At 43.2% G+C, this 60,948-nt stretch overlaps 5 protein-coding genes, 1 long non-coding RNA gene and 2 other non-coding genes across 8 annotated transcripts; 4 read left to right on the top strand and 4 right to left on the bottom strand.

Annotated features, from left to right (window-relative positions):
* Nucleotides 1-3,377: 3,377 nt before the first annotated feature.
* On the top strand, nucleotides 3,378-6,076 carry LOC123726736 (chromosomal protein D1). Its single transcript, XM_045694601.1, has 2 exons — nucleotides 3,378-3,595; nucleotides 4,440-6,076. Exon 2 carries the CDS (start codon nucleotides 4,523-4,525, stop codon nucleotides 5,477-5,479), a length of 957 nt encoding a protein of 318 aa, XP_045550557.1. The 5' UTR covers nucleotides 3,378-3,595; nucleotides 4,440-4,522; the 3' UTR covers nucleotides 5,480-6,076.
* Nucleotides 5,765-16,898, bottom strand: LOC106570125 (uncharacterized). The gene is made up of 2 exons (XR_001320618.2): nucleotides 16,830-16,898; nucleotides 5,765-6,681 (listed from the first exon to the last, which is right to left on the bottom strand). It is a non-coding gene; the product is annotated as an uncharacterized lncRNA (long non-coding RNA).
* On the bottom strand, nucleotides 6,396-6,471 carry trnaa-cgc (transfer RNA alanine (anticodon CGC)). The gene has a single exon. It is a non-coding gene; the product is annotated as a tRNA-Ala (tRNA).
* On the top strand, nucleotides 13,387-16,150 carry LOC106570124 (basic salivary proline-rich protein 4). Its single transcript, XM_014142155.2, has 2 exons — nucleotides 13,387-13,713; nucleotides 14,526-16,150. The coding sequence occupies exon 2, from the start codon at nucleotides 14,609-14,611 to the stop codon at nucleotides 15,584-15,586; it is 978 nt and encodes a 325-aa protein (XP_013997630.1). The 5' UTR covers nucleotides 13,387-13,713; nucleotides 14,526-14,608; the 3' UTR covers nucleotides 15,587-16,150.
* trnaa-cgc (transfer RNA alanine (anticodon CGC)) lies at nucleotides 16,477-16,552 on the bottom strand. Its single transcript has one exon. It is a non-coding gene; the product is annotated as a tRNA-Ala (tRNA).
* LOC106570123 (chromosomal protein D1) lies at nucleotides 16,697-19,649 on the top strand. Its single transcript, XM_014142154.2, has 2 exons — nucleotides 16,697-16,985; nucleotides 17,828-19,649. Exon 2 carries the CDS (start codon nucleotides 17,911-17,913, stop codon nucleotides 18,991-18,993), a length of 1,083 nt encoding a protein of 360 aa, XP_013997629.2. The 5' UTR covers nucleotides 16,697-16,985; nucleotides 17,828-17,910; the 3' UTR covers nucleotides 18,994-19,649.
* A 1,407-nt stretch (nucleotides 19,650-21,056) lies between these two features.
* LOC106570127 (uncharacterized) lies at nucleotides 21,057-33,281 on the top strand. The gene is made up of 4 exons (XM_014142157.2): nucleotides 21,057-21,229; nucleotides 22,687-22,751; nucleotides 22,947-23,096; nucleotides 23,210-33,281. The coding sequence occupies exons 3-4, from the start codon at nucleotides 22,995-22,997 to the stop codon at nucleotides 32,027-32,029; spliced, it is 8,922 nt and encodes a 2,973-aa protein (XP_013997632.1). The 5' UTR covers nucleotides 21,057-21,229; nucleotides 22,687-22,751; nucleotides 22,947-22,994; the 3' UTR covers nucleotides 32,030-33,281.
* A 5,004-nt stretch (nucleotides 33,282-38,285) lies between these two features.
* On the bottom strand, nucleotides 38,286-47,625 carry apoea (apolipoprotein Ea). The gene is made up of 6 exons (XM_014142162.2): nucleotides 47,408-47,625; nucleotides 46,992-47,055; nucleotides 46,585-46,738; nucleotides 42,778-43,065; nucleotides 42,313-42,469; nucleotides 38,286-38,918 (listed from the first exon to the last, which is right to left on the bottom strand). Exons 2-6 carry the CDS (start codon nucleotides 47,032-47,034, stop codon nucleotides 38,748-38,750), a joined length of 813 nt encoding a protein of 270 aa, XP_013997637.1. The 5' UTR covers nucleotides 47,035-47,055; nucleotides 47,408-47,625; the 3' UTR covers nucleotides 38,286-38,747.
* Nucleotides 47,626-60,948: the final 13,323 nt, after the last annotated feature.

Below are 60,948 nucleotides of genomic sequence, written 5' to 3'. Positions count from 1 at the left end.
CATTGGATTGGGTGATTGGCATGCTTGAACGGGTCTTGGAGCAGTGGCCACAGCAACCTGTAGGCGGCTATGATAACCGTTTCCAGGGGAGGCCCAGGAGAAGGGAGAACCCGTCTTTGCAATGCAAAGTGTGTGGTGATGCGAATCACAGCACAATGGATCATTGTTATTCTAACCACCTATGCTTCCTCTGTTATGCAGCTGGGCACACACGTCAAGAATGCCCTCGCACTTCATCGGTAACTCCCGTCGCTCCATCAAACAGCAACACGACACAGCGGCAGGAAAACTAGCTGGCCCGCACGGGATGGGGGGAAGTGCTGGTCCTTGTGAGGTGCCCCGATCAGTTAGTGGTGTAGAATTAGAGTCAGTATATTCAAGTGTTTGTGATGAAGTCAAGTCGAACGAAAAAGTCATTATGCAAAATACACAGAGAGTGCTCCACAACGATGAACTCTTCTATACTAGTGTGTTACTGGGGGATGTTATAGAGGTGAGCGCTATGATTGACAGCGGTTCTATGGCATGCACATTGAGCGCAACAGTGGTGCCACGCCTTGAGAAAGCAGGTGTGCTCAAGAGTGGCTCCCTCAGTCCAACTGAAGTGGTGTTGGTTGGCTGCGGGGGGTTGAAGACCAAGCCTGTAGGTGTGTGTGAATTGAATCTGTCTGTTTATGGCAGCAGTGTCTCTGTCCCTGTTCTAGTAGTGGATGGCCAACGTGATGAGCTTATCCTAGGCAACAACATGATTAAACACCTCATCAGGGAGCTGAAGACGACTGGTGACTTCTGGGAGAAGATGTCATCATCTGAACACAATGGAGATGACAAACTGTTCCGTCTGCTGGCTAATGTAGAGAGATGGAAAGGGTCCGAAGTGCCAGAAAGAGTGGGCACAGTAAGGCTGAAGCGGGCGGTCACATTGGAGCCTATGCAGGAACATTTAGTCTGGGGCCGGCTGTGTACGCCTCAAAATGTATCCGCGGGCAGTGCTGTCGTTATTGAGCCTACGAGGGCACGCTCAAGACCAAAAAACATTCTAGTGTGGAGAACAGTAGCGACATTGTGGAGCGATGGCTGGGTCCCTGTCAAAGTTATCAATCCCTCACCAAAGCCAGTAACAGTGAGACGGAATGCCAACATAGCGGACGTTTTTCCTTGCATGGCATTAGAGGACTTTGACACTGACTATATGGATGGGCCCACTGTCAAACCGGTCCCCCTGGTGCAGCAAATGGATGACAATCCAGACTTTGACAATGGTAGTGGAGATAGCTTGACCGTTGACAGTACCGTCAAACCGCACAGAGTGACAAGTGAGGTGTTGCACGAGTTAGGGCTAGGTGACATTGACATTGAGTCCACTCAGTTGTCGCAACAATGTAAGGCCAGGCTAGTTCAGCTTATAGCCCGCTACGAGTCTATCTTCTCCCGGCACAAACTAGATTGCGGGAAGGCTACGGGATATGTCCATCGCATCAATGTAACAGTGTAGGTTCCGTCCCTCTCTTCGCCCCAACCTGGGCTCAAACCAGGGACCCTTGCACACATCAACAACTGACACCCCACGAAGCATCGTTACCCATCGCGCCACAAAAGCCGCGGCCCTTGCAACGCAAGGGGAAACCCTACTTCAAGTCTCAGAGCGAGTGACGTCACTGATTTAAATGCTATTAGCTCGCACCACCGCTAACTACTAGCCATTTCACATCGGTTACACCAACAGTAAAGCATCCTGAGACAATTCATGTGGGGGGTTGCTTCTCAGCCAAGGGAGTGGGCTCACTCACAATTTTGCCTTATAACACAGCCATGAATAAAGAATGGTACCAACACATCCTCTGAGAGCAACTTCTCCCAACCATCCAGGAACAGTTTGGTGACGAACAATTCCTTTTCCAGCATGATGGAGCACCTTGCCATAAGGCAAAAGTGCTAACTAAGTGGCTCGGGGAACAAAACATCGATATTTTGGGTCCATGGCCAGGAAACTCCCCAGACCTTAATCCCATTGAGAACTTGTGGTCAATCCTGAAGAAGCGGGTGGACAAACAAAAACCCACAAATTCTGACATACTCCAAGCATTGATTATGCAACAATGGGCTGCCATCAGTCAGGATGTGGCCCAGAAGTTAATTGACAGCATGCCAGGGCGGATTGCAGAGGTCTTGAAAAAGAAGGGTCAACACTGCAAATATTGACTCTTTGCATCAACTTCATGTAATTGTCAATCGCTCTGGATAAGAGCGTCTGCTAAATGACTAAAATGTAAATGTAAATGTCAATAAAAGCCTTTGACACTTATTGAAATGCTTGTAATTATACTTCAGTATTCCATAGTAACATCTGACAAAAATAATGTATATAGAGACACTGAAGCAGCAAACTTCGTGGAAATTCATATTTGTGTCATTCTCAAAACTTTTGGCCAAGACTGTACATTATGGCATTTCAAAGATGATGGTACAAAACGGTTTGATTTTTCCTTTGTATTATCTTTTACCAGATCTAATGTGTTATATTCTCCTACGTTCCTTTTTAATTTCCACAAACTTCAAAGTGTTTCCTTTCAAATGGTACCAAGAAAATGCATATCCTTGCTTCAGGGCCTGAGCTACAGGTAGTTATATTTGGGTATGTCATTTTAGGCGAAAATTGGAAAAAAAGGGTCCAATCCAAGAGGTGAACAGCTTTCTTATTAGAATAATGTAGAATGGTCCTAATGTACTGCTCGAATTCCTTATAGAAAACACAGAAGAGTGTTTTTTCACCAGTGAATTTACATGAATGAATATGACATTTTTCCATTAGCACAATTAGATTTGAGGTAAAATAGTTTTTCTGTATCCTTTTTATAGTTAAGGAAACCGAGCATCACATTCTCCCCTAAAAAAACAGAAGTCATCAAGAATATGAACAATTATAAAACTATGAATATTTTTCCATAATTTCTTTACATGTAGACAATGCCAAAATAAATGCAAAACTGTTTCTGGATGCTCAACACAAAAAGTACAGTTAATGTCTTTTTGAGTTTCTTCAGGTAGTGATTTGCAGGGTAATACTTATGGACCATTCTGAAAGAGACCTCTTTGACCTTGTTAACAAGCAGGCATTTGTGTGATAATAACCAGACTTTTTCCCAACAGATATTATTGACAAATGTGTTTCAGTAAGTTGTGACATAAGGAATGGATACAATATCCCGTTGAAATAAAGCACGTATAGATCTGTTGTTCTAAGGGAGCAAGGAGAAACACAGTTTTCCTATTGGAGAGTCAACTGGTAGGTCAAGAAAATGAGGTCTGGTTACAACTCTAAACGACATGAGAGTTCCAGATGGAATAGCATAAAAGACTATGGCGAACTCTCTAGGTGTAGCACTAACCACAAGTGTCATCAGTGTCCTGTGAAGGAAGAGGACAACAGATTTTTTATTTCAAGGAACGGAACTAAAAGAAGTGGTCTTAGTAGTAGGGCTTTACAAATCAGCCCACACAACTTCCGTTTGAAATTTACATCGCTAGCTAGCAACAAGGAACAACAAGGAACTTTCATGAGATTAAACGATATCTAACCAAGGATTTTATCAAGGTGAGGCGTATGCTGCGCAGTGTGGTATTTTCATTAAACTAGCTTCGCTAGCAAGCTAACGGCGTGAGCTAGCTAGCTAGCTTGCTATCCATGGCTGTCGCAAGCGTTCGTGCTACTGCTTGATAGCTTTTATTTTATTTAACCATTATTTAACTAGCTAGCTAGTTAGGTGGCTTTGTCACGATAACTATCTAGGTAGCTACCTAGCGAAATAGCTGGCGATTATACGCAGTTAGCAAATTAGCTAGTTTATTTTCAGGTCCATTTAGTTAACTAGTTACTTCTCGAACAGGGTTTCCCAAACTCGGACCTGGGCCCTCCCTCCCCCTGTGTGCACGTTTTTGTTTTTGCGCAAGCACTACCCATTTGATTCATATATCCAATTCATCATCAAACTTTGATTATTTTAATCAGCTATGTAGTGCTTAGGGAAAAAACAAAACGTGCACCCAGGGGTGGGTAGGACAGAGTGTGGGAAACCCTGTCCTAAAAGATTAATATTATGTTTCTTCGAACAGCTGGTAAAGTTAGCTAACTACTACTAACCAAAACAATCACCGATTCAGGATACTAGCTAGCTAGTTTTCAGAATCGCTTCAATGCAGCAACCTTAATTAGGGATGTCATGGAGACGTTCATATCACATTTTGTTAGTATTGTGCACCTTACCATATACATAAATGAAAAATCAGTAAACATAAAATCTGTGTTTAGGCTGTGCATGTTGCAATACATGTTAGCTACACTTTCTCGCGCCCATGTAGGTCACTTTTATGAAGCAATGAAGGGGTGCACAAAGAACATTTGTTTGTTTTGTAACTTTCTCGAGATGTGTGTTTTACAGTGGGAAGCCCTAAGTAGTTCACTAGTCCTCCAAGAAAGTGAGCTGGAAGGAAAGAACGAAGGAGCCAGGTTGCAAGAAAACAGATGAAAGAAGGGGCAACAATGTCTGAAGAAGGGGCAACAATGTCTGAAGAAGGGGCAACAGTGTCGGAAAAAGGACAGATAATTGCCTCTGATACTGGTAGTGATGAGGAGTTAGGTGAAGCCTTGTCTAATGGCAACCCCATACCACCTAAGAGGGGAAAGGGAAGGCCCAAAGGATCAGGCTCTAAGACACCCAAGATACTGAGGGTACTAGACAAGCGGCCACGGGGCAGGCCATGTAAACTGGTTGACCCTAATGCTGTTTCAGCAGAGCCAACTGCACCTCTGAAGCATGGCCGGCCCCAAAATGTTAAACAAACAAAAAAAATTGGTAGACCGAGGAAGAACCCGCTATCAACCGAGGAGGAAGAAGAGAGAAAGAAACTGAAAAGCCAACCTAAGGGATCAAGAGTGTGGAAGCCTCTCGGAAGGCCGCGCATCCACCCCTACATGGATCCCCCAGCCACCTCTGCTGAGCCACGGGCAAGAGGCCGTCCACGCAAGGCAACAATGGGTAGAGGTGCCCACTTACGGAAGAACCCACCTCCAACCTCTAAAGTTTCCAAGCCACCCGTTATAGATGGTTCCCCGCAAAAGAGGGGCTGCCCCTTAGGCTCCGTACAAGCAAACAAAGCCAAGAGAGCAGCAGAGAAGGATAGGTCCAATAGTGCACCCCCAGCCAAACAGGGGTGCACTGTTTCTCCAATAGTAAAGCTTTACCGCTGCACCAATGGTAAAGCAAATGTGTTAGATGAAGCTGCCTTCCAAGCCCAGAGGCGAAGAGGCAGGAGAACGTCTGTGACAGTTGATTATACAACTTGTGATTCAGAGAAGGAGGAAAATGAAGATGCAGAGAGAAATGAGGACGAAGACTTGTCTCCAGTTGAAGAGGAAATAAAATCACACAGTGGTCGTCACAAAGCTAGCAAACCTAGTTATGGTGGCGGCAGCTCATAAAGAAGGTGGGGGTTGTTTCTAAGAGGCGGGGCAGGAAGCCTGGCTCAACCAAAAAGGTTTCTAAAGTAAAAGGAACCTAGGTGGAGCAGACTGAACAAGACAACATACCTTGTTGCCGGGAAACACAAAATATCAGTAGCATCTTGTAGGATGAATGGACATGTTTTTAACATTTTACTAGTGGGATAGCTCTTACCCAACTCTTTAGTTTTCTCAATTAACCTACGTGTCTATTTGCTCTTGCTATTATTTTTTATGCTTTGTGGAAACCATGTCATTTTTTTCCTTCCCCTTCATAGCTTGAATGATGTGAAGACAATTTCATTGACAGTTGTTAATATATTGGTCTGTGCAGACTTATCCCATTTGGATGCTGTTTCTAATTCCATGCTCATCCTTTAGGTCATGATATTCTCATTGAGCTTTTACCGAGATGTTTCTTCATCTCCATCCAAAATGTTACAATGTGGGAAAGATCAGGAATGTATGAATCAATTGTCTATTTACTCATATAGGTAAATAAGAAGCTAAAATGGGTTAAATCAGTGTTTTGTTTCTTGTAATAAATAAATAAATAACATACTTTTAAGACAACAATTATCTCTCCTGAGGGTCTGCAATGTCTTGTAATGTCTTGTAATTTTATTTCCCTTAATTGCCAAAGCTTTGAATGTAACAACTTCTTCCCAGCTATCTTTGTTTCGATACAGATTTTGTTAGTGTCACTGTCATGGCACCCTCTTCCCTATAAAGTGCACTGCTTTGACCAGAGCCTACGGACCCTGGTCAAAAGTAGAGCACTATTACATTTTAGTCATTTAGCAGACGCTCTTATCCAGAGCGACTTACAGTAGTGAATGCATACATTTCATACATTATTTTTTTCTTTTCATACCTTTTTTTTTTCTTTTCGTACTGGTCCCACGTGGGAATCGAACCCACAACCCTGGCATTGCGAACACCATGCTCTACCAACTGAGCCACACGGGACCACTATAAAGGGAATAAGGTGTATTAAATAACTTTGTGTGTGAACAGTTAGTTCTCTGTTTGCCCTGCGAGGTGTTACAGTGAATCCGTATATACTAAGATTGCATTTACCATTTATTCGCTTGACTAATTCAATTGAATAAAAAAGCAGAGAATATATTCAGTGACTTAGTGTTAAATTCTGTTCTGATACCAGATTTGATTGACGCAACCTAACAATTGGTGACCCCGACGTGATCTGGTAGAAGGACTTCGCTGGAACTTGTCCGGCCGATTGGCCATTGCTGTCGTCGGATGGTTTGCCTCACAAATCCTGACCGGTCAACTAAAAAGGTAAGCAGACACCTATTGTGAATAACTAAAGTTCTGCACATTGGCGTTATCCAAATTTATTTGTGAGACACCTGTTTGATGTAAGTTACCAAATTATATAATTGATAACGTTTGAAATAATTAACAATAATAGTAAGATAACAAGAAGTGTGAATTATGGTGGATGCAATTTTGAAACCGATCGGTTGTTGATGATATAACAAGTGAATGTAATGTACTAGGTACAGAGTACCAAGTGTGTGTGTGTGTGTGTTTGGTTAGTCGGCGTACATAACCGGTATGAGTGTGAGTGGATGTAGGTGTAACAGCGATTGAAATGTACTAGGTATTCAATACCAAGTTTGAGTGTGGTTACCAAGTCTGGGACTGGTTACAAGACTGAATGAAGATTGGGAGGTCAACCCAATCATATGAATGAAGTACATTAGATATTAAGTCGGCGTACTAGTATCAAGTGTGAATGATCTACGGATAAAGGTACAGGTCCGGTAAGGCTGTGTTACACTGAGGAAACCACTGAATGACTGAAGTACATTGGGTATTAAGTCGGCGTACTAATACCAAGTTTGAGTGACCTGCGGGTAAATAAGAGGTCGGGGACGGTCGACCTGAGTTATATCATTTAGCGCTGGGGAAATAAAGAATGTTAGAAACGTCCGGTAGGGACGCAAATTAACATTGATAGATAGGTTGTTATGAACGTAAATTAAATATGACCAACCAGGAGACCGAGAGGGTGCTGAAAGCATTGAAGTCAGCACTAGAAACTAATGGGGGTAAAGACGGGAAGGAGTGGAAGAGAAGGGGGGGAAAATTATATAAGGGATGGATAAAAGAAGGTAGTATTAATGCACCCAACGGACTCCCAGTCGACGGGGAGCCCGGTAAAATATTGGAAACGCTAAAACGAAAAACAGACAAAACCTATTCCGAGTGGAAGCAGGAGGGGGAACCGCGTACAGGCACATTTAAAGAAACGATGGAGAAGGCTAAATTAAAAGAGCGCATAGGGTTGGCTATGCTGGAGAAACTAAAGAAGATATGTGGTGAAAAGCGCCCCGGAGATCAACACAGTCCCTCAACCGATAGGCATCACAGGAAGCTAAATTGGAGAGCTAATAGTGTTCCTTCTGTACACCTAGGAGCCACAATATCTTTTAAAGGGGCTGGCACACGTGGAATTTTAAAAGTTTTATTTTCAGAGTTTTAATGAAGTTCTGGGAACCTGGGATATAACATGTGGATAATGTTTGCCGGTTTTCCTTTCATTTGTTTGAGGGTTTTCCTTTAATTTGTCTAATAAAGTAAGAAACACATTTTTGAAAGGGTGGTATGACTTTTGACCTCTATCAGGGCTCCCCCTTGTGGTCTGATCAGCCTCATGGGAGGGCCATTTGGATAGTGAATTTAAGGTAATTTGTAATACTAATTTGAAGGGAATCTGTATTACTGATAATTATGATGGAGTTAAAGTTCTTAGACACAATTGATAATTTGAACCAATGAGAAGACTAAAAGGGCAAAGCCTTAGACTAAGGGTAGGCTTCCTTAAGTCTATTTTCCTAGAACAAGAAGGGTACAATAATTTTCCTTTGTGGAGTAGTTCAGATTAGTCATTTTGATCTGATAATGTTATTTGAATTTCTTTTGACCAGTAGTAGTATTTTTTATACATTATCTAGGTAAGTATTTTCCCTTAGGTAGTCAGCTGTGGTTGTATTCAGTGGAAGAGATTTAACACAACAAGGCTGTGGAATTGATATAATAGTATTATTATATTTTGTTGTTGAATAAGTTTAATAATGGTAGACTTATGTCAAGTATTAGGATATATTCTAAGCCAACGGGACAGGAATATATGACATCTGTAGGTGATCCAGGATCATTGAGGGTATCGAGATAAATTTAAGTAGCTATGGAATAATCTTGATATTAAGACATGTTGATTTTTCTGAAATCCAGAAGTGCAACCAGGGAGACAGTGAGACATTTAGTGAATATTTGGAAACAACCCATTATTGGTACATGGCCTGAGCCATGTATCAATAAAGGGGGAAGGATGGTAGAGCAGTTAGGAAAGAGTGGTGGCCTAGAGGATATTTACTTTAAAAAAAATATCCAGTCCAACATTTGGAAATGGACCTTATTGAACTACTCCGAAGAGAGGGGAAGAAGGGTTGTTTAACAATAATAGATAAGTATAGCAAATGGGTAGAAGCGTTCCCAACTTACTTGGTGGACATGATTATGGTAGCTAGAATATTAGGTCAAGATATTATCCCTAGAGTTGGTTTACTAGGATCTATCTCTTTAAATGATGGATGACATTTTAGCTAATCAGGTTGAACAAATAGAATGCCGGAGTTAGAGATACCAGAACAGGTAGACATAGAAGTTGAAAAAATACTAGCAGAACACATGAGAAGACTGTTTGTTAACCAAACCCGTATGTCCAAGATTTTGTGTCCAACAGGTGAATTACAGGAGAAGGTGATTCACTCAATCCAACCAGGAGACTGGGTGTGGATCCAGTCCCTGAGGAGAAAAGACTGGAAGCAGCCCCATTGGGAAGGCCCATACCAGGTTCTGTTAAACCACTGCCTTTGCCATTAGAAAAACTGAGAGAGTCACTTGGGTCCATGTTATCCACTGCAAGAAGGTATGTACACAACAGAGCACTGCTGATCACACACAGAGTTAGGAGAAGAACCGATACCAACAGGGTCCGGGGGTTACCTCCTTAACGAAGATTCCCTATCCCGACCGTGCATCAATGTGTGTGCTCCTAGAGGTGTGAGTATAGGGCAGTGCCTAGCAGATCGACTAAGGGCAGGAGAGGGTTGGCGGTTTTTGGGAAGAGTAGAGACTCTGAGCTGCATCATAGTCTAATCTTTCTGATACATTCAGATCCACCACCTTCCGGTACTAATCATACGACACTGTTGTCATTTATAAGAATGAAAAGATAAACTATACCATACACTGATGAGTGACGTACAGAATAAGGAATCAAAAAAGATCAAGATGTACAATTTAAGGTAAACATTAAACAATTTCCTGGGGAAGCAGACAACTGTACAGGAATTGGGGTTGGCCAGATTGAAGTACTCAGCCAACCCACCTCGGTTCACCTTAACTCCTGATGAGTACCAGTGTTATAGATACAAGAATGGCACCGAGAACTTAGATGATTTTAATGGCTGAAAGGTGATCGTTAATGTGACTGACTTAGGTTTAGAAGTACAGGAGAAAATTCTGAACCTCACAGCACCTATAACTAACTGATGAAGGGTGGGCTAGTAACAGCAAAGGACACATACGACAGAAATTACCACAAAGGGTGGTTAGGAACTTGCGCCCTGGGGTTATAGGTCCAACCAGTTCAAGTTAGTCATCAGAGGCCAGTTATAGGAGGCTAAAGTAGGCACAGGAGGAGTTTTGACCAGGATGGGAGTAGCTTTGTCTAGATGGATGCTATTGGCATCCTCAGGGAAGTTCCAGATGAATACAAAGCTATGAATCAAATATGTGAAGGCTTTAACACTACATTATTTTGGTGGTTGACAATAAATAAAAATGTGGATTGGATTAATGACATCTTTTATAATCAACAGAGATTCATGAATGAAACCGGGGATGCGGTAAAGAGGTTCTCTGACCAATTATCCGCCACCTCCCTCATGACCTGGTAAAATAGACTGACTCTCGATATGTTATTGGCAAAAGAGGGCGGTGTGGGTAGAATGATTAGGTTCATTGCTGCACGTACATTCCTGATAACACAGCTCATGTTTGGGAAATGGAAAAGTGTTGTAAGAACTGTATTATGGGCTGCTTTCACCTGTATGAGTGTGTTGATATTGTGTGATTGATGAGTATATGCCAAGTATGAAAGGTTTAATCACCAGAACTCTAGAGAGATCGATGACGCAGCAGATGGTGAGAAACGGACCGAGTCCAAGTTCAGACCAGTGGGACGACAAATACCTACCGCCGAGCCTGGTGGAGGATTCATTCAATTAGGAGGAGCCCATGGTAGATGAGACCATCTTTAGAGTTTAGGAAGACTGTTTCTTTAAGTAAAGGTCATAACAAAAATCCTGATCCGAAGTGTTATGATTGGAGATAGGCTTAGAACAGTCATCGATAAATATGTGTTGACAGTATATGCAATTGTTTTCTTTGATGTCCCGAATTAGTTTGATTTTGTGTGAAATTTATGAATCCAATAAAAATAGATGTGTTATAGTGTGTGTGAAATATTTAGCCTATCGGGTGGATTGTAATGGAAATTATATGATTAAAGGTTTGACTAAATGATTTCACTCAGAAACCATATAACCCGTTGAAATGTATTTGAAATTATAAAGGCTATAATAATGGGTTAAAAACTATATTCCAATACTGTGTGTGAGTAAGACACTGTTACCACTTCAAAATGAGCAGGGCGACCTTGGGAAAGGAACAGGGGAAGATGCCTCCCTAAGTCAGGGAGAGTAACAACGGCCTGGGAACGGCTAGTGGGCAGGAGATTAGAAGACAGGTGGCAAGGTTGATAAGGAATGTATGTGTACTGTGGAAAAATACAGCCGCCTAAAGCTGGGTGGAGTTCTTTACTGATGTGTGTGTGTGTGTTAATATAAAAGGATATATTATAACCAACAGAGATTTGTTAACTATACTCGCACTGCACTGACAGGTATGGCTGAGCAACTAGAGGCTACCACTAGAACTGCTAAACAGAATAGACTGGCGCTGGATATGATTTTGGCTAATAATGGCGGGGTGTGTAAAATGTTTGGTGAACAATGCTGTATGTTTATCCCTAACAATACCAGTCCTGACGGGAGCATTTCAAAAGCCCTAGTTGGTTTAGATAAACTATCTGGTGAAATGAAGAGCATGTTGGTTGGGTGAGTGGTTTGGTAAGTATGCTGCACTGGTGGTTACTGGATTTCTGACCCTAATTGTGTTTTTAATTCTGATGTGCTCTGCTGCCTGTATCATGCCTTGTCTGAGAAAGTCTGTTACAGATGTCGTGCATGCTGCTGGTATGATGCCTTTGCTGGAGGCTCAAGAAGGAGATGCAGACACTGAGTCTAACTTTCGGAGGAAAATGGGGTTGGCTACGGATGACCCTTGGTTTGCTATTGGTGAGGTGGTGGAGTGACACCCTAGTGGGTGTCAAAAGGGGGAATCAAAATTCCCTGTTTGTGCTTTTCTGCTTTACAAATCAGTTTTAAATATTGTGAATGTTTGTCTTTCCTAATGTGAGGGTTTGAAGTTCCTGGGTGGCTGGTAGCCAACCTAGTAAAAGTTGGGTGTAGCTGGAAGGACTGAAGGGTTTCTATTATCGTTATTCCTATTAATAAAAGTGTGATTCTTTTTGTTTGTATTGTATTTTAGTGAGTGACACCCTAGTGGGTGTCAAAAGGGGGAATCCTAAATTCTTCTTACTGGGTAATGTTCACACCCAGCAGATGTGAAAAGGGGGATTGTTGGGATATATTTTATTTAACTAGATGTGGTGCATAGCTTGTGAATACATTAATGTTAAACATAACAGGTTTGTATTGTATTAACATAGATTGAGCAACATATAATAGACGTGACTAACTGGAGGGTTGCTGTGCAGCAGGGGTGTAGGCTGAGTTAGACTTGTGACACACACACACACACACACACACTGCCTGGTTTTGAAACTGCTCAAGGACATGTGTACGTGAGGAACTGATAGAGTGGAGAATAACTAGCATAAAAACAGGCACTGTCCTTGGGGTTTGTTGGGTCGCGTCAATTCAAATCTGGTATCAGAACAAAATTGTTAGCACAGAGTAACTTCTGATTTCTTTGTACTTTAATTAATGCAAACACTTGAGTGGTAAGTATGTTGTTCGTATATACTGTAACACTACGCAGGGCAAAACAGAGAAGAGAGCGACACATCCTTTGTTCTCCCTTATATACTCTGACAGAGATAGTTCCTGCTCATTGCTGGCCTGTGAGGGAGAATGAGCATGGTTTAAACTTACTCATCCTATCGGCGTGCAGGTTGGTCCCAACCTCGTGACGCACTTCCTGTTGCCGGGTGTAGTTATTGTCTTTTGCAGTTGACTTATCTTGTGACTGCACAATGCATATTTCCCTTAAAACCCCGACACCCCCCGCATATACATTTCACCCATATTCTGTTATTTGCCGTTATCTTTTAACAAGCTCTTCCAAAACCCTGATTTACAGCATCTGCATTCTTTCCACATGACCCACCATCCCATGAGCCACTTCCTCTCACACAGCAGTATGCTCTTATCATATAGAGTATAAACTTAATATTATAGCATAACTTCTTTGTTATATTATATAGGTTATGCAAACAAATAGTTGGTTAAACCCTAACAGGTTGCTGATTTTTGGGTGAAAAACACGAAGATAAGCTGGAAGACAACTTCACCTGGCAACAGTGACCGCCAAGAGGCTGGGACCAGCCTGTGCGCCTGCGATAGGCTGAGCAAGTCTAAACGACGCTCAGCCTCTTCTCTGACAGGCCCGCTCTGAGCGGGAACTCTGTCAGAGTATTTTTTTTTAAACTGTGTGTGAACAGTTAGTTCTCTGTTTGCCCTGCGAGGTGTTACAGTGAACCCGTATATACGACGATTGCATTTACCATTTATTCGCTTGACTAATTAAATTGAATAAAAAAGCTGAGAATACATTCAGTGACTTAGTGTTAAATTCTGTTCTGATACCAGATTTAATTGACGCAACCTAACAGAACGGAACTAAAAAAAGTGGTCTTAGTAGTAGGGGTTTACAAAACAGCCCCCACAAATTCCGTTTGAAATTTACATCGCTAGCTAACAACAAGGAACTTTCATGAGATTAAACGATATCTAACCAAGGATTTTATCAAGGTGAGGCGTATTCTGCAGTGTGGTATTTTCATTAACTTGCTAGCGAAGCTTGCTATCCATGGCTGTCGCAAGCGTTAGTGCTACTGTTTGCTAGCTTTTATTTAATTTAACCTTTATTTAACTAGCTAGCTAGTTAGGTGGCTTTGTCACGATAACTAGCTGGGTAGCTACCTAGCGAAATAGCTGGCGATGCTACGTAGTTAGCAAATTATCTAGTTTATTTTCAAGTCCATTTAGTTAACTAGTTACTTGTCGAACAGGGTTTCCCAAACTCGGACCTGGGCCCTCCCTCCCCCTGTGTGCACGTTTTTGTTTTTGCGCAAGCACTACCCATTTGATTCATATATCCAATTCATCATCAAACTTTGATTATTTCCATCAGCTATGTAGTGCTTAGGAAAAAAACAAAACGTCCACCCAGGGGTGGGTAGGACAGAGTGTGGGAAACTCTGTCCTAAAAGATTAATATTATGTTTCTTCGAACAGCTGGTAAAGTTAGCTAACTACTACTAACCAAAACAATCACTGATTCAGGATACTAGCTGGCTAGTTTTCAGAATCGCTTCAATGCAGTAACCTTAATTAGGGATGTCATGGAGACGTTCATATCAGATTTTGTTAGTATTGTGCACCTTAGCATATACATAAATGAAAAATCAGTAAACATAAAATCTGTGTTTAGGCTGTGCATGTTGCAATACATGTTAGCTACACTTTCTCGTGCCCATGTAGGTCAGTTTTATGAAGCAATGAAGGGGTGCACAAAGAACATTTGTTTGTTTTGTAACTTTCTCGAGATGTGTGTTTTACAGTGGGAAGCCCTAAGTAGTTCACTAGTCCTCCAAGAAAGTGAGCTGGAAGGAAAGAACGAAGGAGCCAGGTAGCAAGAAAACAGATGATGGAAGGGGCAACAATGTCTGAAGAAAGGGCAACAGTGTCGGAAGAAGAGGCAACAGTGTCGGAAAAAGGACAGATAATTGCCTCTGATACTGGTAGTGATGAGGAGTTAGGTGAAGCCTTGTCTAATGGCAACCCCATACCACCTAAGAGGGGAAAGGGAAGGCCCAAAGGATCAGGCTCTAAGACACCCAAGATACTGAGGGTACTAGACAAGCGGCCACGGGGCAGGCCATGTAAAGTGGTTGACCCTAATGCTGTTTCAGCAGAGCCAACTGCACCTCTGAAGCATGGCCGGCCCCAAAATGTTAAACAAACAAAAAAAATGGGTAGGCCGAGAAAGAACCCGCTATCAACCGAGGAGGAAGAAGAGAGAAAGAAACTGAAAAGCCAACCTAAGGGATCAAGAGTGTGGAAGCCTCTCGGAAGGCCGCGCATCCACCCCTACATGGATCCCCCAGCCACCTCTGCTGAGCCACGGGCAAGAGGCCGTCCACGCAAGGCAACAATGGGTAGAGGTGCCCACTTACGGAAGAACCCACCTCCAACCTCTAAAGTTTCCAAGCCACCCGTTATAGATGGTTCCCCGCAAAAGAGGGGCCGCCCCTTAGGCTCCGTACAAGCAAACAAAGCCAAGAGAGCAGCAGAGAAGGATAGGTCCAATAGTGCACCCCCAGCCAAACAGGGGTGCACTGTTTCTCCAATAGTAAAGCTTTACCGCTGCACCAATGGTAAAGCAAATGTGTTAGATGAAGCTGCCTTCCAAGCCCAGAGGCGAAGAGGCAGGAGAACGTCTGTGAAAGTTGATTATACAACTTGTGAATCAGAGAAGGAGGAAAATGAAGATGCAGAGAGAAATGAGGACGAAGACTTGTCTCCAGTTGAAGAGGAAATAAAACCACACAGTGGTCGTCACAAGGCTAGCAAACCTGGTAAGGTGGCGGCAGCTCATAAAGAAGGTGGGGGTTGTTTCTAAGAGGCGGGGCAGGAAGCCTGGCTCAACCAAAAAGGTTTCTAAAGTAAAAGGAACCTAGGTGGAGCAGACTGAACAAGACAACATACCTTGTTGCCGGGAAACACAAAATATCAGTAGCATCTTGTAGGATGAATGGACATGTTTTTAACATTTTATTAATGGGATAGCTCTTACCCAACTCTTTAGTTTTCTCAATTAACCTACGTGTCTATTTGCTCTTGCTATTATTTTTGATGCTTTGTGGAAACCATGTCATTTTTTCCCCCTCCCCTTCATAGCTTGAATGATGTGAAGACAATTTCATTGACAGTTGTTAATATATTGGTCTGTGCAGACTTTTCCCATTTGGATACGGTTTCTAATTCCATGCGCATCCTTTTGGTCATGATATTCTCATTGAGCTTTTACCGAGATGTTCCTTCATCTCCATCCAAAATGTTACAATGTGGGAAAGATCATGAATGTATGAATCAATTGTCTATTTACTCATATAGGTAAATAAGAAGCTAAAATGGGTTAAATCAGTGTTTTGTTTCTTGTAATAAATAAATAACATACTTTTAATTGTTGTCTTATCTCTCCTGAGGGTCTGCAATTTTCAAAATGCTAATGTCTTGTAATTTTATTTCTCTTAATTGCCAAAGCTTTGAATGTAACAACTTCTTCCCAGCCATCTTTGTTTCGATACAGATTTTGTTAGTGTCACTGTCATGGCACCCACTTCCCTATAAAGTGCACTACTTTGACCAGAGACTACAGACCCTGGTCAAAAGTAGAGCACTATTACATTTTAGTCATTTAGCAGACCCTCGTATCCAGAGCGACTTACAGTAGTGAATGCATACATTTCATACATTTGTTTTTATTTTCATACATTTTTCTTTTCGTACTGGTCCCACGTGGGAATCGAACCCACTACCCTGGCATTGCGAACACCATGCTCTACCAACTGAGCCACACGGGACCACTATAAAGGGAATAAGGTGCCAGAGAAAAGTTATTTTTTAATACTCTGACAGATAGTTCCCGCTCAGAGCGGGCCTGTCAGAGTATTAAAAAATAACTTTGTGTGTGAACAGTTCATTCTCTGTTTGCCCTGCGAGGTGTTACAGTGAACCCGTATATACGAAGATTGAATTTACCATTTATTCGCTTGCCTAATTAAATTGAATAAAAAAGATGAGAATACATTCAGTAACTTAGTGTTAAATTCTGTTCTGATACCAGATTTGATTGACGCAACCTAACAGAACGGAACTAAAAAAAGTGGTCTTAGTAGTAGGGGTTTACAAATCAGCCCCCACAAATTCTGTTTGAAATTTACATCGCTAGCTAGCAACAAGGAACAACAAGGAACTTTCATGAGATTAAACGATATCTAACCAAGGATTTTATCAAGGTGAGGCGTATTCTGCGCAGTGTGGTATTTTCATTAAACTAGCTTCGCTAGCAAGCTAACGGCGTGAGCTAGCTAGCTAGCTTGCTATCCATGGCTGTCGCAAGCGTTCGTGCAACTGCTTGATAGCTTTTATTTTATTTCACCTTTATTTAACTAGCTAGCTAGTTAGGTGGCTTTGTCACTATAACTAGCTAGGTAGCTACCTAGCGAAATAGCTGGCGATGCTACGTAGTTAGCAAATTAGCTAGTTTATTTTCAAGTCCATTTAGTTAACTAGTTACTTGTCGAACAGGGTTTCCCAAACTCGGACCTGGGCAATCCCTCCCCCTGTGTGCACGTTTTTGTATTTGCGCAAGCACTACCCATTTGATTCATATATCCAATTCATCATCAAACTTTGATTATTTCAATCAGCTATGTAGTGCTTAGGAAAAAAACAAAACGTGCACCCAGGGGTGGGTAGGACCGAGTGTGGGAAACCCTGTCCTAAAAGATTAATATTATGTTTCTTCGAACAGCTGGTAAAGTTAGCTAACTACTACTAACCAAAACAATCACTGATTCAGGATACCAGCTAGCTAGATTTCAGAATCGCTTTAATGCAGCAACCTTAATTAGGGATGTCATGGAGACGTTCATATCAGATTTTGTTAGTATTGTGCACCTTACCATATACATAAATGGAAAAATCAGTAAACATAAAATCTGTGTTTAGGCTGTGCATGTTGCAATACATGTTAGCTACACTTTCTCGTGCCAATGTAGGTCAGTTTTATGAAGCAATGAAGGGGTGCACAAAGAACATTTTGTTTTGTAACTTTCTCGAGATGTGTGTTTTACAGTGGGAAGCCGTAAGTAGTTCACTAGTCCTCCAAGAAAGTGAGCTGGAAGGAAAGAACGAAGGAGCCAGGTTGCAAGAAAACAGATGAAAGAAGGGGCAACAATGTCTGAAGAAGGGGCAACAGTGTCTGAAGAAGGGGAAACAGTGTCTGAAGAAGGGGCAACAGTGTCGGATAAAGGGGCAACAGTGTCGGAAAAAGGACAGATAATTGCCTCTGATACTGGTAGTGATGAGGAGTTAGGTGAAGCCTTGTCTAATGGCAACCCCATACCACCTAAGAGGGGAAAGGGAAGGCCCAAAGGATCAGGCTCTAAGACACCCAAGATACTGAGGGTACTAGACAAGCGGCCACGGGGCAGGCCATGTAAACTGGTTGACCCTAATGCTGTTTCAGCAGAGCCAACTGCACCTCTGAAGCATGGCCGGCCCCAAAATGTTAAACAAACAAAAAAAATGGGTAGGCCGAGGAAGAACCCGCTACCAACCGAGGAGGAAGAAGAGAGAAAGAAACTGAAAAGCCAACCTAAGGGATCAAGAGTGTGGAAGCCTCTCGGAACTGCACCTCTGAAGCATGGCCGGCCCCAAAATGTTAAACCCAAAAAAAAAATGGGTAGGCCGAAGAAGAACCCGCTATCAACCGAGGAGGAAGAAGAGAGAAAGAAACTGAAAAGCCAACCTAAGGGATCAAGAGTGTGGAAGCCTCTCGGAAGGCCGCGCATCCACCCCTACATGGATCCCCCAGCCACCTCTGCTGAGCCACGGGCAAGAGGCCGTCCACGCAAGGCAACAATGGGGAGAGGTGCCCACTTACGGAAGAACCCACCTCCAACCTCTAAAGTTTCCAAGCCACCCGTTATAGATGGTTCCCCGCAAAAGAGGGGCCGCCCCTTAGGCTCCGTACAAGCAAACAAAGCCAAGAGAGCAGCAGAGAAGCATAGGTCCAATAGTGCACCCCCAGCCAAACAGGGGTGCACTGTTTCTCCAATAGTAAAGCTTTACCGCTGCACCAATGGTAAAGCAAATGTGTTAGATGAAGCTGCCTTCCAAGCCCAGAGGCGAAGAGGCAGGAGAACATCTGTGAAAGTTGATTATACAACTTGTGATTCAGAGAAGGAGGAAAATGAAGATGCAGAGAGAGATGAGGACGAAGACTTGTGTCCAATTTGAAGAGGAAATAAAACCACACAGTGGTTGTCACAAGGCTAGCAAACCTGGTAAGGTGGCGGCAGCTCATAAAGAAGGTGGGGGTTGTTTCTAAGAGGCGGAGGCAGGAAGCCTGGCTCAACCAAAAAGGTTTCTAAAGTAAAAGGAACCTAGGTGGAGCAGACTGAACAAGACAACATACCTTGTTGCCGGGAAACACAAAATATCAGTAGCATCTTGTAGGATGAATGGACATGTTTTTAACATTTTACTAGTGGGATAGCTCTTACCCAACTCTTTAGTTTTCTCAATTAACCTACGTGTCTATTTGCTCTTGCTATTATTTTTGATGCTTTGTGGAAACCATGTCATTTTTTTTTCTTCCCCTTCATAGCTTGAATGATGTGAAGACAATTTCATTGACAGTTGTTAATATATTGGTCTGTGCAGACTTATCCCATTTGGATACGGTTTCTAATTCCATGCGCATCCTTTTGGTCATGATATTCTCATTGAGCTTTTACCGAGATGTTCCTTCATCTCCATCCAAAATGTTACAATGTGGGAAAGATCATGAATGTATGAATCAATTGTCTATTTACTCATATAGGTAAATAAGAAGCTAAAATGGGTTAAATCAGTGTTTTGTTTCTTGTAATAAATAAATAACATACTTTTAATTGTTGTCTTATCTCTCCTGAGGGTCTGCAATTTTCAAAATGCTAATGTCTTGTAATTTTATTTCTCTTAATTGCCAAAGCTTTGAATGTAACAACTTCTTCCCAGCTATCTTTGTTTCGATACAGATTTTGTTAGTGTCACTGTCATGGCACCCTCTTCCCTATAAAGTGCACTACTTTGACCAGAGCCTACGGACCCTGGTCAAAAGTAGAGCACTATTACATTTTAGTCATTTAGCAGACGCTGTTATCCAGAGCGACTTACAGTAGTGAATGCATACATTTCATACATTTTTTTTCTTCTTTTCGTACTGGTCCCCCGTGGGAATCAAACCCACAACCCTGGCGTTGCAAACCATGCTCTACCACCATCCTCTACCAACTGAGCCACATGTGACCACTATAAAGGGAATAAGGTGCCATTTGGGACGGTGCCATTAAACATAGTTGCACTTTATTTCACTTGATTCATTGCATACTTCACCTTGTGGAGTCAAGACGGTAACTGTAAACTTCCAATCCAATCATCACTAAGATATCTCCCAGAAGATGTATAGTTATTGTCTACTGTGAGGGTTTTTTGTTAGCTAGTATCATCCTTGTAATTCACTAAACATCAATACTCATAGTTATTTTTAAGACTTATCTGTTAGCTATCAACTATTTTTACATGTTTTTTATTACCTGGCTTTCACCTGAAGTGGATGGCTTGGTTTCACAGACTGGGCGAAGTTGTATGTAAATGTTGTTCAAGATTGCATGTATGTTAAACATGTCTTCTAGCCTGCTATTAATTTCTTTAATGAATTGTGTGCATGACAATATCAGTTCATACTGCATTGCAACTTTGCAATTTCTGTCATATAAAAATCGTAATTGAGGTACACAGCAAAATCTATAATTTGTATGATTTCACGTTCCTGTAACAAGTTTCTTTCAGTTTCATGTTTTCAACTTGGTCTGCTCTTATCCTATGCTGTTTCGATTAATTCAATGTTCTTATCTTGTAATGTTTTTGACAATGCAGTTGCACTATACAGATAAAAACATACATATTGTAAAACATAGTGCATCTATCTCTGTAATTAGAAATAGGTCTGTGAAGCCACCTAACATTAATTTGAGGGTAATGTGAGTTTGAGTTTTGTTCCAGAGAAAATATTTGGAAAGTTTGCTGTAATAAAGTGAAATGTCAATATTTGTTTTATTTGTTGATGTTTTTTTAATCTCAATAAAAACCCAAATAGGATTTATTTCAGCTTTATTTTGTAGGATTGTGGAGCTTAATTGTTTGAAAAGCAGAATGTGGTGAATAAAAGCCTGATTTAATAGAAACATATCTTCGTGGCGGTCAGGTATAAAAAGTTTGGTGGAACGTTTACTCCATTTATTGGACCCACTCGGTGCTTATCTCGCGCATGGTTAGATACCAACTTCCGGTTCGCAGATGGTTCTCAGAGGGAAAGAAAATCGAATGGAATGACTTTCAAAATGGGCGTCTTTGACGTTGTTTCCAAAATGTATCTCGATTTCGTAATTTTGCAGATCAGAGACTTCACGAGTTCACGTTCTAGCTAATGGTACGTGCATGCATATGAAACGGGGGGGGAGTGTATGGTGATGGTAGCCCTGCGTTAGCTACAGTTCGTAGGCTGCACGTTACACTAGTAGCTAGACAAGAGGTTATGATTATGTGCCGAGTGACACGTGCTTTGCTTGACATTTAAACTACATCAATTAAAATGATAAACCATCTGGTGTGATGGCAGTTTAGTCTTTTTCACCCCCACCCTAGCTAGTTGAATAAACAAACCCTGTTGGCTAGCTATGTTCTCCAGTCCACCGACTAGGCTATGCATCAGATTAATTAGCTACACAATATTGATCTGAAAACAGTGCACTCACAAAATCAATGTGTACAATTATATGGTCCATTTGTTGTGGTCACAAGCATGCATGTGTTTCATGGACTGTACCAATTAGGATGGTGCAGGGTGGATTTGGTTTATGGTAAATCTCACTGTTTGCTGCATTATACTTAGCCTAGCCCAAAAGACCGGCAGATGGCGATATTGAGTCGTTTCATCTTACCTTCCAAAGGGAATCTATGCAGCCTACTATACACATCAGTAGTGAAAAAACCGACTGCTGCAACCTGGTTATCTGAATGTGATACTAGTATTATGGCTAGCATCCGGGACTAGTATTAGCCACTGTAGCATGGTAGTAGAAAATTGTGTTTCATAAAGAAAGTACACATTTTCCCAGAATTTTTTATCCCCCCCTTCTCGCCATTAAATTGAATTAAGGAGGAAATGGACCGCTTTGCAGCCTGAATGGAGAATGTTTTATGTACGAACAGGTCCACGGGAAACGAGTGTATAGCCAGCTGCATAGATTCCCTTTGGACGGTAAGATGAAACAACTCAATATCGCCATCTGCCGGCCTTTGGACTACATTATACTGTACTAATGTTACTAGCTTTAAGCACCAGCTATCAGAGCAGCTCCCAGATCACTGCACCTGTACATAGCCCATCTATAATTTAGCCCAAACTACTACCTCTTCCCCTACTTTATTTATTTATTTGATTTATTTTGCTCCTTTGCACCATATTATTTATATTTTAACTTTGAACTTTCTTCAAATAACAAATCTACCATTCCAGTGTTTTACTTGCTATACTTTATTTACTCTGCCACCATGGCCTTTTTTTGCCTTTACCTCCCTTATCTCACATCATTTGCTCACATTGTATATAGTCTTATTTTTTTTTCTTCTACTGTATCATTGATTGTATGTTGTTTTACTCCATGTGTAACTCTGTGTTTTTGTATGTTGTCGAACTGCTTTGCTTTATCTTGGCCAGGTCGCAATTGTAAATGAGAACTTGTTCTCAACTTGCCTACCTGGTTAAATAAAGGTGAAATAAAAAAATAAAAAAAATACAATATATCAAATGATCTATCAGAAATTCAACAACAAACGTTAGTGTGTTTACACATGTTATATAATGTATTAATTCTTATATTGTAGCCATAGCCAACCAAGGAGCACTTGTCTTTTCCCAGATAACGGAAGGTGTCTGGATATGATCTGCAGTGAGTACATTTCATATTTTTCTAAATTATATATCCTAGAAGGCTATTTGAATCATAATGGTGCCATTGCCAACATACATTTTTTTTGCATACAATAGCACTGATATAAGTGCTACTTATATAAGTGTTGTGCTGTAGATTTCTCTATTTGGAACATAGTGGACAATGTATTTTATGTTTGTTTCTCATATGAAGGTTGCAGATGAACTTCTTGTCCAAGTTCTCCTGAAAGCCTTTGACAACATGGAGAAGAGTTGGGACAGCATAGATGAAGCAGGAGACTACTCAACAGATGAAACTAGAAATTTACCAAGCCGTTCATGTCAGAAAATCACTGAACACAAGGTAGGACATCCTTAAACAACATTACAAAGCAGAAATGTAAATGTTTTATAGACCTTATTCCAACCTCAATAATAATCACTTATTTGTATTCAATTCTCATTTTTTGTCAAAAGGGAGCAGAAGGGAGAGAAGAGATCCTGACTGACAAAACATATAAGAAGAATATGGCAGCATTTAAGGTGAAGGAAGATGACTGTAGTCCTTTTTCGGACATCCACAGTCATTCAAAGATCATGGCTCAAGATCTTCAACGAGGGGCAACAGAAGTCATCCAAGATAAGTGTTCCCCTTTCTTAGAAAGATTATGCCCTGTGGGCCTAACCAATGTTCAGGAAAGTTGTATTTTGGTTTCTGGATTTGATGTAAAAAAGAAGAGAGGTAGAGATTCTGCTGCAGTGGGGATCGGTACTATAGTTTCTTTCTCCCCCTTTTCAAGCAATCTGTCAAAAAATATAAAGGGAACTGTCACACAGTCACCTATAGCCCTTGATTTACAGCAATCTTCTCTATCAGACTCTTCTCTAAGTGACCCCGGACAATATTCAAGAGCGGTAGTGGATGAGAAAGCCTATGCTGACGTATCCCATCAAATGTTACCACTTGCGGAAACCAAAAAAGGAAAAGAGAAAATATCCTTTAATTCACTTTTGCCTGTGATGGAAAAGCAACAAAAGCGAAAAGCTGGTCATCCATATAAGAAAACTCTAGTGAAAATGGCTAAACTTTCAGCAACTGCCCAAGAATGGGATTCAGATGCCACAGAAATATCCAGGGTGACTCGCAATAAGGATAATCTAACACCTTCATGCAAACAAACAGATGAGAAGAAAAGGGATGAAATGTTAGAATTTCCCCCAACTACCTCAAGTGCCACAAGCTTTGGATGCAATTCAACATCTGATTCTTCAAACCACCTTACTATTTCACATTCAGATGACATAATTTCGAAATCTCAAATAACTGGACCAAGCATTTCTATGGAATTTATCCAACCCCCCAGAGTACAGAGAACTTCAAAGACCACACAAAAAGCAGAAGAAGAAGTGCCGGCGCTGAAATTGACCACCGCCACAGAGGGGAAAGATTCTCCTATAGTACAAGCTCTGGCACAAAACACATTGGTGCCGTCTGAAACTGTCTGCTCGTTTGATGATAACACAGAGAATGCATTGAAAGTACAAAAGATACCTGGAAAAAATAAAGCAATAACGTCCAAAGCAGGAAATAGAAGGACTCAGGCGTTCAAAAGAAACAGATTGACTCCGGGCAGCCTCTTGACCACTCAGTCACAGAGTAGCAGTGCTACACCTAAAGAAAATAGTAATTTGGGACTCTCTCAAGATGCAACTCCACTACAATCATCTGACATAAAAATGGAGCCCAAATACTTGTATTTAAAAACAGAGCCCAAATACTTGTCAGACACTGGTGTCTTGGATATCGAGAACAATTTGAAGGAACACCGAAAAAGAGAACCCTCCAAAAACTTTATAGAAGGGAGTGTTAAAAGTCCTGGTGTGATGTCTAGATGCTTTGACTTGTCTATCACTCAAAAAGACCAGGGGGCACCAAGTGACATAAGGAGGGAAATCAAATATAATGTAACTGCTAACACATCAGCTGTAGGAAACCAGGGGGAAATGACTCCAAGAACTCAAGATCTCTCAGGACTGAAGAGTATTGAGGATGTGCTGAAATTGAAGCGGAAAGCTGGTCGACCATTCAAGAAAAAGACATTGTTTAAAATGGCTAAACTGCTAGCGATAGCACAGGAAGGTGGATCTAATGATACAGAGAACTGTGGCATGATTGAAGAGTGTGTTCCAAAATTCCAGCAGGAGGTCCCTGCCTATCACCCCCTCAAGTCAAAAGTAAAGAAGACAGATACAAGAACCTTGGCATCAAATTCACCTACAAGCACCTCAAGAAAATCCAGCAGAACATGTAAAACGACCCCAAAAACTGTTCAGAAGATGCGAATCCTCACACACACGCCCACCCAACCAGTGTTACCAGTTCCATCCTATCTTATTGAACCCATTCTCAAATTGGAGGACACAACTCTTATCTCACCGTTCTCTGTAATTCCTCTATGTAGTGCAGATATTTCCCCTCAACAGGAAAGTCACAGATGTGGAAAACCCCTGAAGAAAAACACACCATTTTACAAAAACATGACCACTGCAGTCCCACATCCCTCAATGTTTGCACTAGATTCCAAGGCCCTTGCTGAGATTGTCTCTACAGGGAATGACAAAGAAACAAAGAAAGACATTGGATCCAAAAGTAAATGCAAACAGGTGCCTAGAACTCGTGGTGTATCAGAATTGCTGTGTACAAATGGAATTCCTCAGGGAGTTATACATACCCAAACTAATAGGGATGAGGTATATTCCAAGACTTCAACACCTACTGTGCCACACTCCCAGAAATCACGGAAACGTGGGGTTCAACATAAAAAGGGTACAGAAAAGGCACTTGTCCCATTATCTGATCAAACTGCCCTTCCTGTTTCAGATTGCCAGTTGCAGGTGCAAAATCACAGTGCATCTCAGGAAACGCCTTTACTGCCATCAAAGATTGAGACAGAATCTGACACTGTATACCCGACACCTAGAACGGTTACAAAGAATATTCCAAAGACGTGTAAGGCAAGAAACAAACATTTACTGAAAGTTGAGAAAGCACAGGTGCCAATTCTGGATCCATCCCTTGTAGTGGAACATATGCGTACTGATGTGCCAGAAGTGGATCAAATGAGACAAGTGGAAGCAGTGATGGAGTCAGTAATTAAAGATGTTGACAAACCACTGGAACATGTGGATCAAAGAAAAAAAATTAAAGAAGAAGCCAGCAATGTTTCTGCATCAACTCTGGATCCTTCACTTGGAATGGAACATATCACTCCTGATGTGCCACAAGTGGATCATACAAGACAAATGGAAGCAGTGACCGAGGATCTACACAAAAAAGAGGTCAGTGATGTTTCTGCATCAGCATACTCAACCTTTCCTTCCTCGGATAACCTGTTTGAACAACATAACCATAGTACATTATCTCAATCGCCTTTGCTGACATTAGAAATAAAGACAGAATCGGGCAGAATCAAGAATGCCCTACCCAAAAAGTCGAAAATATGCATGAAAGAGAAACATACATCAAAAAGCCTATTGAAAAATCATAAGAAAGCATCTATGCCAACTTCAGGTCCTTCATCTGACACAGTGCATGTGCCATCCAAAAGAGTTAAGAAGAATTCCAATACTTGTCAAGAAAGAAAAAGACCTTCACAGAAAGTTGAGAAAGCACAGGTGGATATAAACTACTCTGGAGAGAAACAAAAAAGTCCTGAAATCCCACAAATGGATGAAATGAGACATGTGGAAGCATTTATAGACGCAGTGATTGAGGATCTCCACAAACCACTCAAACCTAAGGATCAACAAAAAAAGTTAAAAGAAGAGACTGATAATGTTGCTCCATTAGAACCAACAACCTTTCCTGCCTTGGATAACCTGTTGGAACAGCATAACCATAGTAAATTACCTCAATCTTATTTTCTGTCATCAAGAAAGACAAAATCAGGCTTGAAACATGCCATACCCAAAACGGCAACAAAAAATAAGTCAAAAGCATGCTTTAAAGGGAAACTCTCTAAAACTGATAAGAAAGCAGCTGTTCTAACTTCAGATCCTTCTATTGGAGGTGAAGATGGATATCTTGAAATGCCTCCCCACCTTAACCAAGCAGAGAAAGGTGGAAAGAGTGATGGAAAAAACAATAATGATGTAGTAAAGCATGAAATATCAGTGACAGATGGCCATTTGGAAACAGCAGCCCACAAACCACATCAGCGTAAAGGGCCAAGAAAGAAGCTAAAAAAAGAGGACTGCAGTGTTTCCAAACCAGAACAAGTAGAATCCACTATCTCAGACAGCCAGCTAAAACAGCATGACCACAATGCATTAGAGCATGTTTCTTTGCTAGCATCAGAGACAAAGACAAAATCAGGAATGGAACATATCATACCTGAAATGGCAACAACAAATAAGTCAAAAACATCCAGGAAAAGAGAACTCCCTTTAAAAGCACCCCCAGGAAACGCTAAAAGGGCAGCTATGCTAACTTCAAATCCTTCTCTTGGGGCAGAAGTTGGATGTCTTGAAATGCCTCCCCACCTTACCCATGCAAAGCAAGGAGGAAAGCGTGATGGGAAAACCAATAAGAATGTAGTTAAACATAAAAAAAAAACAGTGACATCAGTGATGGAAAATCATATGGAAACAGCGCTCAAACGACGTATGGGGTCAAAAAATAATCTGAAAGAAGAGGACAGCAATGTTTCCATATCAGAACAAGCAGCAACTCTTACCTCGGATAAACATCCCAACCAAGTTTCTTTGCTGGCATCAGAGATCAAGTCAGAATCTAACAGTGGATGTGTCACACCCACACAAAAAAAGTATATTTCAAAGGCATGCAAGAAAAGGAAGATAACTCCAACCCCACCAAGTTCAAAACTTTCTCTTGGAATGGAATATGGATATTCTGAAATGGCAACCACTTTCACACATGTGGACCAGGTTCAGAATATTCTTGATACTTATAAAATCTCTAAAGTGAGAAATAAAATGACTGGATCAAGCCGTCCAATATCCAGTCGAAGAAATTCCAGACGGCCCTACACATCTAATTCACATATCACAACTGAGTCGATGCAAGATCAAGTAATTCTATCGGTTGCATCAGATCTCACCAATAACCCTACCAGTCCTGTATCAATAACAGTGTCCTCAGTTGCAGTGCAAGGACAGATTACTGAATTAGTGAGTGCTGACTGTATTGAGAAAAGGTCACATAAAATGAGGACACCTAAGACGATAAAACCTCAGAGACCAAAAGCTACATGTCTTGATAAGAATATCACAGATGACAACATTTCTCTCAAATTCTTATCAGCATTTGTAAAAGAGGAACTCATTGAGGAAGAAAAAAGCCCAGAGAATAGGGGGAAAGAAGACGGCAAAGGGAAGAAAGACAAAATTCTCAAAATAGACAATGTGAATCCACAAAGTAAACACAGCCAATCTCAGGTGAAGGATGGCAATGCATTAACAGATGACAAATTAATTGTACAAGTCCCTATAGATGAAGCAGGGGGCTCTATGTCTATTGCAGTAGACACAATCAGTACTGTGATTCCAAAATGTAAAAAAGGTGGTCGTTTTTCCAAGAGATTGCAAAAAATATCATCTACCACCAACGTTCCCAGTGAACAGCAATGCATTAATATGTCTCCAGAAAAAACATCTCTGTGTGTCAGCAATATATCAGAAATACACAAAAAACGAAAAGTTGACACCAGAAGTACTGATTTTGTTAATGCAGATATAAAAGTCCTAAATCCTAAAGATGATCTTAGTGATAGCTCTGTATTAGTGGACTCGTCCTTACTGGAGAATCAGAGAATGAAGAACAAGGGTAAGAAAAAATCCAAGACAATTACGGAAGAACCGACAGTGGCCATATCAGTTGTAAAAGAGATGGTGGGGCAAGATTTTCAGACCACCATAGCAGTACTGAAAAATAAACAAGGTCGGCCATTCAAGAAAAGAACTTTGAGAATGGCAAAACGGCTGTCATGTGGAGAGCAGAAGTCAAACACTAGCGGGGAACTTTCTTTGAATAAGACACAGAGTTGTAAATCAAAGGGAACTTCTAAGGGAGGGAAAAAGCACAATTTGAACCCAGCGTCATCAACCTTAAGGCACACTAAAGCATTCAAGGCAATGAAGATTGAAGACATTGCTCTTAAACAAGAGCAAGATGACATATGGGAGATCGTTGATGTATCCAGCAACATTTTCTCCTCACAAACTGTGACTATTTCCCCCAGTATTTCAGGGCAAGAATTTGAAACCTCCATATCTTCAGAAACAATGTTCTCTGTTGATGCAGGGGCGATACAAGGAAGCCAGCAAATTGAATCTACCCAATTAACACCCCATCTCACAAAATTACCTCATAAAGTGACTGGCATGAAGAAGAGACGCAGGAGAAATAAAACTGGATGGGCTACAAAAGTGAAATCCAAACGACCACTCTCCAAAGTGAACTCCGGGGATAGGCTTGATGTTTTGATTCAGTCTTCCATTGACAACACTGGTCTCAACTCTAGCCTCTGTAATTCGTTAATGGAAAATTACACATTGGAAAGTGTTGAACAAGAAGAATGTAGAGCACAAGATGTGAAAGCAGTAACAAACGATTACAATGTAGTTAATGTTGAGGAGATCAACTGTGGAGATCTACTCCTAACAGCTCGTGCTAAATTACAGCATTCAAGTGTACTTCAACAAAATGTTAAGACAAGGAAACCAATGTCATGCCACTTCTGTGGTCGCTCATTTCGTCACATATCAGCATACACAATTCACAAGCGCATTCACAAAGGTGAGAAGCCTTACAGGTGCCAGAAGTGCGGCAAGAGCTTTACTCAGCTCTCCAAACTCAACTCGCACTCAAACATCCACAAACAACATGGACTCATGCAATGCCCATGTTGCGTCACTCAGTCTCCAAACAAAGATGACTTGATTGATCATTTAAAGATCCACATGAAGGGCACCAAGAGGTTCAGTTTGATTAATAAAACGAGAAGAGCCAGAGAAATTCAGATTCAACCTTACGCTGATTACATAGATTCCCCAGTCTCTCTTAATGGCAGGAAATCCCTTAGATGCTCCACTTGTTTCAAATATTTTTTCAGTAAGGCCACATTGAAGATGCACCTGCAAACACACAGTGGAGTGAGGCGTTTCACCTGCAAAGTCTGTGGCAAGATGTTTAGCAAGTTCTTAAGTTTCAGTGCACATGAAAAAACACACTGGCCTGTTAAACCGTATGCTTGCTCTGTGTGTGGAAAAGGCTTTGTTCTGCTTAGAGAGCTCAAAACCCACTCTCATATGCACTCAGGAGAGATGCCTTTCTTCTGTAACCACTGTGGACAGGCCTTTAGCAACTTCTCATCCTTGCGCACACATCAAGTCTCCAAAGTGTGTTTTGAGGCTAGATATGAAGGAGATGGAAACAAGGTTGACATTGAGGGGTTCCTGGTGGAGCAAAGGACTGATGGGCAGATTAATACCCCGATGTACTTTAAATGTCAGATTTGCAAACAACTTAATCGTCACTGGTGTCAGTACATTCTTCATCTACAAACGCACACTAATAACAAGCCAAACCTTTGCGAGGTCTGTGGACAACGGTATGATCAGGTCACTGAATTATGTGTTCATTGTAAAGTTTGTTGCAAATCAAGTGGAGAGGAGAGGGCATGCATTTCGTCCTTGTCACAGGTCTGGTATGAACCCCAATCTCTGCAGAATCAGACGCCTGAGCCTGAAATGTATTCTCTGTACAATGATAATCAGGAGATGTTATCTACGGATGACCAGCATCCCCAATGTAAGGAGCCTGAGTCTCTGCCACCTCCGGAAACTATGGAGGAGTATTCCTCAGATGTGCTTCCACAAAACCCCAAACCTGCTTGCCAGACCCCAGACCCCAGACCCCAACCTTCTCCCTCAAACTCCATGTGTGCAAGTCCTGCTCTATCTTCCCCTTCTGTAATGAGCTGTAATTCCGTACGTGTGGTTCAACAGCCTGCAGGTGTTCGCTCTTGTTTACAGACCTATGCCCCTTGTGACAGGTATTCATGTGGACAATGTGGAAAATCCTTTAACCAGTGGAACAAGCTCTGGTTGCATCAGGGACTACACCGAGAAAAACACTGTCGCTTTTCATGCACTCAGTGCAATTTAGAGTTTCGCTTCTTTGGCTCCTATAGGGAGCACATGCAGGAACATGCAGCACAGAGACCATATGCTTGTCCATTATGTCCCAAAACCTATGTCATTGAAGAAGACTTAAATACCCATCTGTGTGAAAATCACCAGCCGCGTGAAAGCCTGAAATGTGACACGTGTGGAAAGGAGTTCACCGGTTTCAGAAACTTGGAGAAACATCGTCTTTTACACAGAGGTGCTAGCTCGCACTACTGTCTCCCTTGCATGCTCCCATTTCCTAGTAACCAAGCCTTACAGAATCACTTGAAGGCTCACGAAGCCCGCCCTGTTATCCCTCTCCCTGAAGGGCCATTGGAACCACTTCTATTTCTATATCGCTGTGGAAAATGTAATGCCAGATTTACAACCACAGACTTGCTCCAAGCCCATCAGGTTTGCCATCTTATTGGGGGGAAGAAAGCATATAGCAGCGGTTCAGCTAATTATGTTTCTGCATCCCTTACCTCCAAGCTTTCAAACAAGCCAAGACACAGAGTCACGCTGCTATCCCCTCAGACAATACCAATTCCTCTGTCAAAGAAAAGGAACATGTATAGGTATCCTAACCCTGATCGTCTGTATGTCGTCCCTAAAATATCCTCACAGCCATCAGTAATTATTTCAGACACAGAAGAAGAGCCTCAAGAGATTCTAAACATTAGCTTATCTTCAGTCTACGACTCACCCTGTAACAATGTGTCCCTTGAACATGAAGGGCAAATCAGCCCTAGCAATGATTGTGAGGCAAGCAACTCCGATTTACCTCAGCCCTCATACCCCTTATGTGTTCTTATTGATGAACCTACTCAATGTACACCAAAGCCCCAAACAGACACCACACACATGCCGACACGTGAACCACCCTCACCCTGTCCCCTGGATAAAGGTCCTCAGAATGAACCACCCCAGATACGAGACAAGTCTAAGGGTGATCATGATGCTTTCTTTAGAGCCTCAACAGTTGTGATTCCAAGGGGCAAAAAGTGGGGGTGTGATGCCTTTGAGTGTGCTGATTGTTGGGTAACATTTAGCGACGTCTCAGAGCTACATGAGCATTACATACATCATGCCAGGGGGGTGAAGTGAAAGTCAAAAGATATTTTCACAATTCCACTATTGTATATAATTGTTTTTGATGGTATTGGTCATTTACATCTGAAGAGTATGATGTCTGTTTCTGAGTTAACCATAGTTGTCTTAATAGCTATAGCAATGGTTAAAGGAATAATCCACGCAAAACGCCTAATTACTATGATTTACATTTGTTAAATTTAGCATTTTGTCGTTATAAGGGAGGAAGCAACATATGAAAATTGTTGAAGAAATCTGTTGGAGCTCTCTCTGGACAGGATTGCTGGCTAGCTACAAAACATAGCTACACATGATAATATCAAAGTCAATATCAGCATGTGAAGTAGCTAGTTAGCTGTAAAATCCCTGAAACACACTGCGCTATCAATTTTAGGACTTACAATCTCACCATGTTCAACCTGGTGGAGATTGTGTCTTGCTCAAAACAGTGCTATGGCAACGCAATGACCCTGCCTACACTGCGAAGGTCGCTTTGCGTGATGGTAGTTAAAGGACATTGATCTGACGGTGCACTTTGAGTTTGAATGAAATATATACTTTGTCATGACGATATAGACTGATGGATGTGTTCTAGACTAGTATGTCAATGTCATCTATTGTCTGATTTGGCAATCTGGAGTGCAGGTAATTGTTTTAAAAGCGTTAGGCAATAACAAACTAGCATATTTCATATCTCCAAAGACAAAAACTTTATCGTGATGACGCGTCACAACACGATTTCGGACCAGAAGTTAAATCATGCCATGGTGAAAATAATCATTGAACAGACTATCACCAAGTGGAGAGGTGTTTCATTCCTTCAGTGGATTATTTGTTTAACGTTGACATGAACTTTTTTTTTCTTAAAAAAAAGACTTATATTTATATTATTTGAATATATCCGGGGAATATGTTTTTCTCCCCCCTCCCCCAAAATTGTACAGTACTACAAAAATGTGCCTTTTGAATAGATTACGAACTTGTCATACTTTGAAACAGTTACTCCAATCTGTCCTGTTTTATTTGTTCACTTTTTGGAAGAGCATTTGGAAAGTACTCCTTTCAGACCCCTTGACTTTTTCCACATTTTGTTACATTACAGCCTTATTCTAAAATGGATTCTATTGTTTTTTTCCCTCAACAATCTACAAACAAAACACCATAATGACAAAGTAAAAGCAGGTTTTTAGAAATTTGAGCAAAGAAAATAAATGTCACATTTACATAAGTATTCAGACCATTTTCAGTGTTTTGTTGAAGCACCTTTGGCAGCAATTACAGCCTTGAGTCTTCTTGGGTATCACGCTACAAGCTTGGCACACCTGTATTTGGGGAGTTTCTCCCATTCTTCTCTAAAGATCCACTCAAGCTCTGTCAGGTTGGATGGGGAGTGTCGCTGCACAGCTATTTTCAGGTCTCTCCAGAGAAGTCCGATAGGGTTCAAGTCCGGGCTCTGGTTGGGCCCCTCAAGTACATTGAGACTTGTCCCGAAGCTGCCCCTGCATTGTCTTGGCTGTGTGCTTAAGGTTGTTGTCCTGTTGGAAGGTGAACCTTCGCCCGATCTGAGGTCCTGAGCGCTCTGGAGCAGGTTTTCATCAAGGATCTCTCTTTTGCTACCCTTCCCCAGATCTGTGCCTCGACATAATCCTGTCTCGGAGCTCTACGGACAATTCCTTCGACCTCATGGCTTGGTTTTTGTTCTGACATGCACTGTCAGCTGTGGGACCTTATATAGACAGGTGTGTGCAAATCATATCCAATCAATTGCATTTACCACAAGTGGACTCCAAGTTGTGGAAACATCTCAAGGAGGATCAATGGAAACAGCTCAATTTCAAGGCTCATAGCAAAGGATTTGAATACTTATGTAAATAAGGTATTTATGTTTTTTATAAATTTGCAAACATTTCTAAACCTGTTTTTGCTTTGTCATTATCGGGTATTGTGTAGATTGACAAGGGGAAAAAAACGATTCCTTTTAGAATAAGGCTGTAACGTAACAACGTCGAAAATGTCAAGGGGTCTGAATACTTTCACAATGCACTGTACATGTTTTTTTTATGTTTAACGTTGTAGATATTGTAACACACTCTAAGGGTGTATTCACATATAGTCCTCTCTAAAATAACCGATATCAGTCCTCTTTAAAGTGAACTGGAGGGTAACAAAATGTAGTTATCTTTCTAGTTACACTTTGAATGAGGACTCAACTCTTTTACCAGTTTACTTCACCTATTTTGTGGACTGAGTCCTCTTTTTTTGCATTCTCATTGCTATGTTTAGAAAAGAACCAACATCTTTTTCCAACATTCACTCAATGCAGGACAAGCCATTCAATCATAATGTGTTATGGGACAACAAAATAATCCATAAAAACGCATGTCAAAAATGTTATAAAATGATTTGCATTTTAATGAGGGAAATAAGTATTTGACCCCTCTGCAAAACATGACTTGGTGGCAAAACCCTTGTTGGCAATCACAGAGGTCAGACGTTTCTTGTAGTTGGCCACCAGGTTTGCACACATCTCAGGAGGGATTTTGTCCCACTCCTCTTTGCAGATCTTCTCCAAGTCATTAAGGTTTTGAGGCTGATGTTTGGCAACTCAAACCTTCAGCTCCCTCCACAGATTTTCTATGGGATTAAGGTCTGGAGACTGGCTAGGCCACTCCAGGACCTTAATGTGCTTCTTCTTGAGCCACTCCTTTGTTGCCTTGGCTGTGTGTTTTGGGTCATTGTCATGCTGGAATACCCATCCACGACCCATTTTCAATGCCCTAGCTGAGGGAAGGAGGTTCTCACCCAAGATTTGACGGTACATGGCCCCGTCCATCGTCCCTTTGATGCGATGAAGTTGTCCTGTCCCCTTAGCAGAAAAACACCCCCAAAGCATAATGTTTCCACCTCCATGTTTGACCGTGGAGATGGTGTTCTTGGGGTCAAAGGCAGCATTTCTCCTCCTCCAAACACAACGAGTTGAGTTGATGTCAAAGAGCTCCATTTTGGTCTCATCTGACCACAACACTTTCACCAGTTGTCCTCTGAGTCATTCAGATGTTCATTGGCAGACTTCATATGGGCATGTATATGTATTCTTGACCAGGGGGACCTTGCGGGCGCTGCAGGATTTCAGTCCTTCACGGCGTAGTGTGTTACCAATTGTTTTCTTGGTGACTATGGTCCCAGCTGCCTTGAGATCATTGAGAAGATCCTCCCGTGTAGTTCTGGGCTGATTCCTCACCGTCCTCATGATCATTGCAACTCCACGAGGTGAGATCTTGCATGGAGCCCCAGGCCGAGGGAGATTGACAGTTTATTCCATTTGCGAATAATCGCACCAAATGTTGTCACCTTCTCACCAAGCTGCTTGGCGATGGTCTTGTAGCCCATTCCAGCCTTGTGTAGGTCTACAATCTTGTCCCTGACATCCTTGGAGAGCTCTTTGGTCTTGGCCATGGTGGAGAGTTTGGAATCTGATTGATTGATTGCTTCTGTGGACAAGTGTCTTTTTTACAGGTAACAAGCTGCGCTTAGGAGCACTCCCTTTAAGAGTGTGCTCCTAATCTCAGCTCGTTACCTGTATAAGAGACACCTGGGAGCCAGAAACCTTTCTGATTGAGAGGGGGTCAAATACTTATTTCCCTCATTAAGATGCAAATCAATTTATAACATTTTTGACATGCGTTTTTCTGGATATTTTTGTTGTTATTCTGTCTCTCACTGTTCAAATAAACCTACCATTAAAATTATAGACTGATCCTCTCTTTGTCAGTGGGCAAACGTACAAAATCAGCAGGGGATCAAATACTTTTTTCCCCCCACTGTACATACTTACATTTTGGAAGTTAATAGATTGCTTTTATGAGACATAGTAACTGTAATCAGAAGATACTATTAACTTGTAAATATTATTGGTAACAGAACAAATAGCAATTGAGTAACTGCAGATTAAATAATGCTGTAATTGAAAATTGTACACCCAATGTAGGCTAGTGCCCCTTTAAGAGCTAGAATAGATTTTATAGGTTGTGATTCTCACCAAATATGTTGTCTTCTCACACTATTCAAACCCCACGATCAATAAACAGCTTATAAAACTCTCTTAGCATATAGAGCACATATTGCAAACAAATAATCTGAACTAAAAACTCCACACATTTTGGAATTTCTGTGCATCCTTGACAATTGCTAGTCAATATCCAAAAACAGCTCATATTTTTGTTTTCTTCCATCTCTCTAGTGGCACTAATGTAAGGGTTTATGGCAGGGGAAACGGTGTTGCTGTAGTCTAGTGTGTTGTGTGGGAATAGTTACAAGCGAACCTGGGGAGCTTTGTGTTTACATTGTCCTAAAAAAGGGAACCGGACCACAGAATTCAAGCAAACCCAACTCAGACCACCTCTCGAGATGGTCTCTGTTCGGTTTGCTTCGAGGGCTCTTTTGAGGGGTTTGAGTTTCTTTGGAGTGTTAACAATGTACAATAAATTAAGCGAACTGCACAGAGTTAACAAATGTGAAAACACCCTAAGTTGTGTCCTTTGGGGTAACGGTTAGATCTGCTTTCCAATCAGTCAATTGTTTGGTAAATGGTGATTACTTACCATTTTTGATTTCTGGAAATGTGAAGTGTGGTTTGTAACACTATTGTAATTAGTCATTTTCAAATGTCAAAGATGTCACTGGACATTCAGTAAACATTACTCATTGAAACTTTAAGCACTGTGTATGTACAGCAAAGCTATTGTCAACACAAAGATGTGATGGAAAGGATTTGTTATATTGATTCTGTACTGATCATTTTCATTCTTTAGATGTCTCATTATCAATGCAAAACTTTTTTACAAGTTTTTATTTACAGTTGTCTTTCAATAAAAGTATCTTGACTTTGACTTTTGTGTTGTTTCCGCTGAAGTTTCTCCACAGTAACTGCGTTTCCATCCACAGTTTTTATGCAAGTAAAGCCATGCCGTATAAAAAATAATGAAGACGGGTGATTGAAACATGACGTGTCGGTACAGACAATTTGTTTGTTCAACATGGTGGGATCTTTTTTTTCGGTACAATTCATTATCCCACAATTGCAGTGGAAACTCATTTTATGGGCAAATATTTATATAATAAACCATCATGTCAAATTAAACTTGGGAGTCACATGATGACATGCTACGTTGTACTACCAGTGCGATGTAGAAAAGCATTAGAGTTTGTAAGCAGATTTAAATAACTGATGAACTTCATGGAGGTCAAGTGATGGACGGTGATGAACTTGATGCACATTTCAAATAAATAGCAAGTGGTTTATTTACACTGAACACAAATATAAACACATGTAGAGTGTTGGTCCCATGTTTCATGAGCTGAAATAAAAGATCCCCGAAATGATCCATACTCACAAAAAGCTTATTTCTGTCAAATTTTGTGCACAAATTTGTTTATATCCCTTTAAGTGAGCATTTCTCCTTTGCCAAGATAATCCATCCACCTGACAAGTGTTGCATATCAAGGAGCTGATTAAACAGTATGGTCATTACACAGGTGCACCTTTTGCTGGGGACAATAAAAGGCCAGTTTTGTCACAACACAAGGCCACAGATGTCTCATGTTTTGAGCATGCGTGAAATTGGCATGCTGACTTTGCTGAATATTTCTGTCTGTAATAAAGCCTTTTGTGGGGAAAACCCATTCTGATTGGCTGGGCCTGGCTTCCCAGTGGGTGCCAAGTGGGAGAGCCTATGCCCTCCCATGCATGGATGAACCACTGCCCAGTCATGTGAAATCCATAGATTAGGGCCTAATGAATTTATTTAAATTGACTGATTTCCTTATATGAGCTGTAACTCAGTAAAATCTTTGAAATTGTTGCATGTTGCATTTATATTTTTGTTCCCAAATACCGGTGCGCCAAGCTTGTAGCGTCATACCCAAGAAGACTTGAGGCTGTAATCATTGGCAAAGGTGCTTCACCAAAGTACTGAGTAAAGGGTCTGAATACAAATGATGTGATCCTTCCTTAACCCATAGGAAGTCCCACCCAGTTCACTACTTCAAGATGGTGAAAGTCCTCAATGGCGCTGCCCATGCTAAAACGGGCTTTTGGGCCCCGAGTCCTTCATATCTGTAATTGAAACCCCTTTGGTGGGAAAATGTGCATGTTTTTTAATGCAGATTTGAGAATATTCACATAAATCTGTTGCCAATTGGATGGAAACCAAACTTATGATGATTATCATGTCATATCTATGATCATAAAATAATAATAACAATTCACAGATTAGTATAGATGTTTTTATCGGATTGACAGACTTTCACCACAGTCACCAATGTATGTTTTTTTATTATTACTTACTTACTCACTCACAAAGCCCTTTATACAATTCCCCTACCACAACTGTTCTGTGCCGCTAATATACATTTTGATGTTAAGCAGTAATGGCTAGAGTGTGCATCTCTGTAAACTTTATCAGCTAGGCCTTGAAAGGGTGCCTTTTGTAGTGGTGGATGACAATGAGTGAGAGAGGATATTAACACAAGTAGATTTGTTTGGTTGATCTTGGGGATCTGTTACAAGTCTGAAAAGCTCTGTGCTCAGCCAAATATGCATTATGTCTTGTTTACGAATAGAGTGACAAACGAAATGGTTTCTTTCCCTTTTTTAACTTGGGTGAAATATGTGACATAGAACATAGTGAGTGAACTAGACCACCACCCTAAGCCTGCATGGTGGTATGTTGATTTACATGGTCTCCATGATGGCCTTAGCCTGATCACGGATTATGAGGCCGTAGGGGTTGAACCAGGTGCGCAGTTCCTCCGTCTTGCCCTCGAGGGTGCTGCGGAGGTTCTCGGTGGTCTTCTCCAGCTGCTCGCGGACCTCCTCAGCCCGGGACTCAAGCTTGTCCTTCACCTGATATAATAAATGCCATTTAGGTGCAGCTAGTTGTAATATACTGCTCAAAGAAATAAAGGGAACACTTAAACAACACAATGTAACTCCAAGTCAATCACACATCTGTGAAATCAAACTGTCCACTTAGGAAGCAACACTGATTGACAATAAATTTCACATACTGTTGTGCAAATGGAATAGAAAACAGGTGGAAATTATAGGCAATTAGCAAGACACCCCCAGTAAAGGAGTGGTTCTGCAGGTGGTAACCCCAGACCACTTCTCAGTTCCTATGCTTCCTGGCTGATGTTTTGGTCACTTTTGAATGCTGGCGGTGCTTTCACTCTAGTGGTAGCATGAGACGGAGTCTACAACCCACGCAAGTGGCTCAGGTAGTGCAGCTCATCCAGGATGGCACATCAATGCGAGCTGTGGCAAGAAGGTTTGCTGTGTCTGTCAGCGTAGTGTCCAGAGCATGGAGGCGCTACCAGGAGACAGGCCAGTACATCAGGAGACGTGGAGGAGGCCGTAGGAGGGCAACAACCCAGCAGCAGGACCGCTACCGCCGCCTTTGTGCAAGGAGGAGCAGGAGGAGCACTGCCAGAACCCTGCAAAATGACCTCCAGCAGGCCACAAATGTGCATGTGTCTGCTCAAACGGTCAGAAACAGACTCCATGAGGGTGGTATGAGGGCCCGACGTCCACAGGTGGGGGTTGTGCTTACAGCCCAACACCGTGCAGGGCGTTTGGCATTTGCCAGAGAACACCAAGATTGGCAAATTCGCCACTGGTGCCCTGTGCTCTTCACTGATGAAAGCAGGTTCACACTGAGCACATGTGACAGACGTGACAGAGTCTGGAGACGCCGTGGAGAACGTTCTGCTGCCTGCAACATCCCCCAGCATGACCGGTTTGGCGGTGGGTTAGTCATGGTGTGGGGTGGCATTTCTTTGGGGGGCCGCACAGCCCTCCATGTGCTCGCCAGAGGTAGCCTGACTGCCATTAGGTACCGAGATGAGATCCTCAGACCCCTTGTGAGACCATATGCTGGTGCGGTTGGCCCTGGGTTCCTCCTAATGCAAGACAATGCTAGACCTCATGTGGCTGGAGTGTGTCAGCAGTTCCTGCAAGAGGAAGGCATTGATGCTATGGACTGGCCCGCCCGTTCCCCAGACCTGAATCCAATTGAGCACATCTGGGACATCATGTCTCGCTCCATCCACCAACGCCACGTTCCACCACAGACTGTCCAGGAGTTGGCGGATGCTTTAGTCCAGGTCTGGGAGGAGATCCCTCAGGAGACCATCCGCCACCTCATCAGGAGCATGCCCAGGCGTTGTAGGGAGGTCATACAGGCACGTGGAGGCCACACACACTACTGAGCCTCATTTTGACTTGTTTTAAGGACATTACATCAAAGTTGGATCAGCCTGTAGTGTGGTTTTCCACTTTAATTTTGAGTGTGACTCCAAATCCAGACCTCCATGGGTTGATAAATTGGATTTCCATTGATTATTTTTGTGTGATTTTGTTGTCAGCACATTCAACTATGTAAAGAAAAAAGTATTTAATAAGATTTTCATTCAGATCTAGGAAGTGTTATTTTAGTGTTCCCTTTATTTTTTTGAGCAGTGTGTAATACAGTGGCAAGAAAAAGTATGTGAACCCTTTGGAATTACCTGGATTTCTGCAGAAATTGGTCATAACATTTGATCTGATCATCTTAGTCACAACAATAGACAGCTTAAACTAATAACACACAAACAATTATACATTTTTATGTCTTTATTCAACACACCGTGTAAACATTCAGTGTAGGGTGGAATAAGTATGTGAACCCTTGGATTTAATAACTGGTTGACCCTCCTTTGGCAGCAATAACCTCCACCAAACGTTTTCTGTAGTTGTGGATCAGACCTGCACAACAGTAAGGAGGAATTTTTGGACCCTTCATCTTTAAACTGTTTCAGTTCAGCAATATTCTTAGGATGTCTGGTGTGAACTGCTCTATTGAGGTCATGCCACAGCATCTCAATCGGGTTGAGGTCAGGACTCCAGAAGGCGACTCCAGAAGGCGTATTTTCTTCTGTTGAAGCCATTCTGTTGTTGATTTACTTCTGTGTTTTGGGTCGTTGTCCTGTTGCATCACCCAACTTCTGTTGAGCTTCAATTGGTGGACAGAAAGCCTTATATTCTCCTGCAAATTGTCTTGCTAAACTTGGGAATACATTTTTCCATCGATGATAGCAAGCTGTCCAGGCCTTTAGGCAGAAAAGCAGCCCCAAATTGTGATGCTCCCTCCACCATACTTTACAGCTGGGATGAGGTTTTGATGTTGGTGTGCTGTGACTTTTTTTCTCCACACATAGTGTTGTGTGTTCCTTCCAAACAACTCAACTTTAGTTTAATCTGTCCACAGAATATTTTGCCAGAGGCGCTGTGGAACATCCAGGTGCTCTTTTGCAAACTTCAGACGTGCAGTGATGTTTTTTTTGGACAGCAGTGGCTTCTCCCGTGGTGTCCTCCCATGAACACCATTATTGTTTACTGTTTTACGTATCGTAGACTCATCAACAGAGATGTTAGCATGTTCCAGAGATTTCTGTACGTTTTTAGCAGACACTCTAGTATTCTTCTTAACCTTATTGAGCATTCTGCACTGTGCTCTAGCAGTCATCTTTGCAGGACGTCCACTCCTAGGGAGAGTAGCAACAGCGCTGAACTTTCTCCATTTATAGACAATTTGTCTTACCATGGACTGATGAACATCAAGGCTTTTAGAGATACTTTTGTAACCCTTTCCAGTCAACAATTCTTAATCTTAGGTCTTCTGAGATCTCTTTTGTTCAAGGCATGGTTCACATCAGGCAATGCTTCTTGTGAATAGCAAACACAAATTTTGTGAGTATTTTTTATAGGGCAAGGCAGCTCTAACCAACATCTCCAATCTCGTCTCATTGATTTGACTCCAGGTTAGCTGACTCCTGACACCAACTAGCTTTTGGAAAAGTCATTAGCCTAGGGGTTCACATACTTTTTCCAACCTACACTGTGAATGTTTAAATTATGTATTCAATATAGACAAGAAAAATACAATAATTATGTATTCAATATAGACAAGAAAAATACAAAAATGTGTGTGTTATTGTTGTGACTAAGGTGTTGTTATTGTTGTGACTAAGGTGAAGATCAGATCAAATTTTATGACAAATTTATGCAGAAATCCAGGTAATTCCAAAGGGTTCACATACTTCTTCTTGCCACTGTATATTCCATGTAGCAGACACTTTTATCCAAAGCGCTTGCAATCATGCATACATTTATTTGTATGGGTAGCCCCAGCGGGAATCAAACCCACGATTATTGGCAATGCAAGCACCTTGCTCCACTTACTGAGCCAGACAGTGCTCACCTTTTCAGCCTGGGTCGTCAGCAGTTTGCTGAGGGTAGCCATCTTATCCTCAGCGCGCTCACGGATCTGGACGTAGTAAGGCTCAAAGCGATCCACCACGGATTTCACACCAGAGGTGGTTCGAGAATGCAGCTCCTCGAAATAGGTGGTCACTTTGCTAAAAAAAGAGTGGAGAGGAAGGAGATGTCAAAGACAGGTACTGTACAAAGTAAGGTAAAGCATTCCATTTCATTAGAACTTGTTTGCAGTTAAATGACTCCCTCTATGTGCATGACTACTTATGTGACAGACAAATAGTATTGAACGTTTTTTAAATCGGTGAACAATACATGATGAATTATGACATAACAGCCAACATTTAGACACAATAAGACAATGCTTTAAATCTAAAGACTTCAATCTAAAGACTTCAATACTTTAATTTATCTAGTCTGGCAAACGGCTCCTGCCTTCTCTCTGTCACACCTGCAGATCTCCTGGGTGTCTTTGCTCAGGCGCTTGTTCAGCTTGCGGCTATAGGTGTTGACCCTGTGACTGACGTCATTGGCATTCTGCTCCAACATGGTCTGGAGTTCCAGGGTGTACACTGTGGTACGGTCTTTAGCTTCAGCCATGTGAGCCTGCAACTTGTTAACGAGGAGCTGCACTTCCTTGCCCAGACGTTCAGCGGTGTCCTTAGCGAGAGGTCCCAGTTTGGTCTTCATATCATCACTGTACATATTCAGCTCAGACATGGTGTCTGTGATCAGGGTACTGGGAGGGAAAACAGACAGGTTTATTAAGACATAGATCATATTAAATTACTATTACTATTTCATTTGTAATGTAACAATGTAAACACCTGCTCTTCCCATGACATACTGACCAGGTGAATCTAACTCAACTCAATATTAGGAAGGTGTTCTTAATGTTTTGTACACTCAGTGGACATTTATCAAATACATCAGAATAGGTGAGTGTTATTCTTTGGACTGGGTGAAAATATACATTTTTAAATGTTTTTTTTATTTTTATTTCAACAGGGAAGACATATTGAGATGTACGTCTCTTTTACAAATGCGCCCTGTATATAGAACCTAAATATACACATGATACCCAAACAATAGAGTACATTCTGAAAGTATTTCACTTTTTCCACATTTTGTTACGTTACAGCCTTATTCTAAGATTGATGAAATTAAATGTTTTCCTCATAAATCTACACACTATACCCCAAAGCAAAAACAGGTTTCTCAAAATTTGAGAAAATGGTGTAAAAATATAAAACCAAGAACCTGATGGTCACTCTGAAAGAGCTCTAGAGTTCCTCTGTGGAGATGGGAGAACCTTCCAGAAGGACAACCATCTCTGCAGTACTCCACCAATCAGGCCTTTATGGTAGTGGCCAGACGGAAGCCACTCCTCAGTAAAAGGCACATGACAGCCTGCTTGGAGTTTGCCAAAAGGCATCTAAAGACTCAGACCATGAGAAACAAGATGCTCTGGTCTGATGAAACCAAGACTAAACTTTGGCCTGAATGCCAAGCATCACTTCTGGAGGAAACCTAGCACCATCCCTACGGTGAAGCATGGTTGTGGCAGCATCATCATGCTGTGGGGATGTTTTTCAGCAGCAGGGACTGGGAGACTAGTCAGAATCGAGGGGAAAGATGAACGGAGCAAAGTACAGAGAGATCCTTGATGAAAACCTGCTCCAGAGCGCTCAGGACCTCAAACTTGGGCGAAGGTTCACCTTCCAACAGGACAACGACCCTAAGCACACAGCCAAGACAACGCAGGAGTGGCTTTGGGACGAGTTTCTGAATGTCCTTGAGTGGCCCAGCCAGAGCCTGGATTTGAACCCGATCGAACATCTCAGGAGAGACCTGAGAATAGCTGTGCAGCAACGCTCCCCAGGCTGAGAGGATCTGCAGAGAAGAATGGGAGAAACTCCCCAAATACAGCTTGTAGCATCATACCCAAGAAGATTCGATGCTGCAATCGCTGCCAAATGTGCTTCAACAAAGCACTGAGTAATGGGTCTGAATACTTATGTAAATGTTACATTGTAATCCATTTAGAATTAGGCTGTAACGTAACAAAATGTGTAAAAAGTCAAGGGGTCTCAATACTTTCTGAATGCACTGTATATGTATACACATTAAAATACAAAAACACAGTAATGGGAAGAACAAATAAAACATTGCAAATCACCCAGAAAAACAGATACATTCCTCCACAAGTAAGTCCCTAATCAATACTTGAAATTGCACGAACGGCACCAGAACATCAAGATGAAATGTATTTAGAATTTTGTTCTAGCAATACGGAGCATTAAATCTAAAAGCAGATTCACCTAGCTCGGTGGAGACCCTAGGAACCTCAAGAGTTAACCAATCCTGTGAACGGGTCAGACAACTCAGGTGACTATACTTCAATAGCAAAGTTATATAAGACAGAAGTTTATGAATTAGGGCCTTGTAAACAAAAAGGGAGTAATGTAGAGATCTATGGGTCTTTAGCGAAGTCCAGCCAACTTTTTGATACAGGATGCAGTGATGAGTATCAAAACTGTCACCTGTAACAAAACAAAGGGCACTACGGTAGACGGCATCCAAAGCTTTAAAAGTAGTAGCAGCTGATAATATCACCTTAATCAAGAACAGATAAAAAGGTTGACTGAATAATCTGCTTCCTACTGCTTAGAGCAAGGCACGATCTGTTTCTGTAGAAAAAGACAACTCTAAATCTTAACTCATCTATATGTTTTTTAAACGTCAAATCCATATCAATCCAAATGCCTAAGTATTGATATGTGGGAACACGTTCGATTTGAGAACCATCTAATGAGTTAACATGTAGTTCATCGGAAACATTCTTACCAAAGTCTGAAAACAACATGTATTTAGTTTTGTCTGTAATAAGCACAAGTTTTAAATCAGTAAGGGATTCCTGCATAGTTATAAAATCTGACTTTAGTTTTGACACAGCCAAATCAACAGTCGGGGCAATAGCATACATAATAGTATCATCTGCATATAGATGAAGTTTAACATTTTTAACAGATTGGCCAATGGTGTTTGTATAAATAGTGGAGAACAGGTCCCAAAATCGCCTCCTGTGGTACACCTTCATGTACAAGAAATTCAGACTTAACCCCATCAATCACGATGGTCTGAGTTCTGTCACTAAGATAACCATGAACAGGTGTCAGTGCTCAGGCCTATCGAGGACAACTTATTCAATAATCATGATGAACAGTATCAAAACCGTTCAACCGGTCCAAAAACAAAGCAGCACATTTCATTTTGTGTCTAAAGATCATTAACAACTAAATTGGTTGCTGTAATAGTGCTATGCTCAGGCCTAAACCCTGATTGATTTACATTCAAAATACATTTCTCAGATAAAAAAAGAGCAAAGTTCTACATTTCCCAAGGATTCAAGAATCATAGCTAGACAAGGAACACTACTATCCCCGCCCAGCACAAGAGCTGATGTCCATACTTTTGTAATATTTCCTGATAATGTTAAATAGAAAATGTGTGTTATTGAGCCAACAATAATGGGCGCTGCACACTTAAGCAGACCGGGATCCAATTTGTCAGCCCCTGTGGATTTCTTGTTGTCTATTGCTAGCAAAGCATCCAGGACTTATTTTTCTGTAAATAGGCTAAAAGAAAAGCTTTGACTATCATTTCTCAGATCATTCAGCAAGTTTCCTCTATCAGCATCATTGTGAATAGGCTTTGAAATAACTTATAAGAGCCTCTTGAAATAAAATGGTGATAAAATGTATCCTTTTTTTCCTGTAATAAGGCCAGTTTCTGATTTAAATTTGTTGTTGCAGAGGAGGAAGTAGAACTCTTCAGGGATTGACAGTTTTCCTGAATTTAGCCAGGTTCCCATTAAAATCCGAAAGAGCGGTTACATAATCATTTAGCCTTTCTGAGAAATGTAGCCTTTCTGATTTGACTTACACAATGATTCCTCAGTTGCTTAAAAGCTTGCCAGTCCGGGCCTAAGCCTGTGTGCCTGACCTTGACCCAAGCATCATCTCTTTTATGAATGACTTATGATAATTCCGGAGTGTACCAGGCATTCGATCTACCTTTAACCCTTAATTTTTTGAAGGGAGCATGATTATCCACAATAGTATTGAAGACATCTGCAAAAAGGCTTGAAGCTAAATGCACATCAGGGAGATATTTCACCATATTTTTTTATGTTTTTGCCAGGATTAATGGCCAACTGTAGGAAAGTAAAGGTAGATTCGCACAGAAATAAACTCACTCCAGTTCACTGCTGAGCTGGGAGGCCCTGATGTTCTTCACCTTCTCATCAGCCTTAGAGTTCAGATCTGTTATGTAGTCCTTAAACTGGTCAATTGTCTTCTCCCAGGGAGTTTGGGGCTCATCCTGCATGGGTAGCACCCATGCATGGCAGCCTATAGTTAAGAGAATGGAGCAATCGATTGATTTAAACCAGTTGGTATTTGTATTGCCCCTGTCAATTATCCTGTTGGGTAATGTTTCAGAAAACAAATGTTTTTCCAGAGCTGATGAAACCCCAATGATTATCTTAGGTAGTATGCATCCCAAATGGCACCCTATTCCGTATTTAGTGCACTACTTTTGACCAGGGTGTATAGGGAATAGGGTGGTATTTGGGACACAAACTCAGTAGAAGTAAAAGGTCACCTGAGAGGACGGCTAGAGCCAGGATTACTGCAACAACCTTCATGGTGATCTGCTGACAATACACCTGTGAACACAATGGAGAATATCTGTTTATACAACAGTAATATACCACTCTGATTCAATGATTTTATAACAATATTATATACAGGATAACTGATTTGTATTCTATACAGGATCACTGATTTATGACAATGATATACAGGACTTTATAAATGCCCTTATTTATGCGCTGGAACTTTCTCAGTTTACAAAAACAAACTGAGCACTACTTACACAACATGGAGTTAATGAATATTAGTAGTATTCACACTTTTTTTGTTTACTGAGGTACGAATAGTATAATTTTCTATATCTTGAAAGTAAAACAACAATGATCAGGTGATTAAAACATAATATATATTAAGTAAATAACTGACCTTAGAGACCCTCTGTGGTGATGTTACCGTAAGTAAACACTGACAGACGCTCACTGAGTATTTATACAACTTTGATTGCTCTGATGCGATCCCATAAATGCAAGGTGAATGGCCAACCTGTGTCCGAAGTTCCCAACACAAAGTGCGTTGTCATTTTTTATTGCTGGATTATAATTTTGTTCCACGTTGCACGATCAAGCTGTTATCACTATCAAACACTCTCAAAAGAACAGACATGATACATACAGGTGATTCACAGCTTAATACGGTCCAGTAAAAGCATCCAATAAAGCCCCTAATACGCTGAGACTTAAAGATGAAACCAAATCCCTTGGTGGGCCTTATCTTTTCAGATCAAGGTAAGGAGACGAGAAAGGAAAGCCAATTGTCAGTATTCATAGTGTTAGGCAATTGGAAAGTGTCCTATCAATGTACTATTCCAAAGGTTTATGTTTAATGACAAGAATGGCAGAGAGCATGCCTGATATCAGCCAGCTTAGATCACACTGATATGATGTAATATTGTTTAGCGGCCTTTGGCCAGCAAGTCGTATGCTGTCATGGTTTATATTGGTCTCCAATACATTGGTCAATGTTTCTTGATTCTGTCTATAACCTGGAATACTTTTGACCTTTGAAGTCATTGTCAGTGTTTCAGACACTAGCACATGGATAGAGTGAGAAGTTATTAGTGAGTCACTAGTGAGTGAGAAGTTATTGCAGTGTTATTACCACTACCATTATTCCCACGCTCTCCTCAATTTACATCAACCATTCTGCCATCAGATTTGCCACCAATGCTCCTTATAGGACACGTCACTGCACTCTATACTCTTCTGTAAACTGGTCATCTCTGTATACACGTCGCAAGACCCACTGGTTGATGCTTATTTATAAAACCCTCTTAGGCCTCACTCCCCCCATCTGAGATATCTACTACAGCCCTCATCCTCCACATACAACACCCGTTCTGCCAGTCACATTCTGTTAAAGGTCCCCAAAGCACACACATCCCTGGGTCTCTCGTCTTTTCAGTTCGCTGCAGCTAGCGACTGGAACGAGTTGCAACAAACACTCAAACTGGACAGTTTTATCTCAATCTCTTCATTCAAAGACTCAATCATGGACACTCTTACTGACAGCTGTGGCTGCTTTGTGTGATGTGTTGTTCTCTCTACCTTCCTGCCCTTTGTGCTGTTGTCTGTGCCCAATAACGTTTGTACCATGTTTTGTGCTGCTACCATGTTGTGCTGGTACCATGTTGTCATGTTGTGTTGCTACCATGCTGTGTTGTCATGTGCTGCTGCCATGCTATGTTGTTGTCTTAGGTCTCTCTTTATGTAGTGTTGTGTTGTCTCTCTTGTCATGATGTGTGTTTTGTCCTATATTTAAATTGTATTTATTTTTAATCCCAGCCCCCGTCCCCGCAAGAGGCCTTTTTCCTTTTCGTAGGCCGTCATTGTAAATAAGAATTTGTTCTTAACTGACTTGCTGTCACAACATCCACAGAAGGTGGCGCCTCTCCTCGGTCGAGCGGCGCTCGGCGGTCGTCGTCGCAGGCCTACTAGCTGCCACCGATCTGTGTTTCAGTGTCTATTAGTTATGTCTGTTTTTTGTTTGCACCTGTTTTGTGTTTGTCATTAGTGGGGGGGTATTTAGTCTGTCTGTGTTTAGCTAGGATTTGTGCGGGATTGTTCGTTGTTACGTGTGGTGTTACTTAAATTATATAGGCATTAGGGTTGCCGGGCTGCGTCCCGTCTGCCTTTTGAGCGGAGCTTCTTTTTGTCATTTTTCCTGACTGTTATGCTCCCAGCCGTATGTGAAAATTACCCGTGGATTTATTAAATTAAGATTGTTCCAACGGACCTCAGTCTCCTGCGCTTGACTCACTCCTTAAACTGTTCATTCCGCTCGTGACAGAATCCCGCACCACTTATGGAGTCAGCAGGGACAGGAACATTGTCAATGGAGGAACAAGTCGGCCAACATGCCAGCCTCCTCCAGCGACTGGGCACGGCCATGGACCAGGTGCTGACCCGATTGGAGAGCTGGGAGCGAGTCGCTCCATCACCCCCACCAGGACCAATTCATCACCCTGCGCCCCTACCAAATCCAACCGAACCCAGTACAAGCGGGATACGGATAATGGCTCCCACGGAGTTTGATGGGACGGCCGCTGGGTGCAAGGGGTTTTTGCTCCAGTTGGACCTGTACCTGGCGACCGTCCGGCCCTCTCCCTCCGATGAAGAGAGGGTGAGCGTCCTCGTCTCGTGCCTCACGGGTAGAGCCCTGGAATGGGCCAACGCCGTCTGGGAGGGCCCAGACTCAGCAAAGGACAACTACCCAGAGTTCGCTCGCCGCTTCCGGGCGGTATTCGATCATCCCCCGGAGGGCAAGGCGGCGGGCGAGCGATTATTTCATCTGAGGCAGGAGACGAGGAGCGCTCAGGACTTTGCGCTGGAGTTCCGGACTCTAGCCGCCGGATCGGGGTGGAATGAGCGGGCCCTGATTGACCACTACAGGTGTAGTCTACGTGAGGACGTCCGCCGGGAACTGGCTTGCCGGGACCATACCATCACTCTGGACCAGTTGATTGATTTGTCCATCAGGCTGGACAACCTGCTAACTGCCCGGGGACGTTCCGATCGGGGCCTATTCATTCCACCTCCCATCCCTCCTGCTCCAACGCCCATGGAGCTTGGAGGGACCGCTGCTAGGAGGACCGGAGGGGGGGGCCTCTCCTGCACCCACTGTGCCCGTAGATGGACACACTGCGGACCGGTGCTGGAGAGGTTCTCCCGGGAACTCAGATGGCAGGCAGAGCACTCCATCGACCCCCCAGGTGAGTCAGCACCAGCCTCACCCAGACCCCCCTGTCGACCACATGTATGTCTCTGTTTTCTTCCCTGGTTTTTCCCCTCACTCCCAGTATAAGGCACTAGTCGATTCAGGCGCAGCTGGGAGTTTCATGGACCGAAGTGTTGCTGATAAGTTAGGGATCCCCCTGGTTAAACTGGACAAACCCTTCCCTGTGCACGCGTTAGATAGTCGACCACTAGGGTCTGGCCAAGTGAGGGAGGAAACAGTGCCACTGGTCATGGTAACGCAGGGGGGTCATGAGGAACGTATCAGCCTGTTCCTTATTGATTCCCAGGCGTTTCCGGTGGTGCTGGGACTTCCCTGGCTAGCCTCTCACAATCCTCTGATTTCATGGGGGCAGAGGGCTCTTAAGGGGTGGTCGAGGGAGTGCTCAGGTAGGTGTATAGGAGTTTCCATCGGTGCAACCACGGTGGAGAGTCCAGACCAAGTCTCCACTGTACACATTCCCTCTGAATATGCCGATTTGGCTATCGCCTTCAGTAAAATGAAGGCGACTCAATTACCACCCCATCGACAAGGGGATTGTGTGATAAACCTCCAGGCTGGCGCAGCCCTTCCTAAAAGTCACGTGTACCCTCTGTCGCAGGAGGAGACAGTGGCAATGGAGACATACGTCACTGAATCCTTGAGACAGGGATACATTCGGCCATCTAAATCACCCGTCTCCTCGAGTTTCTTTTTTGTGAAGAAGAAGGGGGGAGGCCTGCGCCCGTGCATTGACTATAGAGGTCTAAATTCTATCACAGTGGGGTTCAGTTACCCACTACCTCTCATTGCTACGGCCGTGGAGTCATTTCACGGGGCGCGCTTTTTCACAAAACTAGATCTCAGGAGCGCCTATAACTTGGTGCGTATCCGAGATGGAGACGAGTGGAAGACCGCATTTAGTACCACATCGGGCCATTATGAGTACCTCGTCATGCCATATGGGTTAAAGAATGCTCCCGCCGTCTTCCAATCTTTTGTGGACGAGGTTCTCAGGGACATGCTCGGGCAGGGGGTGGTGGTGTACATCGATGACATCTTGATCTACTCCGCCACTCGCGCCGCGCATGTGGCTCTGGTGTGTAAAGTGCTTGGGCGGCTGCTGGAGCATGACCTATACGTCAAGGCTGAGAAATGTGAGTTCTTCCAACAAGCCGTTTCTTTTCTGGGATATCGCATTTCCACCACAGGGGTGGTGATGGAAGATGACCGCGTTACGGCTGTGCGTAATTGGCCGACCCCTACCACTGTGAAGGAGGTGCAGCGGTTCTTGGGGTTCGCCAATTATTACCGGAGGTTTATCCGGGGTTTTGGCCAGGTGGCAGCTCCCATTACCTCACTGATGAAGGGGGGTCCGGTGCAATTGCGGTGGTCGGCAGAGGCGGACAGAGCCTTCCGTCGTCTGAAGGTTCTGTTTACCAACGCTCTGGTGCTGGCGCATCCGGATCCCTCTTTGCCATTCATAGTGGAGGTGGACGCGTCCGAGGCTGGGGTGGGAGCTGTGCTTTCGCAGCGTCCGGGCGCTCCTCCGAAGCTCCGCCCCTGCGCATTCTTTTCTAAGAAGCTGAGCCCGGCGGAGCGCAACTATGATGTGGGGGACAGGGAGTTGTTAGCCGTGGTCAAGGCTTTGACAGTGTGGAGACATTGGCTTGAGGGGGCACGTCATCCTTTTCTCATCTGGACCGACCACCGTAACCTGGAGTACATCCGGGCAGCGAGGAGACTTAATCCTCGTCAAGCCAGGTGGGCCATGTTCTTTATGAGGTTTCAGTTCACCCTTTCGTACATTCCGGGTTCTCGGAACCGGAAGGCCGACGCACTGTCACGTCTCTACGACACCGAGGAGCAGACCATCGATCCCACTCCCATACTCCCTGCGTCCTGTCTGGTGGCGCCGGTGGTGTGGGAGGTGGATGCGGACATCGAGCGGGCGGGTCGGCTCGAACCCACTCCACCTCAATGTCCCGCGGGTCGGAAGTTCGTTCCGCTGGGTGTTCGCGATCGTTTGATCCGATGGGCCCACACTCTACCCTCCTCGGATCACCCTGGGGTGGAACGGACAGTGCGAGGCCTGAGGGGGAAGTACTGGTGGCCCACCTTGGTAGAGGATGTAACACACTATGTCTCTTCCTGTTCGGTGTGCGCCCAGTGTAAGGCGCCTAGGCACCTGCCTCGAGGGAAATTACAGCCCCTCCCCGTTCCACAACGACCTTGGTCTCACCTCTCGGTGGATTTCCTTACGGATCTCCCGCCATCTCAGGGAAATACTACGATCCTGGTTGTTGTGGATCGGTTCTCGAAGTCCTGCCGTCTGCTTCCGTTGCCCGGTCTTCCTACGGCCCTACAGACCGCGGAGGCCCTATTCACCCACGTCTTCCGGCACTACGGGGTGCCCGAGGATATCGTATCTGATCGGGGTCCCCAGTTCACGTCCAGGGTGTGGAGGTCGTTTATGGAGAGGCTGGGGTCTCGGTCAGCCTGACCTCGGGTTTCCACCCCGAGAGTAATGGGCAGGTAGAGCGCATTAACCAGGATGTAGGCAGGTTCCTGCGGTCATATTGCCAGGACCGGCCAGGGGAGTGGGCGCGGTTCGTACCCTGGGCCGAGATGGCCCAGAATTCTCAGCGCCACTCCTCTACTAACCTGTCACCATTCCAGGTCGTGTTGGGGTATCAGCCGGTCCTGGTGCCATGGCAACAGAGCCAGACAGAGGCTCCTGCGGTGGAGGAATGGGTCCAGCGCTCTAGGGAGACCTGGCAAGCGGTCCAGGAGTGTATAAAGAAGGCTGGAGAACGACACAAAGAGAGCGCTGACCGCCACCGCAGTGAAGCCCCCGTGTTTAACCCGGGGGATAGAGTCTGGCTCTCGACCCAGAACTTGCCCCTCCGCCTGCCCTGCCGGAAGCTGGGTCCGCGATTTGTTGGGCCATTCAAAGTCCTGAGGAGAATAAACGAGGTGTGTTATAGGTTACAACTTCCTACACATTACCGTATTAACCCCTCGTTTCATGTGTCTCTCCTCAGGCCGGTGGTAGCTGGTCCGCTGCAGGACGCTGAGGTGCGGGAGGCCCTCCCGCCGCCCCTGGACATCGGAGGGGCCCCGGCGTACACAGTCCGGGCCATCTTGGACTCCCGACGTCGGGTGGGGGGCCTGCAGTACCTCGTGGACTGGGAGGGGTACGGTCCGGAGGAGAGGTGCTGGGTCCCGGCGAGGGACATTCTGGATCCAGCCATGTTGCGGAATTTCCACAACCTCCGCCCGGACGTCGCCTCGCCCCTCCGGGTCGCCCCGGCGCCGCTGCGGGACCCGCGCGTCAGGGGAGGGGTACTGTCACAACATCCACAGAAGGTGGCGCCTCTCCTCGGTCGAGCGGCGCTCGTCGTCGCCGGCCTACTAGCTGCCACCGATCTGTGTTTCAGTGTCTATTAGTTATGTCTGTTTTTTGTTTGCACCCGTTTTATGTTTGTCATTAGTGGGGGGGTATTTAGTCTGTCTGTGTTTAGCTAGGATTTGTGCGGGATTGTTCGTTGTTACGTGTGGTGTTACTTAAATTATATAGGCATTAGGGTTGCCGGGCTGCGTCCCGTCTGCCTTTTGAGCGGAGCTTCTATTTGTCATTTTTCCTGACTGTTATGCTCCCAGCCGTATGTGAAACTTACCCGTGGATTTATTAAATTAAAATTGTTCCAACGGACCTCAGTCTCCTGCGCTTGACTCACTCCTTAAACTGTTCATTCCGCTCGTGACACTTGCCTAGTTAAATAAAGGTGAAATAATAAAAAATAAATCCACATTTTGTTGTGTTACAGCCTGAATTCAAAATGGATTAAATAGATTTTCTTCTCACCCATCTACACACAATACCCCATAGTGAAAACATGTTTTTAGAAATGTTAGGAAATGTATTGAAAATGAAATACAGAAATATCTACATCCTGAACCAGGATTTCCTCTAGGAAATCAGCTAGTAACATTTTTAGACAGCCTCGGTCTATAAAATGTTTAGTGCAGAGAAGTGCCCTTTGATACAATACTTGGGGATCTATTCAATCTGTATCGCTGAAGCGTTACAGAGTGCACAATAGAAATGTGGAGGTAATTTCCGACTGAACCGATATATGCAGCATTTACCATGAATGCAGTCTCTGCTAATGTGGGAACATTGCCTTAAAGGGCTGGATTCAATCTGTATTGCAGAAGATCCACTTTAGAATTTAAAAGTAATTTCTGATTGAGTCGACATATAGCATTTACCATGAATGAATTCTCCCCGACCACAGGAATATAATGCCTTTAATTGTCAATCGCACTATAAAGCAGATCTTCAGCGTTAGGAAGGTGTTCTGAATATTTTGTACAGTGTATATCAAACACTACATCACAAATTATGTGGACACCCCTTAAAATTAGCGGATTCGGCTATTTCAGCCACACCCGATGCTAACAGGTGTATAAAATCGAGCACACAGCCATTTCATCTCCATAGACAAACATCGGCAGTAGAATGGCCTTACTGACGAGCTCAGTGACTTTCAGCGTTCCAACGTCATAGGATGTCACCTTTCTGCCCTGCTAGAGCTGCCCCAGGTCAACTGTAAGCGCTGTTGTTGTGAAGTAGAAACGTCTAGGATTAACAACGGCTCAGCTGCGAAGTGGTAGGCCACACAAGTTCACAGAACCTGTCTGTCCTCGGTTGCAACACTCACTACCGAGTTCCAAACTGCTTCTGAAAGCAACGTCAGCACAATAACTGTTTTGTCAGGAGCTGGCCGAGCAGCCGCACACAAGCGTAAGATCACCATGCGCAATGCCAAGCGTCGCCTGGAGTGGTGTAAAGCTTTCATTCGAAACGCATTCTCTGGAGTGATGAATCACACTTCACCATCTGGCAGTCCGACGGACAAATCCGGATTTGGCAGATGCCAGGAAAACTCTATCTGCCCCAATGCATAGTGCCAACTGTAAAGTTTGGTGGAGGAGGAAAAATGGTCTGGGGCTGTTTTTCATGGTTCAGGCTAGGCCCCTTAGTTCCAGTGACGGGAAATCTTAACCCTACATCATACAATGACATTCTAGATGATTCTGTGCTTCCAACTTTGTGGCAACAGTTTTGGGGAAGGCCCTTTCCTGTTTCAGCATGACAATGCCCCTGTGCACAAAGTGAGGTCCATACAGAAATAGTTTATCGAGATCGGTGTGGAACCTGACTGGCCTGCACAGAGCCCTGACCTCAACCCCATCGAACACTTTAGGGATGAATTGGAACGCCGACTGCGAGCCAGGCCTAATCGCTCAACATCAGTGCCCGACCGCACTAATGCTCTTGTGGCTGAATGGAAGCAAGTCCCCGCAGAAATGTTCCAACATCTAGTGGAAAGCCTTCCCAGAAGAGTGAAGGCTGTTGTAGCAGCAAAGGGAGTCCAACTCCATATTAATGCCCATGAGTTTGGAATAAGATGTTCGACGAGTAGATGTCCACATACTTAAGGTCATGTGGTGTACAGTGCATTTGGGAAGTGTTCAGACCCCTTGACTTTTTCCATATTTTGTTAGGTTACAGCCTTATTCTAAAATGTATTAAATCGTTTTTCCCCTCATTAATCTACACACAAGACCCCATAATTACAATTCAAAAACTGGTTTTAGAAATGTTTAATAATTTCCACAAAAATATTGTTGAAATATCACATTTACATAAATGTTCAGACCCTTTACTCAGTGCTTTGTTGAAGCACCTCAGCCAGCGATTACAGCCTGGAGTCTTCTTGGGTATGACACTACAAGCTTGGAACACCTGTATTTGGGGAGTTTCTCTCATTCTTCTCTGCAGATCCTCTCAAGCTCTGTCAGGTTGGATGGGGAGTGTCATTGCACAACTATTTTCAGGCCTCCAGAGATGTTAAATCTTAAATAAGCATGCCCCATTCAAGAAATGTAGAACCAGGAACAGATATAGCCCTTGGTTCTCTCCAGACCTGACTGCCCTTAACCAACACAAAAACATCCTGTGGCGTTCTGCATTAGCATCGAACAGCCCCCATGAAATGCAACTTTTTAGGGAAGTTAGAAACCAATATTCACAGGCAGTTAGAAAAGCCAAGGCTAGCTTTTTCAAGCAGAAATTTGATTCCTGCAACACAAACTCCAAAAAGTTCTGGGACATTGTAAAGTCCTTGGAGAATAAGAGCACCTCCTCCCAGCTGCCCACTGCACTGAGGATAGGAAACTCTGTCACCACCGATAAATCCACTATAATTGAGAATTTCAATAAGCATTTTTCTACGGCTGGCCATGCTTTCCACCTGGCCATCCCTACCCCGGTCAACAGCACTGCACCCCCCACAGCAACTCGCCCAAGCCTTCCCCATTTCTCTTTCTTCCAAATCCAGTCAGCTGATATTCTGAAAGAGCTGCAAAATCTGGACCCCCACAAATCAGCTGGGCTAGACAATCTGGACCCTTTTTTTCTAAAATGATCTGCCGAAATTGTTGCAACCCCTATTACTAGCCTGTTCAACCTCTCTTTCGTGTCGTCTGAGATTCCCAAAGATTGGAAAGCAGCTGCGGTCATCCCCCTCTTCAAAGGGGGGGGCACTCTTGACCCAAACTGCTACAGACCTATATCTATCCTACCCTGACTTTCTAAAGTCTTCGAAAGCCAAGTTAACAAACAGATCACCGACCATTTCGAATCCCACCGTACCTTCTCCGCTATGCAATCTGGTTTCAGAGCTGGTCATGGGTGCACCTCAGGCACGCTCAAGGTCCTAAACGATATCTTAACCGCCATCGATAAGAAAGAGTACTGTGCAGCCGTATTCATTGACCTGGCCAAGGCTTTCGACTCTGTCAATCACCACATCCTCATCAGCAGACTCAACAGCCTTGGTTTCTCAAATGATTGCCTCGACAGGTTCAGCAACTGTCTTCTCCGACAGAGTTCAGTGTGTCAAATCTGAGGGCCTGTTGTCTGGTGTAACGGCTGTCGTCTAAATGAGACCAAGGTGCAGCGGAGGGTGTGTTCATCATGAAAGGATTTAATGGTCGAATGAACACTATACAAAAGAAACCAAAAAACGACTAGCAACAGTTCTGTCAGGAACACACTAAACAGAAAACATTTACCCACAAACCCCAAAGGAAAAACAGGCTGCCTATGTATGACTCCCAATCAGCAACAATGATCTACAGCTGTTCCTGATTGAGAGCCACACACGGCCAAACCAAAGAAACAAACCAAAATAGAAAAATAAACAAAGAACGATCACCCATGTAACACCCTGGCCTAACCAAAATAGAGAACCAAAAACCCCTCTCTATGGCCAGGGCATTACATCCGGGCCTCTGGCAGTCTCTATGGGGGTGCCACAGGGTTCAATTCTTGGGCCGACTCTCTTCTCTGTATATATCAATGATGTCGCTCTTGCTGCTGGTGAGTCTCTAATCCACCTCTACGCAGACGACACCATTCTGTATACTTCTGGCCCTTCTTTGGACACTGTGTTAACAACCCTCCAGATGATCTTCAATGCCATACAACTCTCCTTCCGTGGCCTCCAACTGCTCTTAAATACAAGTAAAACTAAATGCATGCTCTTCGACCGATCGCTGCCTGCACCTGCCCGCCCGTCCAGCATCACTACTCTGGACGGTTCTGACTTAGAATATGTGGACAACTACAAATACCTAGGTGTCTGGTTAGACTGTAAACTCTCCTTCCAGACTCATATAAAACATCTCCAATCCAAAGTTAAATCTAGAATTAGCTTCCTATTTCGCAACAAAGCATCCTTCACTCATGCTGCCAAACATACCCTCGTAAAACTGACCATCTTACCGATCCTCGACTTTGGCGATGTCATTTACCAAATAGCCTCCAATACCTTACTCAACAAATTGGATGCAGTCTATCACAGTGCCATCCGTTTTGTCACCAAAGCCCCATATACTACCCACCACTGCGACCTGTACGCTCTCGTTGGCTGGCCCTCGCTTCATACTCGTCGCCAAACCCACTGGCTCCAGGTCATCTACAAGACCCTGCTAGGTAAAGTCCCGGTATATCTCACTTGTCACCCCCAAAGCCAATTCCTCCTTTGGCCGCCTCTCCTTCCAGTTCTCTGCTGCCAATGACTGGAACAAACTACAAAAATCTCTGAAACTGGAAACACTTATCTCCCTCACTAGCTTTAAGCACCAATTGTCAGAGCAGCTCACAGATCACTGCACCTGTACATAGCCCAAACAACTACCTCTTTCCCTACTGTATTTATTTATTTATTTTGCTCCTTTGCACCCCAGTATTTCTACTTTGCACACTCATCTACTGTCAAATCTACCATTCCAGTGTTTTAATTGCTATATTGTATTTACTTCGCCACCATGGCCTATTTATTGCCTTTACCTCCCTTATCTCACCTCATTTGCTCACATTGTATATACACTGCTCAAAAAAATAAAGGGAACACTTAAACAACACAATGTAACTCCAAGTCAATCACACTTCTGTGAAATCAAACTGTCCACTTAGGAAGCAACACTGATTGACAATAAATTTCACATGCTGTTGTGCAAATGGAATACACAACAGGTGAACATTATAAGCAATTAGCAAGACACCCCCAATAAAGGAGTGGTTCTGCAGGCGGGGACCACAGACCACCTCTCAGTTCCTATGCTTCCTGGCTGATGTTTTGGTCACTTTTGAATGCTGGCGGTGCTTTCACTCTAGTGGTAGCATGAGACGGAGTCTACAACCCACACAAGTGGCTCAGGTAGTGCAGCTCATCCAGGATGGCACATCAATGCGAGCTGTGGCAAGAAGGTTTGCTGTGTCTGTCAGCGTAGTGTCCAGAGCATGGAGGCGCTACCAGGAGACAGGCCCGTACATCAGGAGACGTGGAGGAAGCCGTAGGAGGGCAACAACCCAGCAGCAGGACCGCTACCTCCGCCTTTGTGCAAGGAGGAGCAGGAGGAGCACTGCCAGAGCCCTGCAAAATGACCTCCAGCAGGCCACAAATGTGCATGTGTCTGCTCAAACGGTCAGAAACAGACTCCGTGAGGGTGGTATGAGGGCCCGACGTCCACAGGTGGGGGTTGTGCTTACAGCCCAACACCGTGCAGGACGTTTGGCATTTGCCAGAGAACACCAAGATTGGCAAATTCGCCACTGGCGCCCTGTGCTCTTCACAGATGAAAGCAGGTTCACACTGAGCACATGTGACAGACGTGACAGAGTCTGGAGACGCCGTGGAGAATTTTCTGCTGCCTGCAACATCCTCCAGCATGACCGGTTTGGCGGTGGGTCAGTCATGGTGTGGGGTGGCATTTCTTTGGGGGGCCGCACAGCCCTCCATGTGCTCGCCAGAGGTAGCCTGACTGCCATTAGGTACCGAGATGAGATCCGCAGACCCCTTGTGAGACCATATGCTGGTGTGGTTGGCCCTGGGTTCCTCCTAATGCAAGACAATGCTAGACCTCATGTGGCTGGAGTGTGTCAGCAGTTCCTGCAAGAGAAAGGCATTGATGCTATGGACTGGCCCGCCCGTTCCCCAGACCTGAATCCAATTGAGCACATCTGGGACATCATGTCTCGCTCCATCCACCAACGCCACGTTGCACCACAGACTGTCCAGGAGTTGGCGGATACTTTAGTCCAGGTCTGGGAGGAGATCCCCCAGGAGACCATCCGCCACCTCATCAGGAGCATGCCCAGGCGTTGTAGGGAGGTCATACAGGCACGTGGAGGCCACACACACTACTGAGCCTCATTTTGACTTGTTTTAAGGACATTACATCAAAGTTGGATCAGCCTGTAGTGTGGTTTTCCACTTTAATTTTGAGTGTCTCGAAATCCAGACCTCCATGGGTTGATAAATTGGATTTCCATTGATTATTTTTGTGTGATTTTGTTGTCAGCACATTCAACTATGTAAAGAAATAAGTATTTAATAAGATTATTTCTTTCATTCAGATCTAGGATGTGTTGTTTAAGTGTTCCCTTTATTTTTTTTAGCAGTATATTTCTGGCCTTACTGTGACATCGGGTGCTGTCCTGGAGGGCAGGTAGTTTGCCCCCGGTGATGCATTGGGCACACCACACCATCCTCTGTAGAGCCGTGCCATACCAGGTGGTGATGCAACCGGTAAGGATGCTCTCGATGGTGCAGCTGTGGAAGTTTGAGGATCTGGGGACCCATGACAAATCTTTTGTGTCTCCTGAGGGGGAAAAGTTGTTGTCGTGCCCTCTTCACGACTGTCTTAGTGTGTTTGGACCATGATCATTCGTTGGTGATAACATATTCAAAGTATGTACGACCTACTGTCCGGCCGTGTATTTGGTCTGAATCTGTCCTACTGTTCAGCATCTGGAATGAAACTTGCATTTATTTATTTTGCTGAGAAAACTTGCGGGGCCAAATAAGACCACACGCGGGCCAAATTTGGCCAGTTGGATAAGCTTGATTTAGGGTATATTAACTTGGAATCACCACATCCAGTAGGTGGCAGAAACACACCTTTTTGGGGTTGTAGTCCGCCATAAAACCCCACCGAAGAACAAAAACCAAGCGAAAACAAAAGACTTACCGGTACATGAATCTAGATACTCTTACTCCATGTAGCCAAGACTGCAAATGAAAGCCTAGTAATGCCAGATGAACTTTGGCCTTCTAGTT

This window comes from Salmo salar, chromosome ssa14, assembly GCF_905237065.1.
Source record: "Salmo salar chromosome ssa14, Ssal_v3.1, whole genome shotgun sequence".
Taxonomy (NCBI): Eukaryota; Metazoa; Chordata; class Actinopteri; order Salmoniformes; family Salmonidae; genus Salmo; species Salmo salar.
This window is presented reverse-complemented; position numbering and strand designations above follow the sequence as displayed.

What these genes read in the sequence shown, in the direction of transcription:
- LOC123726736 (XM_045694601.1), top strand. Translation starts at nt 4,523, where the DNA reads ATGAAAGAAGGGGCAACAATGTCTGAAGAAGGGGCAACAATGTCTGAA.
- LOC106570124 (XM_014142155.2), top strand. Translation starts at nt 14,609, where the DNA reads ATGATGGAAGGGGCAACAATGTCTGAAGAAAGGGCAACAGTGTCGGAA.
- LOC106570123 (XM_014142154.2), top strand. Translation starts at nt 17,911, where the DNA reads ATGAAAGAAGGGGCAACAATGTCTGAAGAAGGGGCAACAGTGTCTGAA.
- LOC106570127 (XM_014142157.2), top strand. Translation starts at nt 22,995, where the DNA reads ATGGAGAAGAGTTGGGACAGCATAGATGAAGCAGGAGACTACTCAACA. An exon ending in AGAAAATCACTGAACACAAG is followed by an intron (nt 23,097 to 23,209) that starts GTAGGACATCCT and finishes TTTTGTCAAAAG; the next exon opens with GGAGCAGAAGGGAGAGAAGA.
- apoea (XM_014142162.2), bottom strand. Translation starts at nt 47,034, where the DNA reads ATGAAGGTTGTTGCAGTAATCCTGGCTCTAGCCGTCCTCTCAG. An exon ending in GGCTCTAGCCGTCCTCTCAG is followed by an intron (nt 46,739 to 46,991) that starts GTGACCTTTTAC and finishes TCTTAACTATAG; the next exon opens with GCTGCCATGCATGGGTGCTA. An exon ending in CAGCTCAGCAGTGAACTGGA is followed by an intron (nt 43,066 to 46,584) that starts GTGAGTTTATTT and finishes TTTCCCTCCCAG; the next exon opens with TACCCTGATCACAGACACCA.